Source organism: Scleropages formosus, chromosome 25, assembly GCF_900964775.1.
Source record: "Scleropages formosus chromosome 25, fSclFor1.1, whole genome shotgun sequence".
Taxonomy (NCBI): domain Eukaryota; kingdom Metazoa; phylum Chordata; class Actinopteri; order Osteoglossiformes; family Osteoglossidae; genus Scleropages; species Scleropages formosus.
In genome coordinates, this window is record NC_041830.1 from 4556183 (window position 1) to 4619724 (window position 63542).

At 41.4% G+C, this 63542-nt stretch overlaps 2 protein-coding genes across 2 annotated transcripts; both read left to right on the top strand.

Moving 5' to 3' along the window:
- The first annotated feature begins 5685 nt into the window (after positions 1–5685).
- On the top strand, positions 5686–37646 carry tmem201 (transmembrane protein 201). Its single transcript, XM_018741821.2, has 11 exons — positions 5686–5867; positions 13820–13940; positions 14825–15019; positions 18108–18287; positions 18755–19107; positions 19282–19485; positions 21044–21273; positions 32578–32640; positions 32887–33165; positions 35462–35602; positions 37312–37646. The coding sequence occupies exons 1-11, from the start codon at positions 5761–5763 to the stop codon at positions 37407–37409; spliced, it is 1971 nt and encodes a 656-aa protein (XP_018597337.1). The 5' UTR covers positions 5686–5760; the 3' UTR covers positions 37410–37646.
- Positions 37647–48004: 10358 nt separating this feature from the next.
- On the top strand, positions 48005–49082 carry LOC108928173 (forkhead box protein L2-like). Its single transcript, XM_018741962.1, has one exon. The coding sequence runs from the start codon at positions 48199–48201 to the stop codon at positions 49072–49074; it is 876 nt and encodes a 291-aa protein (XP_018597478.1). The 5' UTR covers positions 48005–48198; the 3' UTR covers positions 49075–49082.
- The last annotated feature ends 14460 nt before the right edge of the window (positions 49083–63542 follow it).

Sequence of the window (63542 nt, forward strand, 5' to 3'; positions counted from 1 at the left end):
CAACCAACCAAGTCAATCAGCTGGTCACAAAGATCCAAACAAGCAAGAACCAGATATTCTGGAGGAGGAGGTAGCCTGGGTTTTGGAACAACTACCAAATAGGAAAGCCCCAGGCACTGATGGCATTCTGGCCGAATTACTCAAGCCAATACCGATCCCAACGTTAACAGAGCTCTGCCAGCAGATCTGAAGACCAAATTGTGGCCCAGAAATTGGACAAAATCGGTCTTTATCCCACTGCCAAAAAAGGCGATATGCAAGATTATCGCAATTATCGAACCATCGCACTCATATCGCATGCAAGCAAAATCCTGCTGAAGATCATTCAAAAACGCATGGCAACAATTGTTGAGAAGGAGTTCCCTGACATCCAAGCAGGATTTCACAGAGGATGCGGAACCAGAGACTAAATTGCAAACCTGCAATGGATCATGGAGAAGACGTGCGAATACCACAAGGACGTCTATATGTGCTTCATCGATTACAGTAAACCATACAATTGTGTTGAACATGACAAGATGTGGAATTGCTTGAAGCAAATGGGCATCCCAGAGCATCTATGAGAATCCAGAAGCTACAGTCAGGACAGCATTTGGCAATACAGACTGGTTTAAGATCGCAAAAGGTGTCCGACAAGGATGCATCCTATCACCGGCCCTGTTCAGTCTATACGCTGAGACGATCATGAGGCGATGTAATCTGGATGAATCATCGATTGGTGTGAAAATTGATGGGAGGAACATCAACAACTTTTGATATGCCGATGACACGAAGCTGCTTGAGGAAAGTGAAAAGGACCTGGAATATCGAGTCCAAAGAGTCATAGAAGAAAGCGAACACATGGGACTGTACCTTAATATCAAGAAAACAAAGGTAATGACGACAACAGCAAGGAACTATAAGATCCGAATAACCAATGCAATCGTTTTCCCGATCTCCACGTATGCATGTGAAAGCTGGACACTCAAGAAGGCAAACAGAAGGAAAGTCGATGCTTTCGAACTATGGTGTTGGAGGTGAATGCTGTGCATGCCATGGACATCCAAGGTCACAAACAAGATGATCCTAGAGCGAGTCAAAACAAAGGTATCACTGGAGGGCAAAATCACCAAGCAGCGGCTCCTATACTTTGGTCATATCATGCGAGCTAATTCCTTGGAAACAACATTGATGCTTAGCATAGTCAGTGGAATGAGAAGAAGAGGACGTCCAAGAACACACTGGCTGGACATCATTAAGGCTGACTTGAAGATGCCCTTGAAAGAATTAAAAGATATGGTCAAAAATCGTAAAGCATGGAGAATGATGATCCATAAAGTGACTGAAAGTTGTCCTTGACTGAATGGTTAAATCATCATTATTAACACACACACACACACAACTAAAACCACTTGTCCCATACAGGGTCGCGGGGAGCTGGAGCCTAACCCAGCAACACAGGGCGTAAGGCTGGAGGGGGAGGTGACACACCCTGGACGGGACACCAGCCCGTCATAAGGCACGCCAAACGGGACTCAAACGCCAGACCTACTGACAAGCAGGACCCGGTCCAACCCACTGCGCCCCCCCTGCACATATTAAATTAATGGGAATTCATAATTAACTGTAGCCAACTGCAATTGCACTGCTTGATGATATGCCCGAGTGAACATGTAAGTCTTTAGTCTGGATTTAAAGACTGACACAGATGGAGCATTTCTGACAGTAACTGGTAGACTATTCCACAGTTCAGGTGCTCTCTTACTGATCACAGGTACTTTAAGGTAACCTGCATCCAATGAACAAATACACCATCTTGGAATGTAAGAATCAATTATCTCACTAAGGTTTGTTGCTTCTAGATCAGGAATTCTATTGCATCTCCAGCATAGCACTAAACTTCAGTAGATGGTTGTGTAGTGGGTAGAGTTGCTGCCTTTGGCCCCAAAGGTTGCAAGTTTGAGTCTCACATCCACCTATAATACCCTTGAGCAAGGTACTTACTATGAAATTGCTCCAGTTAAAAAAAAAAAAAACCAGCTGTATAAATGAGTAAGTAATTGTAAATCGCTTAACACTATAAGTTTTGTCAGCTAAATGAAGTAATGTAAATTACTTACAGTATAATGCACTTTGACAGCTAGAAAGAGAGCAGATTCCATCAGAGGTTGTTCCCAATGTGAGGGTCCTCTCAAAATGTTATGGGTCAATATCCTTTTGGATGGTTGTACTCAAACCAGTTTGGAAAGAACTCTTGGCTAAAACCTGCTGGATGATGGGATTGTGGAAGACCAGGTCCTTTTCCATCATAGGAAAAAATTGACTTTGAACAAGACACACATTTCACATTTTCTGAACCACTTGTCCCATACGGGGTCGCGGGGAACCGAAGCCTAACCTGGCAACTCAGGGCGTAAGGCTGGAGGGGGAGGGGACACACCCAGGATGGGACGCCAGTCCGTCGCAAGGCACCCCAAGCAGGACTCAAACCCCAGACCCACCGGAAAGCAGGACTTGGTCCAACCCACTGTGCCACCGCACCCCCTTGAACAAGACATTCTCTCCACATTACTCTAGCTTCAGCAAAAGGTACCCCTTAACTTATACAATGCAGAGAGGTCTCATAAACAAAATTTTCAATCTCCTCTGGGGTGGAAGGTATGAGTATGAGGGATATCCCCACCAGTACTTTGTACATCTTCAACTGACCCTGCTGATGCATTACTTGCTAAAGTCCTGGTCCGACATTGAACCAAATGCCAAGACCTGATCTACTCATTACAACTTCCCAGGAAAGTAGAGTAAGAATACAATAACTGGGAACTAAGCACAGACTTTCCCAAACCACAGAGCCACTTATAAGGCTTTTTAGCCTTGAAGAGGGTGCATGAACCAGAATTCAGCCAAAAGGGGTAAGACCACCATCTGCAGGATTTGAACTGCCACTGTTTTCAAGGTAAATTGCCAACTAGAGTGGTCCTGTAAAGGCTCAAACTGTCTAGCTAATCACTCTACCTATGACTTGAATCTCCCAAACAGTTTTTGGGACTGTGAACAAGTGCAGTAGGTCTGGTGTTTGGTGACTCACAGGCAATAGCCACCCCAACATGCCTGGTGATCAGCGTGCCTAAGCAAATTCTTTGGAATGCAAGAACCTAACTTATCCAAACAGGGTTAGACTTGTATGTCCAGGGTTTGTACTGTAAAATCCAGGTAAACTCTATGCTTAGGCTGTAGAACGCTCTCATGGAATGAGATTAATCATGGAAAGATGGAAAGGCCTCTTTTGGTTGTAACCTCTGGTGGTTTATGGCATGCCCTCCATCCTTGGTTATGTAACACATCTCTTTAAACACATACAAGATGCTACAACCCCTAATTTTGGTGAGTGTGTGTGTTGTTTTTTTGTTGTGTTGCGTCTTTGTCGTATGCCTTTGTTCAGCGCTCCATGTCACTGTGTGAGAAGAGCGCTGTAAAAATAAATTGAATTGAATTGTGTTACATGTTTTTATGTCAAGTGCAGGGTTCTGAGTTTCCCCTCCTGCTGAAGTACAATGGGCCTCTACTTGGGTCTAAGGTAGACCAGGTTGTGATCTAATCTGCCAAGTGAGGGGTGCTATGGAGCTGTATGCATCAGCAGCGGTAGCATACAATAGATCTAGAAATGTGTTTTCTCTATTGTTGCATATGACAAAGTGATTGAATGTGGACAGAGTTGAGAACAGAGTGACATGGTTAAAACCTCTAAAATCTGCCATGAAAGCATTGGGGTGCTGGGTGTGAAGCCTCATGATGGTTGTGTGGATAACATCACACGCTACTTCCACATTTGCTAAGGCCAGGATGTAAACAATAAACAGTATGATATGGGGAAAACTCAAAATAGGAGACAGCACGGATGCATGCCAACAGTAAGCAGCTCAGTTTTGAGGTTGCAGAGAGTTTACAAAGTCATTACAGTACAGCATATGGTTATTATTTTTTGTCTGAAAATGTCCAGATATATAGTAAAATCACAAAAGAGGCAAAGCGTTAATTTTTGAGCTGTGACTAACATACATCTAACACTTAAATTCTATCCTGTTTGTCCACATCTTCAGTTAAATGCAATTAACAGTACATTTAAATACATTCCACCTTTTGACAATTTTGAACATCTTTGTAAAATGTCACTCTACAGATAATTTACTGTTTTCTTTTACACAGTATATTTAAGGCATTTTTATAGAGTAGCAAACTGAATTTAAGCATGAGTCTGATAAATACCAACCAATGTCTACAACCACTTATCCCAAGGGGGGTCAAAACAAGCTGGAGCCTACCCGGCAACACAGAGCGCAAGGGTCACATCCTGAACGGGACACCAGTCCGCCACAAGGTGCCCCAAGCAGGGCTCGAACCCCAGAAATGCCACACAGTGGGGGCTGGCCAAACCTGCCGCATCACCGCATCCCCCTGAGCTTGCTAAATCCTGGCAATAAATAGTTACAGAACCCTAAAAAGCTTTCTTGGAAGGAAGCAAGGTCACACACACATTGGCCAAAGCCGCTTGTCCCGAGCGGAGTCGCAGTGAGCCGAAGCCTAACCCAGCAACACAGGGCATAGGGCTGGAGGGGGAGGGGGCACACCCAGGATGGCAGTCCATCACAAGGCACCCCAAGCAGGACTAGAACCCCAGACCCACCAGAAAGCAGGACCCGCCCAAGCCCGCTGCACCACCATGCACCGCAGAGGATATGCGCACCCATCTTTACCAAAGTGAGTGCCAGCCGTGACACCAGCACCCTATGTTCATGGAAGCTGATGACTACTTGCCATGGTGAATGAGATGTGCCAAAGTGAACCAGGACATCTAGTTATTACCACTCAGCTACAATGTTATTAATAGCTGTAAATTGTCTCAAAAGTCCTTTTTTAATCTAGAACGCCCAGGAGGGGTGCAGCCACTGGAACTTGGACCGCTGAGGTTTTTTTTCTCCCTTGCTTTTCGGTTGAGAGTTTTTTGCTACTTTCCTCTGTGGGAAGTAGGTTTACTTACAGCTTTTAATAATTGCATGGTTACTGTAGTAATTTAATGTGTATAGCCAACTATCTTGTGCCTTTGTTCAGTGCTGTGTGTGTGAGATCACTCTATAAAAACAAAATGAATTTAAATATATGGGGGGGGGGGGGGGGGGGGGGGGTGTTTCTATAACCTATATAATATGCAAAGGCAGAGTGACCAAAGTCAGACTGTGCCACCGGGTGTAATACCGATGAGTTGGGGTGAACTGAAGCCTTCTCCTGAGGCTTTTTTTTACGCTTATGCAGAACAAGTAACGTTGCTGCTTGTTGTGGTGGTTGTAGTAGAAGAAATCAGGTTCGAATCTCACCTTCATTGCCTCAATAAAAATGACAGGTTCAGAGTCATACATACTAGGCTTTGAACCCCCATAATCCAGACCAGAAGAAGCGCAAATGGGTGTAGATCATCATAAGCAGCTAAACAGATTCGCCGACTTGGAGAAAAAAGAAGCAAAGAGAGGTCAGGGCACTTCCCGCAGACTCATGACGTATTCATACGTCACGAAGTGCATCGCGGGAGGCGGGCACAAGAGCTAGGAATTGGACGTCGTGAGTGCTCAGATGCGCTGTCAATCGTTTAGATAGCCGTTTGTTTGGATGAATGAGCCGATGGGCGGGATTAGTTGTAACCAGTCAGCTGGGGCTTAAATACAGACAGCTTGGCGCGTGTGGACTCCTAGAATCTGAAAATCTGCTGTATTTTATAAACAATTTCAGATGGAAGTCGTCGCTCAGGTGATCGCGGAATGTCCGCCGTTACTATCTGGAGGAATCGGAATAGCAGCCTGCGCTGCGGGAGCCTTGATTCATAGAATCGCGACTAGGTAAGGAGATCGTTGTGTTAGCGGCGATACCAAGCCGGGCCTGGCGAGTTACGGCGCAGCATTGATTGAATGGCGTGGATTGGCGCTCGGATGCGCGCGACGGTCGACAGATTCGAGGTTCGCACGTGACCGTCACGCTCTTCGTTCTTTAGAGTTTGTTTGGTGCGGATTTTAGAGACCGCTGAGGCGCTGGTTGTGCCTGAGGTGTCGCAGGACTGTACCGTACGAGTTGTGTACACACGCCGCTGCATAAAATTATAAATAAAATCTATATTTACAGAAAGATTGACTTGAGTCAGTGGCTATTATTTAAATGTGGTTGACTTTTTGAAAATATTCCGAATTAGTTACCGATTCGCGATTGTGGTTCAGCAAAATGGATTAAAGAGAGTTTTATGCTAAAAATGAAACGGGTTCAATCACGTTGGTACACTCCCTCCTTTTGAACTGAACATTTTAATCTAGAGACAGTGTTCAATAGATTTTGTGCGAAACAAATTACACCGCAACTGAGTGAAGTTCCAGCTATGGCTCTCAACTGACGATTTCCCACACTTAATAATTTTGAGAGGCCTTCAAAACCCTTACTACACTAGTCTACAGTGATGTTACCTTGCCCTATCTAGACTAAAAATGTTCGTTGTATGCTTCATATCAAGGTCACTTTATAAGTAGGCTAGTACTATGCTATGTGCCACTTATTTATTCACAGCTGCGCTTCAGCTTTTTTTCCTCTGTTGCTAATACCAAAAAATAGTGTAGCAAGTGGGACCACTGATGGTGTAGTGGGTTAGAGCTGTTACTTTGGTTTGGGTGCAAAAGTCATAGATTCAAAGCCCACCTCCAACTGTAGCACCCTCGAGCAAGGTACTTACCCAGAATGGCTCCAGTGTAAAAAAAAAAAAAAAAAAAAAACCCAGCTGTATAATTATAATGGTTAAATAACACTTGGCTTAACATTGTCAGTAGCTTCGGAGAAAAGCATCAGATAAACGAATGCAAATTCAAGCTGCTGCCTGCTTCCCTTGATGCTATGCAAATGGAGTTCAGAAACCATCTTACCTCACTAACAATGGCAAAGTCATGCAGAAGTTTTTCTCTGAAATACAGCAGAAATGTGTTGTCCATGCCGTACTTCTACGCCGTATCGCTCCGTCTCATGCCCGTAACTTGAAAGGTATTCCACCTGAACCTCACAGCTCTTCTTGCAGGTGTTGAAGTCATATGGTCACCCAGTCATGAGGTTCCACTGGTAATCTCCATGTCCCAGTCTATCACCTGTACCTTCAATCTAGGAAAGGTACTTGTATTTCTGTTTTAAGCTTTATAGGAGTGTGTTGTTTCCCACGTTTAATAAGAACAATTCACTGGGCAAGTAATTTTGCGCACAAAAAGAATGAGTTGGTGGATGCTCGTTCGGACACATCGAACGTAACAGAACATTAAAGCAACAGAGTAAGTATGAAGTAACGGCGTTTGAAGGAAATATAAAAAGTATGCTCAGATCTAAGGCAGATGTATGAGTATGTAGGTAGAAATTGATGCAGTACTAAATAGCTGTAACTGGTCACACTTTGATCAGTGTATACTTGACCCTCAACTCTGAATGCACCTGGGAACTTAATTTTGTAAACTCGGTTTCTTCAAAAACCCTACCACTACATCGCAGTCAGTACAAGCTTAATAATACAAGTGTCTGTTAGGTTCTGCAAAACGAAAACCGCACACAGTCTGAAATCGCTTGTCCCGAGCTGGGTTGCAGTGAGCCGGAGCCTAACCCGGCAACACAGGGCGCAAGGCTGGAGGGGGAGGGGACACACCCAGGGCGGGATGCCAGTCCATCGCAAGGCACCCTAAACACGACTCGAACCCCACACCTACCAGAGAGCAGGCACAGACCAAACCTGCTGTGCCACCGCACCCCCCTGTAAAAGCAATAACTAAAGCTATCACTTTATTCCATTTCCACCAGCCACTTTGCAGGCTCACTATATTCCAGAGTCTGTATTGAAAATGGTGTGTGCAGCAGGGAACACCGTGACCAGGAACCCAGTCAATCACAGGACTTTTATTTCTATTATCTTTCAATGACTAGAAATAACATGTGCAGGATGTCTCACCATCTGGCCACTTTGCTTTATTGCAAACGATAAAAGCATAACAATAGAGATGTACCTCAGTTTGTTGTAACAGTCTGATGTAATCTAAATGTTTGTATAAAAAAAAAAAACTACTAGGAAGGTCATTAAGAATCGGCAATATTCTGGTACAGTTTTATGCAGCTACTTGCGTGATGAACACTGGTGCATGTGGTGAAGGAAACTAGCTGTACTTTATTCACCTCTGTAGCTATGTCCATTTCTCCTAATGTAATGCACAAATTGTATTTTCTATGAGATGTATGTCGCTTTGGAGAAAAGCATCTGCCCAATGAGTAAATGTAAATATAGCTATTATAACAAAAATATCCTGTAAGACTTATTTTAATATTTGAGTTGGCTTTGAGCTACATTCAGTTTAAAACTAGTTTAAATGATTGAAAATAAAAAAAAAAAAAATTGTATCCACTAATTCTTGCGTGATGCTGATTTGCAGACTGACCAGTTTCTTCCATTAACATGTGCCACTTTGGTCTTGTTGTTGGTCATACACCAATAATACGTGTAAAATCTGTGAAAACAAGTTGAATTCATGTGGTCTCATGTCCCTACTCTAGGGACATTTTACTGACTGCAAGTGGATGTAGAAATGCAGCTGACGTTTGCAGCAAACATATTAAAGTAAACAAGTAGATTGTAATTTAACAAATAGATGTAAATATCTTTGAAAATGTGTATGCCGAGCGTTCGTAACACGAGTCCCCAAAGTATATTATTTTTAATGGTAGTCATTGTGTCATTATTTTGAAATACAGAGAAGTTGCACTTAAGTTCATAGTCCAGAGCAGTGTCAAGCTTATTAGATTTAGTTTGTATACATCACCAATGCAAAGTCTGTATTATGTTAGTTTAGAACAGTGCATTGTAAGGTTTATGTGTTTATTATAGTGAGTACTTCAGAGGTTAAGGGACAATGCTTGAGAAGAGAAAAGGTATTTTTGTGATGCTTTGTTTCTCCTTTGTCTGGTGCTTTACCCTGTGCCATAACCACAGGAGCTCAAACCCCTGCAGCACAGCTAAGCTGCAGTCTGTAGAAGAGCTTTACTGCATGGTTTGCAGGTAACTTCTCACCTCTGCCTGTAAGCTTTAGGTAGGGAACGAAATAATATTGCTGGACCAAGCAGTGGAGAAACCCAGAGGGCTGGCTGCCGCCGTGACCCTTGTCAGAAAAAGTGGCATGACATTATGACAGATAGATGTTTGAGTGATGTAATAATACTGTGTCCCAAGACAATGGGGTGTCACCCCAACAAGTTGTTTCTCAGGCCTTTTCCCTGTTGAAGTACAAATCTTACTTTGCCATGCAACATACATTAAAAGTAAATATGCCTCCTGGAAAGTTATCATTTTTACATTTATTAATTTAGCAGATGCTTTTCTCCAACATGATGTACATCTCATAGAAAACACAATGTATGCATTAGATGCAGATAGATGATTCTAAAGTAGTTATTTTCCACCATATGAAGCAATGGACATCATGCAAGTAGTTGTATAAAACTTTACCAGAATATGAAGTTTCTAATTACATTCTTGATATAAATGTTTATATATCTATATATTACATCACATCACAGGAGTAGCTGTGTGAAGGTTTATCCATTGTTCAACAGATATGATCTCTGTTACAGAGCATTTTAGGTTTTGTTGCATGCAATTCCTAAACCAGAGCTCACACTTCCAAACCAACTAATGTAACTTATAAATCTGAATTTGCCGGACACATTTACAGTACATTTACATTTATTCATTTAGCAGATGCTTTTCTCCAAAGCAACATAAATTTCATAGAAAATGTGTGCATTACATTAGCAGAGAGACTTGAATGTTGATGTGTGATTCTTCAGTGCAGTTTTTTTCCCCACCATATGAACCAATGTACATCACTTAACATCACTTAAGTAGTTGTATAAAACTTGATCCAACTGTTGAAAATTACAGCACATTCCTAGAAATGTATATAAACATTTGTTACATTACAGGAGTAGCTGTGTGAAGGTTTATTCATTGTTTAAGAGCAATGATCTCAAAGTTATAGTGCATGATTATTTACATATTACATGAACGTAAGAGATCATGGATCAAATGAGGCCGGAAGAGGTAAGCTTTGATCTGAGCAGCTATAGGAAGCCAATACAGTGAGAGACGAGGAGGGGAGATACATGGGGACGCTTCGGCAAATCAAGCACAACTTGTTTTGCAGCCTTCTGTATCAGCTGAAGAGGTTTGATGGCAATAGCAGGAAGGCCACACAGGAAAGAGTTGCAGTTGTCTAGAAGGTATGTCACCATGGCCTGGACAAATAGTTGGGCAGATTCTGTTGTGAGGTAAGGATGGATCTTGTGTATGTTTTGCAGGATGTATCTGCAGGTCTGAGTTGTGACTTCGATGTGCTGAGAGAAAGATAGGGTTGAGTCAATCATCACTCCCGACTCTTAGCCGAGGAGGTAGGCTAAATAAGTGAGTTCAGTTTGATTGAGAGCTCGTGACAGGAAGACGGGCCAGCTGGGACGTGTAGGATCTCTGTTCTGGAGAGGTTGAGTTGTAGGTGGTGATCAGACATCCGTACAGAGATGTCCGACAGGCAGGCGACGATGTGCACGGAAATGCCTAATGCTCCAGGTGGAAATAAGGAAGAGCTGGGTATCATCATAACGCACTCAAAATGCTTCACACCATTCCCAAGTGCAAATAAATATTTCATCAACTCCACCTGTGTAAAATACAACAATTAGAATGAAATCAATCTAATGTAGAAGGAAGCAAAATACGACATTTGTCAATATGCCATTTTCAGCTTAGTTGATTTCTGAATTGTTTAGACTGAACTGTTGTCATTGCAGAGCAGGGTACAGTTTTTGTGATGTGGTGGATGCTGTATAGATGACACACTAAATGTGTTATAATTGGTTGTATATATTTTCTGTATTGCTTGTGCAAAAACTTAATTTAAGTGTGAAGTTCAGCAAAATACATTTCAGTATTACAAATGAATACAAAATAAAAAAAAAGGTTAAAGTTGCTGATATATGTTCAGATAGTTAAAGTATTTCACTCGGCATATATTTTTTCCATGGGCTACAGTATCATACTTCTGATCCCTGTCAGGTGGCATGTTCTCAACATTGTCTTATAGAAGAAACCTCTTGCATGAAGTATCCACCCTTAGCAGTCTTCTGTTGCGATGACAGGGTTACAGTGGTCTGGAGCCTATGTCAGAAGTACTGGGCACTATGGAGGGGTACATCCTTCATGGGATGCCAGTCAAGTACAGCCATAAAACACATACAGAGTCACTCACATTTTCACATTACAAGCATTTCCATTTCACCTGAAACGGACTGAAACTTTGGATTTTGTGAGGAAACCAGAGCACGTTGAAGAAACCTACGAACACAGGGAGAACATGCACACTCCACACAGACTGAGTTGGGTTCAAACTTATGTCTGAACAGCCCAAATGCTGTGAGGTGGCAAGACTAACTGCTGTCACCTTGCTGCCATCCTCCTGTAATTTAATTTGAAATATGCAGTGGCCTGTACCGTTTTAAAATCGATAAGTCTTCCTCCAAACTCAGGAAACCTGTGTTCTAACCACTACAGTTGGTATGTCCATGTAGCTTAAGCACCACTGTACTTCCGCTTTGCAGTATTCCCCTTTTTCTATCTCATCCCTGCAATCTGCCACCGTTGTGTGAATACGCCTTCCTCTGACACTTAGATGTTGCTTTTTCCTTTCTTCCTGTTGTCCCGTCCAAGCTCCTTCAACACACTGAGAGAGATATACATTACATGCCGTGTGTGTGTATAAAAATATCGCGCTCTCACCCCCACATAGGGTGATGTGTGTGTCTTTCTCAAGCTGGTGTTCTCTACCAGAGGCCTTAGAGCTTGAGGGTTCTGCGCAGTATTTTATCTGTTCTTAGGATTGTGCTCTTCTGGACAGCGACTTCAGATGTTGTTCCTGGAATCTGCTGGAGCCACACTCCTATTTTCACAGGGACCACTCTGGACTTCACCTTCCACATCCATTCCAGTCCTTCAGCCCTTGGTACATCTCGATGTTCTCGTGCGCCGCCTTTCTGATGTTGCTGTCACTTGGGATTGCCACATCTACCACAGTTGCTCTCTTCTCCTTGTTGACCACCACTATATCTGGTTGATTGCCAACCAGTTGCTGGGCAGTCTGAAACTTGATTTCCCACAGGATCTTAGCGCTGTTGTTTACAGCCACCATTGGTGGTGTCTCCCATTTGGACTTGGGGGGGGGGGCTTCCAGTCCGTATTCTGCACCGATGTTCCCATACGCTATCCTAACTACTTTGTTATGCCTCTCGGTGTACGCTGTCCCAGCTTGCATCTTACACCCTCTTTGCACAGCCTGCACCTTGGGTCCTGTGTACTATGGTAGACCCCAGCCTCTGGATTTGGTACTCAGAGCCTGTTCTTGTGCTACCATGATTAGAGCCTCTGCACTCTCCTTCAGACCAACCTTTTCCAGCCACTGGTAGGATTTCTTGATGTCAGCCACTTCTCTATCTGTCGATAGTAGAGCCTGTGGAGGGGCTTAGTCTTTCATGATGTCTTCTCTTCTTCCTCATACCCTCTATCTTCCTGAGGTACTAACTTAGCAGTTTGTACTGAGGGGCCATCTTCCTGGTGTACTCTTGGTTGCTCCTTGTTTCACCCTGGATAGTGGCTCTGACACCCACTAACTCTCATCCCTCCTGTTTTCGCTTATCGCACAGTCTCAGGGTGCTGGACTTCAGGTGGAACCTTCCGTCCATCGTAAGGAGTTTTCATGTCTTGATATCTTTGGCATCTATCACCTCCTGTGGCCAAATTATTATCCCAGCTGGGTATCTGATGACTGGTAGGATGTACGTGTTGATGGATTGGATCTTATTTCTACCACTGAGCTGTCTTCTCAGGACCTGCCTCACTGTCTGGAGGTATTTGGTTGTGGCTGACCTCCTTACTGCCTCGTTGTGGTTCCCATTGACCTGTGGGATACCCAGGTACTTGTAGTTGTCCTGTATGTCTGCAGTTCTGCCTTCCAGTAACTCCACTCCTTCCTGATCACCTTCCTTCTTGCTACCATTCGACCACACTTATCCAATCCAAATGGCATCCCGATGTCATCACTGTATATCGTGGTGAAGTGAATCATTACCCGGGGATAAAAGGTCCCAAAAGACCTTAGCACTCAGGAAAACCCACACAGACAAGGGGAGAACATGCAAACTCCACACAGACTGAGCAGGGATCAAACCCCTGTCCTCTCACACCACCCAATCTCTGTGAGACAGTAGCGTTACTCCCTGTGTCACTGGGCCGCAATTAGGTATGGACGTTTCTGCCAAAGGAGGCAAAACATGGTATTGAATCTAGGCATGTGCTCAATTTTTCTATCTAATGAAATTAAAAACTGCAATTGTTAAACTTTTTTTTTTTTTTTGGAAATTCTGACCTAAACCTGCTGACAGATTTTAAATGAGGGTCAGATTTCCCCATGCGTTTATACATTTAAAATGGAAAAAAAATCACAGGATGTGTATTTTTCCATATTTGTACTTACATTTCTGTAACAATTACTAATGTTGAAAATTATTTTCAAATAACCATGTATTATATTGTGACTGACTAGGGTGTGTGCTGTTAGTCGGGGTAATGACTTCACGCAGCTGGAATTTTAGTGGGTGTCTGTCCACTGGTGAAACAAGACATGGTATAAATGAGCAATTTATTTGTCCACATGTTAAATTGTAAGTTTTCTATCCTATGTCCCTGTAGGAAGAAGCCCACACATGTGAGAGTGAACTGCTGGTTCTGCAACCAGGACACAGAGGTGCCGTATGGAAACAGGAACTGCTGGGACTGTCCCTACTGTGAGCAGTACAACGGCTTCCAGGAGGTACAGGACAAAAAAAAGAATGAAATGGACAGGAAACATACATAGTTAATTTAATTATTCACCATCATCTTGATATTTTCTCCTTACATTTATCTATTCTAGCTGGTGCTTTTTTCCAAAGCATCTTAGTGTAAAAGTACTTCCACTTATTTACTCATTTATACATCTGTGTAATTTTACTGGAGTAGTTTAGGGTAACTATCTTGCACAAGGGTGCTATAGCTGGAGGGGGACTTTGAACCCCTGACCTTTGCATCCAAAGCAACAGTGCTAACCACTACGCTACCAGCTGTCCTGCTTGCTCTAGTATATTTTAGGTTCAAGGGTATTATAGCAGTAGCTAAGGTTCGACCCAGCATCCTTCGGATCCAAAGGGATGGGATCCACTATACCACCAGCTGTCCTTACTTTTGTTTTGTAAATCTTACTTGTATTTTATGTATGGTGATCTAATTGTTATACCGGGACTAAGTGTTAAACTAAAAGCAATTATTCATTTTTATGGGGAAAGGGGTCTGAGAACCCCAGTTAACCTGTAGTTTTTTTTTTTTTTTTTTTTTTTTTTTTTTTTTTTTTTTTTTTTAATTTCAAGCTTATTGTATTTCCAGTATCAGTTCATGAGGGGAAAAATATGAAATATTTTTCAAGAACAATTGTAATTTTCTTGTATTTTAACACAATACAGCAATAATGAAATGAGAGAAAAATAAACTACCAAAACATATGAACAGGCTACTTGCTTGTTGCTTGTCTGGTTACTACTGTGCTAGAAGCAATCTGTACAAAAGATGGGGATGAATTGTTTTCTTCTTATACTGTTTTTATTTGACCATATTCATAAGTTATTTTATAAGTTGTAAGGACCCTTCTATATGGCCTTCCAGAATGGTGACTACAATAAGCCCATTCCAGCCCAGTACATGGAGCACCTGAACCATGGCGTGTCAGCAGGCCCTTCACAGGCTGAGACATCCAAGTCTCTGCAGTGGGTCAACTGCCAGATGCTGCTGTGTAAAAAGTGCAATCACAATCAGAGCCTAAAAATCAAGCAGCTGGCCTCCTTCCAGCCCAGGGATGAGGTGGGTGTTTTGCTGCTTTCCATATAAACTAATTCCTTTGTCTGTAAATTTCCTGCAGTCTATGTACTACACGTGGGAGGACGCAATGTATTTTTCTTCACATAAATCTATGGAACACATAAGTGTGTAAGTGAGGATGTATGAACAATTGTGTGACCTTTTGCCAAGTGGTATTGTAATTCTATAGCTAAAATAGATTGATTTGTGCATGGTCTTGTGATTTCACCCCAGGTGTGTTCATTCAGAAAGTTGTGTGGTTTTTTTACATGTTTCAGGAGGTAAATTGTCACCGTTTTAAATTCCTTGTCATAATTGTGTATTTATTATCATTGTGTATTTATCATTGTAATGAACTATGCTACAGTTTGACTTTGTTGCAATGGGGTGAATGTAGTTGAAATAGTATTAGACATACCCCAAGCTATACCTGAGGTATCAGAACTTGATTTTACAAAGATTTTTGTTTAATAGTCGTATTTGGCTTAAAAGGCATTTCTTCATGTTTATGGAGATTGAATTTATTTTGAATGCCTCCAGACAGGTGAGGGTGCAAGACATTTACATTTATTCATTTTGAAGGTGCTTTTTCTCCAAAGTGATGTACATTGATGACTCTGTGGTATTTTCCTGATACCTTTGTCTAAGGAGAATTACAGTTCTAGAGGCACTAAACTCATTGCAGTAGTCTGTAGTTTATTTTAGTTTGTTTTTTATTGTATCAGGAAAATCCTAAAATTATGCAGTTTATATGGCCCAGTAAAGAAATTGGAGAACAATCACATATTGATTTCTAGTTAATGTCTAGAGTATGGGCCAAAGATGTTTCAAGTGCGTCTTCTCTTCTTGCAGATAACAAGCCTGTTTGTTTATAATTAATTTTTTCTTATTCTTTGTCACTACAATTCTCTCACCAGCTCACCTGAAACATGTCTTTGAACTGTGGCAGTGCAGTGTGTTTGATCAACGAATACTATGTTATGTTTTTATTTTTTTTAAAAGAGGAAAAAACTAGATGCAGCTACTTGTGTAATACATCTATTGGTTTATAGAGTGATATGTGACAAATCATTTTTGGATTCAGATATGTTCTCGTATTATTGTAATGCACTTTTTTATTGTTCTTGGAGATGTATCTGACTTTGGACAAAAGCATTTGCTAAATAAATTATGAATGTAAACACAGGATGAGAACATGTCAATTTCAGATAGACTGAGCAACAATGACCTGTTATCTTGGTATTTATAGTACAGTCCAAAAGTCTTGATGTTTCACAAATATTTTAGTTTTGTACATCTTCCACATTACAAATTTATTGTACGACTTTCTGCGACCAGGAGATTGGGCGTTTTAGATTTCTAAACATTCTGTGGCGCGGAGCACCATGGGTTTGGATGGGGCGAAGAAGGACAGGGAGGCAGCGTTCATAATGAACGATTTATTCAAATGCCAGCACAAGGGAAACGATGCTCTCGGTCCAAGGACCCTGTTTCCTACAGGACCTGCACTTACAGCCAGCCTGCCTAGTGCCCCTAGGTTCTCCCCAACACACTGGGAGACACGGTCACCCCATCATTTTTCCCCTAAGTGCCCCCAGTGGTTACGCATTTAACATTATTTCCCATAATGCAACTATTTACATTGAATCAGTAACGCGGGCTGTTAGAATTCTTTTTGCAAAAAGTGACACATTAAAGTGAGATGCATGTCATTTAGTAAAGAAAGTAACTTGGTAATAGGCCATTTTTGAGACATTTTTTTAAAAAAAAACCTGGTTTTTGTATTTGTATAGTTAATTCATGATTAAACAAATATGACAAACAGATGCTAATGATCAATGACGTGTAGATTGGCCCAATTGATTAACTGAAAAGTAGTAACTGGAGGGGGAATAAAACAGTGCGCAAGTGCCCCGTTACATATTATATTTAACAAATGTTAAGCATCTCAACTCTTATAAAGTTCTAAATGAAGGCAAATTGCCTTGCGATAAGTGTTATTTATTGAAGTTATTGTGTCCACTTTAAGGGGATCGGGTGGTATTTTAGTGCACAGGGTGGTCAATTTTAGAGCTCACGGACACAATTTTTAACTTTCATACTAATTGCAGTTACATCATTGACTTGTGAGAATTCGGCTTACAAAGGGTTTTCAGAAGTTTGTAAGGTGGTGGGGGAGGGGGCAGCTGTATTGTACTTGATATTTAAAACCTAAATTTTGCCTGTCATTTAAGAACTTTATGGTAAACATGCACTACGTAAATATGACGGTCAATGAAATGTGTACTTGTTGCCAGCAGTTACGGTATATATTAATTTATTTCAATTCAATTTATTTTTATGGAGTGCTTTTCTCACACAGTGATGGAGTGCTGAATAAAGGCACGAGGCAAAAAAAAAAAAAAAAAAAACGGGTGACTACAGGCTAGCGTAATACATTATCAGTGCATTTATTAAAGCTATAAGTATGCCTACTGGCCACAGAAGAAAGGAACAAAGATCTCCCAACTGTCCCAAATTCAAGGGAGAGGAAAAAAAGACTTTGGGAGTCCAAATGCCAGTGGCTGCCCACCCCTCCTGGGCATTCTACATTAAACAAGAGTTCTAAGTCAGTTTAGAACTAACGATGGCATTGTTGCTGTATGTTAACTTAATTTTCCAGTTTACCAAGATACTTCTCCATTATGGTGGTTGGTCATCAGCTTCAGTTAGCATGAGGTGCTTGTGTGGGTCATACATTTGAATGCTTCGGCAGGTGAAGCACAACTCATGCAGCAGTCTTCTCTAAGTTTCAGTCTTCTTAATGTAGTGTTAACATTGCTTCCAGGTAATAAAGGGCAATAAAAAAAAAACTTTCCAGAGTATATGCTGCCTTGTGTGCTATGTGTCTAGGATAGGCTCTGGACCACTGCAGCTCTACATTGGATGACTGGTTAATGAAAATGGAATTAATAAATTGAGGGATGTCTGTATTATATAACCTTTTGTTTGTGACATAGTGGTAGAAGTGACTTGGGATTAATGGACAAATCAAATGATTACAAAATGATTTAGAAAACAACCGTCCGTTTTGTCGTGTTTTATGATCTAGGAGAAGTATGACGAGGAGATAGAGGTGTATCGCCACCATCTGGAGCAGACCTACAAGCTGTGCCGGCTCTGCCAGACTTCTGTGGAGCACTATATCAAGCATCAAAACCGGCAGCTGCGAGCCCTGCTCTTCAGCCACCAACTGCGCCGCAGCCGAGACTCCCATTTGGGCTGCATTCAGGTTAGAGCAACCGTTACCAGGGAATAGCGTATGTTGTGGCGAATTATCTCTCTGCGTGTTTGTGTTTGCAGCTTCTCTGTATTCTTAATTGTACAGAAAATTAAGACATACTTTTTCATACTCTGAGTTGTACTTCACTTTGGAGAAGAATCTCGGAGAACAATAAAAGTGCATTACACCAGTTACCTTGCCTATCCTGCTTCCAGGTTGTGCTTGGAAAGCCTACGGTATTTTTCTGTCTCACTTGCTTTGAATGCAGAGAGTGCTCAAAATGCACACGTATTTCTGAAAATCCATCAGTTAAACTTGCTGCTAATAATAATAATAACAACTCTACTGTCTCTGCAAAATGCAAATTGGGACCACCTTTTGTTTTTTTCCAGACAACAGGTTGTAGTTCTTGGATCAGTTAATGATAAAAAAGGGTCAATTTGTTAGCTTTGCTCTCTTCCTTGTCTCTGCAACAGAGCACCCACTCCATTCCCACTCCAGGTCGGGTGATCTTGCTACGTGTCCTGGACTTTGTACTTGCTACTTTCTTGGTGGCATTGGCAGTACACAAACCTGAGGGGCTCTGGGCAACCCAAAGCGGTCATGCCAATGCATCCCCTCCTGCTCCAAACAATTTGAATGCATCGGACACCCCAGATGGTAGCAGTGATGTGGTATGGCTGTGGCAGGAGCTGCTGGAACTTATACCAGACAACACTTTGGAGAAAGCCCAACAGGCATGGGACTATGGCAGGGACCACAAAGCTGCTGTGGCCTCCTTGGGCCTATTTATCTGCATTGTCAGCATCTTCCTTGCTGGCCCTGTGAGGTAATGGATTTTTACTGAAATTAGCTAGATATGCACATTAGTTATATTGCATTCTTCAGAAGAATAAAAATCTTTACTTTAAACTGGAATTGTCTACATAATTGGATGCTTTTTCATTTTGGAGTTTTCAGCGTTGATCTGATGATGTGGTTGCATGTTCTTTGAATGTCTAAGGCTCCGACGAATTGATGCTGCATCATCCATCCTCTGGTTCCTGCTCATGAGCCTGCATCTGTTGGAAAAGTACGTGGTGCTGGATGGTCCTGGCTGGTTGGACACAATCAGATTTTGCACCACTCTGCTGTGCTGCTCCGTGGGCTTTGCTGCCGCTGTGGCCACCCGCAAGTCCACGAATTACAGAAGGGCACGGGGTCGAAGGTTAGTGTCTTAGCAGAACACCAAAAACAGACCAAGAAATAAAGAGCCAATTTCTATTGTGATGTTCACCTCACTCTGAACTTTGCACCAGCTTGCTAATTGGTGCATTCAGTTAAGTCGTATATTTAGAATATAATCTTGAATATAAAGCATATAAAAACCAATTTGAATTAATGTGCTTAATGATAACCACAGCTGTCAACTGTTATTAGTGACACTCAAGTCACCTGTAATGATTTTTAGAAATTGAAAAGTTGAAAAAATAATTCATGAATGGATCACAAGCAATCACAAACATGTCATTAAATTCAGTGTTGGTGTTTTCACTTTCCTCTGTCATATTACTTGCAACATACTGTGTGTCTTTGAGCACTGCTGAGATGTGGTGGTTTTCACTGAAGCTCAGCTTTCTCAATTTAGATTTTGTTACGATGGCGATAAGTATGATGACTTAGTGCTGTCTTCAGTGGTTTCTTCTCATTAGTACTGAAATTTTGCATATGGTTTATTACAATTTATTGTTCCATACCACTCACAAAGCACACACATTTACATTTGTTCACTTAGCAGACGCTTTTCTCTAAAGCGACTTACAATGGATACTATGTAGTGTTACCAGCCCACACACCTTATTCACCAAGGTGACTTACACTGCTAGATACACTACATGGATCACTCATCCATACATCAGTGAAACACACTCTTTCTCTGTCATTCACACACACACACACTATGGGGGAACCTGAACAGCATGTCTTTGGACTGTGGGAGGAAACCAGAGCCCCCGGAGGAAACCCACACAGACACGGGGAGAACATGCAAACTCCACACAGACTGAGTGGGGGTCAAACCCACATTCTCTCGCACTACCCAGGCGCTGTGAGACAACAGCGCTACTCGCTGTGCCACCCGTATTCTGCAAGTATGATATAAAACCCTTCGGGATTATCAAACACTAAATGAGGTCATTAATGGGAATGTTTCCCGGCAATAAATTTTGGAAATGGATTGCATTTTCCTTGTACTTACATGTATATTAGCTATAAGATGCTGTTTGTCATTGGATTAGAGTAGTCAAAGTGCTTGCTAGCATTAGCATTAATTTGGTATTTATATTAATTTATTTAGCAGATGCTTTTTTTCCAAAGCAACTTCCAATGAACTCTATGTAGTGTTACCAGCCCACACACCTCATTCACCAGGGTGACTTACACTGCTAGATGCAATACTTACAATGGGTCACTCATCTATACATCAGTGGAATACACACACACACGCGCTCTCTCTCTCTCACTCACACACTATGGATGAACCTGAACAGCATACCTTTGGACTGTGGGAGGAAACCAGAGCACCTGGCACTTGACTGGAGCAGAAGGATGTCTGGTGAGCTGAGAGTGGCTCTCTTTCAGCAAAAAATGTGGTTGTCATTCACATGGAACCTTAATACACTGTTGGGAATGTGTTAAGTTGTTGAAAGTATGTGGGTCAGTGGTACTTTAACAGGTATTAATATCAGCTGGAAGACATTTGGACTGACTTTACTCTCTGTGTTTAGGTATCTTTCTGGTGGATCTCTGGATCTCTGCTACAATGGACATACCCCACTCCTGGATCCTCCTGTCTCTGGCTCCTCTTCCTCCTTTGTTCCTACTCCACCCCCCAACCTGTCACATCTTATCAACCGGAAGTTAGGTTCACGGGAGCGCCGGGCCTCGCCCTCGTCCCTGCCAGGGCGTCTCAACCGAGCCCTGTCCCTGGGCACCATCCCTTCTCTGACTTGCACAGGTAAGTAAATCACCGGTGCAATCACTTTTCTGGTCTACACATTTAAACATGTCTTGAGCCATTATCCTTTCCCTTGCTCATGGAGCCCAGCGACACATGTAGTAGGGAAAGAGGGCAGTATGCTAGATATTTGCTTGAACAATTTTGTCAGAATCAAGGTTTCATTAGAAATAAGTAATGGTAAGTGCTGTTGGGTCAGATTTGAGGCTTGATGACCACTCACATGGTTTTCTTGTTCAGGAAAAGTCTGGAAGCAGTTTATTATTGCTGCCTTCCGCATATCTTTAGATTGCAAACGGACAAACGGGCAAACTCCGCGGACTAAGGTGAATTTTAACTTACACTTTGAGAGGCTGTGAGGCACTGGCATTAGTCTCTGTGTCTACCAAAGGTGGTAGAGAGAGTTCAGGATCCGGACAGCTTGAGGGAAAAAGCTGTTGCGCAGTCTGGTGGAGCCGGCTCATATGCTCCTTTATCCCTTCTCAGACAGCAGGAGGCTGAAGAGGCTGTGGGAGGAGTGCAAGGGATCACCCACAATTTTTGAGGCTTTGTGGGCACAGCGGGCACGATAGGCCTCCTGCAGGGAGGGAAGTGGGATACCAGTGATCTTCCCAGCTGTAGTCACGATGTGGTGTATGGTTTTGTGGTTGGAGACACTGCAGTTCCCATAGCATGCAGTGATGCACCTTGTCAGGATGCTCTCAGTAGTGCCTCTGTAGAAAGTGTGCATGATATGTGTGGTGGCACACTCACCCTCCTCAGCCTCCGCAGGAAATACAGATATAGATTAGTTAGTTAGTTATGTAGGTATAAAAGCTGTCCTTATGTCTAGTGTTGCATGTTTATATTTATGCTATTTACACAGCACCGTGGTCCTGTGAGACACGACATTTCGTCCCACTGTATGTCCACACATGTAGTGGAATGACAATAAAGCTTGACTTGACTTGACTTGAGATGCTGGTGGGCTTTCTTGGCCGGTGACGCAGTATTGATGGTCCGGGAGAGGTCATCGGTGATGTGCACCCCCAGGAATTTGGTGCTGCTGACTCTCTACGGCAGAACCGTCGATGGTCAGTGGGGGATTATGGATATGGGCTCTTCCCGAAGTCAATGACAATCTTTTTCCCTCCCCCACATTTAGGAGGAGATTGTTGTTCCTGCACTACACACCCCCTCTCTGTATGATGTTTCATTATTGTTGCAGACCCAGTTGTGTTGTCACAGGCTTAGTGATGTGGTTGGAACTGGATCTTGTGGTACAGTCATGAGTCAGTAGGGTGAAGAGCACACACCCCTGGGCTCCCCTGTGCTCGGTGTAGTGGTGCTTGAAGTCCTATTGCCAGTCTAAACCAACTAAGGTCTTCCAGTGAGGGAATCCAAAATCCAGTTTCAGAGGGAGGCGTTCAGGCCCAACCAGTCTAGTTTGCTCACGAGTTGCAGTGGGATGATGGTAGTGAATGCTGAGCTGAAATGAATGAACAGCATTCTAATGTAGGTGTTCTTGTTGTCCAGGTGTGTCAGGGCCTGGTGAAGAGCAGAGGATACAGCAGCATCTGTGGACCGGTTAGTCCGATATGCAAATTGGAGTAGGTTATGAGTGGGGAGGATGGATTTTATGTGTTGCATGACTGACCTTTTGAAACACTTCATGATGTTGGGGGGGGGGGGGTCACTGCGACGGAGCGATAGTCATACAGGGAGGATGACTTCTTTGGTACCAATGTTATGGTGGTCGCTTTGAAGCATGTGGGAGTAACTGCCTGACCCAGTAAAGTGTTGAAGATCTTCTTTAAGAATATCTTTAAGCACTTGTGCACAGTCCTTTAGAGCACTGCCAGGTATGTTGTCCAGGTCAGCAAGATTGTGGGCTTGATCCTAGTTAGTGTTGTCTTCACACTGGCTGAAGACAGACACAGGACCCAGTCATCAGCCGTTGGTGTTTTTAGTGCAGGCATACTGTTCAGCGTTTCAAAGCGTGTATAAAAGTCGTTGACAGAGAGATGTTGCTATCGCAAGCCTGTGGTGAGGGTTTATAATCTGTAGTGGTCTGGATTCCCTGCCGCAGATGCTGTGCATCTCTTATCATTAATATGTCGATTTATGCCTTCAGTGTACCGGCGCTTAGCTTCCCTGATGCCACGGGACAGGTTGGTCCTGGCTGTTCTTAGTGCTGCTTGGTCCTCTAATATGAAAGCAGCAGGCCAGGTTCTCAGCAGTGTGCGGACCTTCCCTGTCAGCCATGGTTTCTGGTTATCCTGCATGGTAATGGTCTTGGTGACAGTTATATTATCTGTGCATTTCCTTATATAGACATTCACTGTCATAGCATACTTGTGAATGTCTGTGTGATGATCGTAGGTTGCTCCTTCTCTCAATGTAGTCCAGTCAGTGGTGTCGACGCAGTCTTGTAGTGTAAGTGTGACTCCCTCAGGCCATGTTCTGATCTGTTTTAAAACCAGTCTGGCAGCTTTCACCCAAGGTCTGTATACAGGCGAGATGTGGTTAGAGAAGCCCAGGTGGGGGAGGGGGTAGCCTTGTGTGCACCCTGTTATGTTTAGTGGTTTAGCTTAGTTTTAATACTTATGTTTATTCATGTAGTAGATGCTTTTCTCCAAAGCCAATTCCAGTGAATGCCATGGTGTTAGCCCCCACCTTACTCACCTAAGGTGATTTACACTGCTAGATAAACTACTTGCAATGAGTCACTAATCCATACACCAGTGAAACACATGTTCTATCTGTCTCTCACACACACCCACCCACCCCATGGGTCCTCAATCCACCTAAATACATAAAAGATTAATGTAATAATGGATTAGTAGTTTGCACTGAAGTGTCATTGTTTGCAGATAGAAGAAGCTACTGTCAGTGATCTTTGCTCTATTGTGATGATTTGTTCTGAGAGTCTTTGGATTTCTTGTCGGTTAAATGTTGAATTTTGACCCTTTAATTTTAATTGTTATATTGGTAATACGGGGGTTGTGGTGGTGCAGCGGGTTTAGCCTCTGCCTGCTCTCCGGTGGGTCTGGGGTTCGAGTCCTGCTTGGGGTGCCTTGTGATGGACTGGCATCCCCTCCGCCTCCAGCCTTGGGGCAGGCGGTTTCAGTCTGTGTGTGTATTGATAATACAGGTCTTGAACACCTACAGTAAAGCTTACTAAGTGCTTAAGCAGGTGAATGACACCAAAACAGTGAAGTAACAAATTAACTTAATTTTAAAAGAATGTAAAATATCAGCAGTTGTTCAGTTTCCATTAATTTGTCAGTTATACTTGTCTACAGAGATGCAGAATATGAAGCAAATTGTTGAATATTGTTTGATATTGCTCCAAATTATGATAGCTGACAAATTGTTAAATAGCTGTAGCTGTGACGGGGCGTTTGCAATACTACAAGACTGACAAGCTGTCTTAGTAAATGTTGTTGCACAGAACTTGGAATGCTGGGATAAAACTGGTATGGAAAGGTTATTGCACTGAAGATTGATAGAATGGTTGATAAGTGTGATGAACAAAGCATTGGTTATTGCTCCAACTCAAGCCCACACAGTCATGTTGTCTCTTGAATGGTTGGTAATCAGCCTTTGGGTTAGTGAAAATGCTTAAAATACACGAGGGCAAGACAAGCTGGACTTGGCATCCTCCCTGAGCTATGGGATTTTTCTCAGAGAGTATAAAGAAGCAGCAGAGCTGTTTTCTCATGAACCACTTGAAAAGGTTGCAAGAACTGGCCTGGATGTACAGATGTGGGCTCCAGACCATGATTTCTAAAAGGAGTCCATAGAACCTGTCATGTGGAACTTTTGGTGAGATGCATTGTAGGAGTAGCATGTAAGTTGGTGCTTTTGTATCAACGGGGAGCTAAAGTATCACACCCACTTGAGGAACCCACCAAGTCCCATAAATGTACAAAGGGCCTTTTATCCTCCTGAGAATGTGTGCATGTGCTCTCTCAACACCTGAACAGACAGTCTGTAGATACAGTAGTGCTAGAAAGTTTGTGAACCCTTCAGAATTTATCCTTAAATTTGATCTAAAATGTGAACAGATATTCATTTGTCATAAAATAGAGAACCCAATAAAAGGAATAGTTCACAAAAGCTCATATGTTTTGGTTCATAACTGTCTTTGCAAGAAAAAGTATGTGAACCTCTAGGATTATCAGTTCAGTTAAGATGAGTCAGGAGTTTCAATCAATGAGTTGACAATCAGATGTTTGGGTGGGCATGCCCTACTTAAAAAATAATTTTCTCTTCCAGCTAATGTAATGCACTCATTATTTTCAATGAAATGTACGTTGCTTTTGGAGAAAAACATCTGCTAAATAAATTAATGTAAATGTAAATAAACCTGAGTCTTCCCTACCAAAGTCTGATGTTTTCCACATAGGTTTGTTCATGTATACTATGCCTCAATCTGAGATTTATAAGGACCACAGAAGAATAGTTGTTGATGTTAATCAGACTGGAAAAGCTTACAAAATAAGTTCTAAAGACCATGGCCTTCCCCAATCCACTGTCAAGCAGATGGTATACACATGGAGAGAATTCAGCACCATTGTTACTGTCCTCAGGAATGGTTATTCAACAAAAATCACTCCAACACCAAAATGCATAATATTCCAGGATGCCAGGAATACCCTCAGGTAATGTCTAAGGATATGCAAGCCCCTCTTGTATTAGATAATGTCTGTTCGAGTCCACCATCAGCCAAATATTAAACAAGAATGGTGTACATGAGAGGATAAGGAGGAGGAAGCTACTACTTTCGAAGAACAACACTGCTACCCATTTAAAGTTTGGTTAAGACCACAAGAATGAGCCAGAAGACCGCTAGAAGAATGTTCTGCAAATGGATGAGTTGAAAATAGAACTTTGTTGCTTAAATCAGAAACATTTCGCATAAACCTGTGAAATACGGTGGCGGCAGGGTCATGGTTTGGGGATGTTTTGCTGCCATGAGACCAGGAAAGTTTGCCATCATTGATGGAGCTATGAATTCTGGATTGGACCAGCAAATTCTGTTAGACAGTGTAGGTATATCTGTCTGTGAACTGAAACTCAGAAGCTGTCTTGCAGTAGGACAACAGTCCTAATCACAAGTCAGTCTACCAAAGAATGATTTAAGCAGAAGAAATTCTGCCTTTTGAAATGGCTGAGACAAAGTTGAGACCTTGACTGAGTATGAATGCTGTGGCTGGACCTGAAGTGGATAGTTCATGCAGGAAAGTCACTGATTTGGAGCATTTCTGTAAGGAGAAATGGGCCAAAAGACATCCAAGCCATTGTAGGGAATGATCAAGAGGTGCCATAAATGTTTACTTGCAGTCATTGCTGCTCAAGGGGTTCACAGCACTTACTGAAAGCATGGGTTGACATGACACATTTTTTTCTGACAGAGATTTAATGCATATTATATAATTACAAGAAGTTTCACCTATTATGTGTTGTTTTGTTAGGTTCTCTTATCTATTCTTATGACTTTGATCATCTGATCACATTTCAGGTCAAATGTATGCAGAAATTCTGAAAATTTAAAAGGGTTCACAAACTTTCTGGCATGACTGAGTTTTATGGTAATTTTTCATTTTCCCTGTAGCAAATCCTTCCTGTTGTAATAAATCAAAATTATGATGCTCAGTCCTCACATAGTTTGTTGCTAAGTGCAATAACTGCTGCAGTCTAGTTCTTCACTGTTTAGAATGAGTATTCCGAATCTCTGAAAAGTCTCACCATTTTCCCATTGCAATGGTTTTGAGAATTGTACAATCACACAAAATTGGATCTGGTGAAATTCTGTTCCTTCCATTCTCTTAAGTTTGATTTGATAGTTATACAAAACACTTTTTAGATAAATATTGCATCTGAATTCTGTTTTTAAAAAAAAATAAAAAAGAAGAAAAAATTTCTACATGTCAGGAATCCAACTAAATATTTTTTTGAAGATTTCTCAACATACAAGAGGTGGTTCAAAAGCTCAGTTCATCAACAGCTATACCAAAGATCAGGGTATTCAGTCCCAAGGACTGTGATGTTGTATTAAAAAAAAAAAAATAAAAAATCTGAGCACTTCTTTGGTTGCTTGACTTTATGAGTTACTGAGTTAGTTTTACAGTTTCAAATCTGATGTTTGTATTTATGTTAGAACCTAAATTATATTGCAGTGGCAACAGTAGAAGATGACATTACATGTAAAGTGAAGTTTTTCACAAGCTATGGATTCTGTATGTGAATAGAAAACCTGCTGTTCTGAAAATATATAGTAGTAGAGGTGTGAGAATTAACATGTTCTCTTCATGCACCATAACTACAGAATTTCAGGAATGACACGTTTCATAGTGTCAACTCCTTGATACATATGGTGAGATCTGAGAGCTGCAAACTACTTGCTTTGAAAGTATCCTAAAGTTCATGAAAAATATAGTATTTGAATGTAGCAGCAGAATCTTAAATCTATTAGGAACTATAAGCACAGCTCACAATGTCGGTGTCACTTGCTGATGCAGAAGATCTTAAGGCCATTTTTGTAGCTGCTTAAAGTGAAGCTGAAGACAATGATAAAGGGGGAAACCCAGCAATGTCTGAGACATGCAAAATTTTTCTGAAGGAAAGATTTGCTAAAAGATGTGATTGTTTGCCACTCGCTGAGGAATTTGAAGGTGAAGGAAGCCTTGATGAATGCTCAACAGCATTAAAAAAAAAAAATATAGTCAACTTGTGTGAAGAAGTCAAGTTGTTAGCAGTTGACAATGGTAAGAGATTGTTCCCCATGACAAGCAGCTTTCTTGTTGCTTGTTACTCCTGACAGGGATTATGGTTCAACTGTTTAACACTTTGAAACGTTTTTTTTTTCTTTTCTCTCTTCCCCCCTCTTTTTTTTTTGTGCTGTTTGTAGGCGTGCAGCTTCACGGAGCGGGAAGATGTCATATAATCATAATATCTCCAAAAGCAAAACAAATAGAGCTGCAGTTTAAAAAGCACAAACCTAGCACTATGGAATAAACCCGAATTCTTCGGGTGTCTACAGCATTGTGGAGGGGCTGGGTGATGAGCCTGGGAGAATTAAAAGTTGCTAATATATATTGATGATAAAAATCAATAAGGCCACAAATTTCCTTCATGGCCAGTAGGTTTACTTATAGCTGTAATAATTACGTAGTTGTATTAATTTTATGTGTGGCCAACCAATTATTTGTATTATGCCTTTAATCCTTTCTTCAGTGATCTGTGTCACTGTGTGAGGAGTGCTCTAGAAATGTAAATGGAATTTCAATTAGGTAAATTAGAATTCGTCTAATTTTCATGGCACAAAACAGCACATAGTACTAACGAATCGTTTTTTTTTTTTTTTTTTTTTTCTCCCCCCCCCTCCCCTTTTGTACTGTTGTGTGTGGGGGGGGAGCGGCATCTTTACATAGCTGAAAAAACTGGATTATATGTTATTCAGTGCCCTATTAACCTTTTTTCCCCACTGTGTACATGATACAAGAAGACCATTGCAGGTGGTGTTCATACATGCATATTTTAAATTTCATTCAAAATTGACAATAATGTTAAATGTTAATTATTTATATATTATTCAATAGTCCCCCCTACTAACAGGACAAGGGTTGTGTATATTACAGAATCCTGCCAGTTGAATAAAGCAGCTGTAGTTTGCTGTTTGTGTCTGTCATGTTTAATGAAATAATTATCACTCTTCTATCTTCAGTAAGAGCAGTGATTTGGAGCCTATCCCAGAAGTATTGGCTGCAAGGTTGAAAAGGGGGTATACCCTGAACAGGATGCCAGTCCATGGCGGGGTAGCCACACACACAGTCATTCCCGCATTCACACGCTAAGGGCATTTAGAGTTGTCAATTCATCTGAATTGCATGTCTTCGGATTGTGGGAGGAAACTGGATGAAACCCGTGCAGACTCCACACAGACTGAGCAGGGATCAAACCCCCATTCTCTTGCACCACCCAGGCGCTGTGAGGTGACGGCACTACTCGCTGTTCTACCATGGTACCCTGAAGTTATCATGCATACAGTAAAGTTTGTATAATAAAATCTATAAAATAAAGCCAAGCAATGCAAATTACTGTGTAGCATACTTAAATCAAAAGGAAGCCAAGGCTCTAATACCCTTAAAATGTACCTTTAGACTCTTTAGGTCTTCTTGTGGTAATCTCGCATTCTTCCTTATTGACAGCTGTGAGCTCGAGAACCTACTGCTTTCATTCATGGGACGTTGTGCTATTGATAGAGGCATACTGGGAGGGAAAATCTCACTCTACAGTTCGCCTGTGCGTTTAACCCCTATTCTTCCCTTGCCTGACTGACTAGTAGTAGTAATGTGTAGAGACAGAATGTTCAAACTCTGGAATTACAGGGGTCCAGGGAGTGCCGTCTCAATGAAAATGATTGTTGTGAGTCTGTCTGGACATGGCTGAATGCTATAGTCACATGCTTTGTGATAAGGCTTTTTATTCTGCTCCTTCCTTTATAGTGAGTGTGGCCAGCTGGACAGGTGGTTCAGTTGAGTTGTCAGAAAAGCAGCAAAGGGTGTGGTGTATTCTAGTCTTTATGTACAGTTGGCTATTGAAATTATGTCCACATTCTTGGTGTTATCACTTGCATGTTTATTGTAAATAGTTCTTTTTGTATGCCTGTATTATGATTTATGCACATCTATTTTTGAAAAATCAGTTTACCCTTTCCCAGCTTTCCTACTTAAGTTTGGCTGTAGTACCAACTAGCAGCTGCTTGGTTTTGTTCATGGATTTATTTAGGAAGGGTTGCACACAAGAAGGCTACTACTGGGACTGTACCTGGTCTTGGTGTAGCAGCTTGCATGTCTCAATGACCCCAAGAACTGTACCAGTTGGGGCATTGCTTCTGGCAAGTTCAACTTTATTGGATAGGTCTTGTAGCAAGGGACCAGCTGAAAACAGTCCACTGGTCTTTTATCTCGGGGTTGAGCATGGGGCTAATAACCCCATGCTGTAAAACACATTTTGTTACAGAAACTGATACAATTTTCAGCTGTGAACCAGAAACCAATGTCAATTTGTGTCAATCATTTGGCAGTATGACCACTCCTGATGAAAGCCTACTACAGGAACTCAACAGTGTGAAATCAAATCTTGGACCCAAGGCAAGATTTATGTAGGAACATGAAATGTTCGAACCATGTATGAGGCATCGAAATTAGCTCAAGTCCTCAGTGGGGTGGAGAGGTACAAGCTGGACATGATTGGTATTAACGAGTCCTGCTCGATTGCTGCTGGAAGACAGGTTACTAGAACTGGATCAGTTATTCTGCACTTTGGGCACCCAGACAGTCACAAACAGGGTGTGGCTATCATGGTCTCAAAAGCAAAAGTTAATACCTTGCTTGAAGGGGGGCCCATCAATGACAGGTTGATTAGAGCACACTTCAACTCTAAGCACAGTAACCTTACCATCCTGCAGTGCTATGCACCAACATGGAGGATTCCGTCAATGATGACTGTTATGAAGCCCTACAGCTCGATGTCTCAAAAACACTACAACATATGTTATTGACCATGGGAGACATGAATGTGAAGGTTGGTGGAAATAATACAAACTGCCAGAGTTTGAAGGGTGCACAGAGTGAGGTGGAATGAGTTAAAAAGGCAGACACTTAGATTTCTGCCTGGAGAACAACTGTGTAATGGGGGATACCATCTTTCCACCCAAAGACATCCACAAGCTCACTTGGTATTCACCTGATTGCGGCACAACCAATCTGACTGACCACATAGTGATCAATTGTCATTACAGAATGTTAGTTTGTCATGGGGCTGATGTCTACAGCGACTACCATCTAGTAACAGCTACTCTTAAGTTGAAGCTAGGCAAAGCTGAACAGGAAAGTCAGCCCAGGAAACACCTTGACATTGCCATGCTGAAATATCCAAAGGCTACCAAAGAGTTTATAGTAGAAAAAAACTGCTTTGAGCTACTAGCCAATATGGCTGAAGAGCCTGATATTAATATGAAATGGGAGTTTATGAAGAGCATTTATGTACAGACAGCTACAAGTATCTTAGGCTATAGAAATAGGAAGAACAAAGAATGATTAACAGTGGGAACATAGCAGATAACTGGAGAGAGAAAACCACTGACAAACAAGATCTTTAACATGAAGTCACACAGATTATAGCAACAGATACAGCAAGCTTACAAGATCAAAGACAGAGAGGTAAGAGTGCCAAAAGGGGTAAGAAATTATTTGTGGAGGAATTGGCAAAAGAGGCTGAACATGCTGCTGGACGAGGAGGAATTAGCACTGTTTATAAGCTCATTAAAAAGTTCTGTGGCAGAAATGCCAAAAAAAAATCTACTGCTATTAAAGACAAATATGGAAACAACTTTACAAAAGACCATGAACAGGTAGCAAGGTGGGGACAACATTTCTATGAAGTATTAAATAGACCAGAACCAGAGGACCCAGCAAACCCACCACCAGCAGTAGATGATTTGGACATTCATTCCAGTCCCCCACAAAAGTTGAAGTTACACATACCATTAAAGCTTTAAAAAATGGAAAAGCCTGTGGCATTGGCAACATTCATGCAGAGATGCTAAAGGCCAGCCTAAATACTTCAAATGTACTCTCAGACCTCCTCTCAAGTATATGGAGAAAAAGATTCAATCCCAGATAACTGGTCTAAAGGACTTATTGTCAAACTTCCAAAGAAAGGAAACCTCCAAGTTTGTCATAACTGGCAAGGCATCACACTGCTTTCAGTTCCATCAGATGTCTTCTGTAGAGTTTTACTGGGTAGAATTGATTCAGCTATTGCTCGAGTCTTTGAGGCAGACTTTTTCCTGATGATGTAGAAGTCATGAGCCAGTAAGGTGCAGACTTTTCAAAAATGTTTCATAACATCATGAATTTTGCATTGTCTCTGAAGTTTTATTAGTTTTGAGAAATGTTTTCCTTGTGTTTTTTGTTCACCTACCTCTCTGCATTTAAGAAGGATATCAAAACTTACCTCTTTTTGTCTCACTTCTCCCTTAATCTAAGTGCTTGATCTAGTTGGAATACATTAGTGTTTTTTTTGCTGTTTAAAATAAAGTGAAATAAGCTTTTGGTATCTGAAATTTTTATATCCGCGGTGTTTTCAGGAACAAATTAAATCTGTAGGGATGCCTCTACTTGTAAAGGCAGATTGATTACCCACTTATGTTAATATTGCAAGTGTTTAAGGCCTTGCCCTTATGCCCCAATCAACTTTTGCATGGTTGTCTTGTAGATTTTTTTTTTTTTTTTTTTTTTTTGTGCTTTGCAGACTCAGGCTATTTATTCAGTGGCAGTCGACCCTCGTCGCAGTGTAAAGATTCTCCACCATCAGGTAAAGGAAAAAAGTTTTTCTTGTAATTTAGTGTAAATGTCTGTTTTTACAAAGGTCACATATTAGATGTTATGTTTGTCTTTAGGATGCAGATATGCAAAATTTTAAAAGAAAAAATCTTATGGGGTCTTGTTTATCATTCACACAAAGTTCTTCAGTGACTTTAAATGTTACAGTAATCTGGCTCACAGTTGGACTGAGCATCATATAACTGAGCTTGGCAGTTTGCGTCCTTTCTTTGCACAGATTATTTCTCCCTGAAGACTGGGAGCCGTCCCTCATCTCCAGGCCCCTCCCCAGCGCCCTCAATAGCAGGATCAGTGACATCTACTTCCAGCTCTGCCCACCAGCGCCGCCCCCTCATCAGCCCCGCTCGCCTGCAGCTGGGTGGCAAGAGGCTTCAGCTTTTTTCGTCACACTTAGAACCTGGTCTGCAGGTCTCACCTTGCAGCCACTCTGAGTCTGCTCCTCTCCATAGTGCAGTGCTTAGCCCTGAAGCCCTTGCCTTCCCTTCGCACAGCCATGGTATGCAACGAAATGTGAGCCACTCAGTCCCCAGTTTCTTCATAAACTGTAGGAGTGAATCATATGTTTTGAACAATAATTACTCACTTGCATTTAATTTGTTACAGTTCTTCAAACATTGAGAAATAGAATATAAGCTTGCGTGCATTAGACTTTGATAGTAGTAGTTTAAGGGCCGAGAAGAAACACTTAAATGTTTTAATTTGTGCAAAAACAAATCTTTAACAGTTCCTCGAGAATGGTTGTTCTATTCACACACACTCAGTTATTCACGCACTCCTAACGGCTTGTATGAGTCAAGTCTGGTCTGGAAAGAACAGGACAGTAGGCTAGTCAAGGTACACCCTGTATGGAACACAAGTCCATTGTAGGGTCTCCAAACACACATGCAGAGTAACTCGGACAAGCATTATTTTTTTAAAATGAAGTGGAAAGGCTGAAATACTTCTTTTTTTGCTGTTACGTAATTTCATCTTAATCTTATACAATCTTTTACCCGCGTGAAAGATTATACACTGTAATTAACCGCACCTCATGTCTTTGGTGCTGAGCAGATGATCCAAGGTCTAGACATATGTGAAAGGAATTAAGCATCAAAGAAAAACCTGCCAGCTGTGAGCAGTCTCTTGTGTCTGACTGCTGAAAGCACAAGTTAAGTGGCACATTTACATTAATGCACTTAGCAGATGCTTTTTCTGCTAAGCAGCTGGACAAAAGTATTTTTCACAAAAGAAAAAAGACTTAAACATACGCATGATTACTGAAGCCCTACTTGTCTGACACCAGCATCACTGTAACATGCAGATTCCTATAGCTATCTGTAGCAATATCATAAGAATAGGAAAAAAGGTAGGTAGACAATAACAGGTGGTGAAGGACTGACTTGTGCAGGTGAGGCTTCAGTATCTAAGCTGAGTAAATAAGTGTACCAGAAACACAGCACTGCTGAAGTGACATTAAAGCCTACAGTGTAAGTTGACTGATAATTAGGGACATTGTCACCTAGTATGTTAGTATATATCTGCTGTCCTCCCCTTTGTGCCTTAGACAGCATAATATGGGTGGCACGGTGGCACAGTAAGTAGTGCAGCTGTCTCACAGCACCTGGAGGGTGTGAGAGGACATGGGTTTGATCCCCACTCAGTCTGTTTTGAGTTTGCATGTTCTCCCAGTCCTCTGGTTTCCTCCCACAGTCCAAAGACATGCTGTTCAATTTTCTCCGTAGTGTGTGGGTGACAGAAAGAGTGTGTTACACTGATGTATGAATGAGTGATCCATTGTAAGTAGTGTATCTAGCAGTGTAGGTGACCTTGGCGAACAAGGTGTGGGCTGATAACATTACATAGCGTTCATTGGAAGTCTCTTTGGAGAAAAGCATCTGGTAAATGGAATAACATAAACGCACTTCTTTGACTGGTCTGAAATACCAATACTGTCTGAAGTAACCCAATATTCAAAATGTATACAGTGCCCTCCACTAATATTGGCACCCTTGGTAAATATGAGTAAAGAAGGCTGTGAAAAATTGTCTTTATTGTTGAATGTTTTGATCTTTTGTTCCAAAATTCACAAAAATGTTCTGCTCTCATGGGTATCAAACAATTGTAAACACAGGTTCATCCGACAAAAATATTTAAATATATAAATTATTTAAATATATGTGTGCCACAATTATTGGCACCCCTATGAATTCATATAAGAAAAATATATTGTGTTGTGTTTGTAATTGTTTGATATCCATGAGAGCACAGTATTTTTGTGAATTTTTTTGAACAAAAGATCAAAACGTTAAACAATAAAGACAATTTTTCACAGCCTTCTTTGCTCATATTTACTAAGGGTGCCAATATTAGTGGAGGGCACTATATGTTTGAAGTGGTAAGTATGGACTGTATTTTTTAATATATTTTACAAGGTGCATTTTTATTTTTCATTCTAAGAATTGTTTTACAGTTGGTTCGTTTTTCATGGATAAATCATTGGAACAGTGGTGCACTCTTGCCCAACTACCAGTAAAACTCCAAACAAGTTGCTGAGAAATTACTTTGTTTGAACTGTGTTCTCAGTTGCAGGCAATGAGTCTGATCTTTTCTTTGGACTCTCACCTGTAATCACAGTTGTAAATTAAGTGATTAGTATTTGCTCAGGAGACAGATGAGGATAACTGCTTTTAAATGTGATTGCCAGTGACCCATTCATAGAGCATTCCTTACATTGTCATTATAGTCTCTTTCAACTGTAAATAAACTCAGTACAATACTATATGTGTATGACAACCCACTTTATTGCTTTCCAGATCTGGGCTCTGGGCTTGAGAACAGTAGTGTGTTTGAGGAGAGGGAGGGAGAGAAAAAGAGGGGCAGTTCCTCTGGCTCTTCAGCCTGCCTGGTGGACACTACTACTGGGGCAGGAGCTAACAACAGACAGCCACTGAAGGGTAAGTACTTTTGCTTTAGCAAGTGAATGATGTGATGGGGTGAAGGGGTATTAATCATATAGAACTATTGTTAAGGACATGGTCTTGTGGTGACATTCACAGTTTAGATCCCTGGTTTGAGGACTTTTGCACAGATTTTACATAGTACAGGCATACCTCAATTTAAAAAAGAAATCAATTCCACAAAACATTGTTTATAAATTTCAGGGCACAGAGATCATATTTTACAATCTTTAAAATGGGAAAAATATTTCACTGCAACAGCAGTACCCACAGAGGCCACACATGTCCAGCCTATGTTCTTGAACACAGAACACCAGGGCCAGCAGTTCCCCAATAGTTTCCCGGAATGGTTGGCCATTCAGCTATGCACACATTTTCCCCCACAAACTTAACAATTAATAAAGTATTAAAACATATCAAATAGAATCAACCAAAGATGAGACACATCACAATTAACATAAAAACCAAAATACAACATTTAACTGCATACTCTTATTTGAGAACATATTCTAGAAATGTAACACCAAAAAATCCAGACATCTGACAGATTATAAAACCACAGAATAATAATGTTATTGTAACACCTCCCCTGTTATGTACTCTAAAATCTGTCTATATCGCATCCAAGTTACATTTTCTAAAATTTGACAAAACCATTGTCTGTAATCTTTGAAAAAAGAATGAAACCATACATAAAAACAACACAAACATAACACTAAAATAATGTAGCGTCCCCCCATGAAGCTGCTGGAGACGGGTTCAGGAAACAGGGTTCTAGGAAATTGCTTTTTATTCTCTTGATTGCACATGTACATGTCTTTTCAGTAGCAGTCTTCACAAAGATGCCACAGACAGTACAAGGCAGTCCACTTGAGAGGTCCCCCAGGTCACTTTAAGCCTCCCTACTTCACAAAATGGTTAGGGGGTCACCCCTTGAACCCCCCAGAATTCCCCTGTATCAGACTAAGCATCATCAACATAACAGCCAATCAGAAAGGAACACAGGACTATGTAGAGGTGCTGTTACATTAGTATTAAATGTCAATTACACAACAGATTAAAACCAATTAAAACATGTTCAAATCAACACTTAAGTAATTTTTTAAAAAAAAACACCCTTTTTCTCCAGCTCCCAGGTGGGACCCCTCACTACATCCTGACAAACTGAACTTAGGAGGGAACCCCACCCTTCAAAAAATCCATAACCAACATAACAGAATTGTCTGGTCCGATAGGCACCCCCAGTGCAGAACGGAGACTGACCTGGTCTCCCTCCTGCATCTTTTCTTCCTTCTGATCACGCGAGAATTACTGCATACATGTACATTCAACTATGTACACATATATAGCACTACACTGGGAGAGTGAAACCTCCAGACTAAAAGATTGCTAGCACAGTGGTTAAGAGGTGCTGCTTTTGGATCTGAAAGTGGCTGGTTCAAATCTCTCCTACTGTTGTAGTACCCTTGAGCAAGGTACTTTCCCTAAATTGCTTCACTAAAATGATCTAGCTATATAAATAGTTGTTGATAGCTGAACATTTCAAGTTGTTTTGGAGAAAGGTGTAATGGAAATGGAATTCTGTGGTTCTTCTTGGTTTGCATTTCCTCTGTTAGGGTCTGAGTCCGTACCCCAAACTTCCACCTGCTGCTGATTGCGTTCGTGTATCGAGATGTATATGTAACCGTTTGTGCTTGTCATTTCAGGTGTGCTGGGCTGGTCACTGTGGTCAGGCCTCCTGTGTGCAAGCTTGATGGCTAACCTGGTATTTGGATTCCTCTACTGCTACCACAGCTGGAGATGAGCTGTCTAGGCTCACTGCTCTTGTGTAGACAACCTGAGATCCTTTTTTCTGTCACTGCTCTGCAGGATGATCTCACTGGGGCTCCATTCTTGCCCAAAAGTAGTAGTGTATTTCTCCAACTATGTAGGTCAGTAGAAATTTATGATCTGCATACACATTATTGCTGAAGACTTAAGGATAACTCTTATTGAGAACTTTATTGGAAATTGTACAGAAAGTTGAACTTGTCTAAATGTGATTTTTTTTTTTTTTTTTTTTTTTTTTTAAACTCTTTTGTTTGAATTGTATTTTTATGTGACAAGAGCATACTTGATCATGGCTGCTGAGATGCTTATGGTTTACCTGCTGGTTTTACGTTTGCTTCATTGACACTAACATCTTGGAATGTGTTCCTTATGTTTAGGCAGGCACTTCTCCATTACCAGTACCAGTTAGATAAGATGAAGTGCTTGAATTTCGGCCATTCTGCCAGGCAGTCTAGGAATGCAGACACTCAAGCATTATTATTCCAGCCCCTAGAACCAGGGATCATTGTATAATGTTGAAAACCATTTTTTTCAGAGGCACAAGAGGAACTTCTGTTCTGCTTTTTAAGTATCAAAGAAACTGTAGGTCTTTGTTTTCTGTGGGTAAATCAAATGAGAAAACCTGTTGTGGTATGATATATATGTCCATTCATGTAGCTTCAGTGAAACTACCGTATAAGTCCCCATGAATTCTTCTAGAGAGCACAACTCTTGTGTTTCTATAATCACATGTCTGTGGCTAACAGTGTCTCCAGTTAACTACAGACCATTGTCTGTCTTTACTTTCAGGTCATAAAACAGATGTTCTTATTCCTCACCCTGCCAATTTTTATGTTAACACATGGGCACATGACAACTATCATTACACCATTATTAATCTAGATATTTTGGTCTTTCCCAAGTGCTGTCAAAGATAACTAGAAAACTGTATCACACTACAGACTTCAACTGGGATTGAGAACCCATGCTTTAAAGTGATACTTCCCATTATGTCAGTACTTAGGTTACTAAGTGCAAAGAACTTTGAAAGCGGGTAGGTTCTAAAATTCCGGTTTGCCCCAAGTCACTGTCCTTACAGTGTCTGCACTTTTGTAAACACACTTTACACATATTTTCACTTAAGCAATATATTTTGCATACTTTTTGGTACAATACTTGCCAAGGCTGGATCCAACAACCTTTTGGTTACAGCCTAACGTTATTGATCTCTGTGTCACCTGTAGGTCCTTGGCAGTGCAGTTATCTAGGTTGTACTACAGGGATAACAAGCTGTCAAAGCCTGTCTTTGCTGATGGTTATATTCTTAAATGTATAAACAAGGAGTGATGGGGGGTAAGATTAAGATCAGCAAAAAAATATAAAAATGCTGGCAGCTGAGACAGAAGCTAGTTTCTCCTTGGTGGTTTTTCTGACACGTGCAGCAAAACAACTTTCAGTACTGCCCTGGTACTATACATAGAGGTAATAACATGAGTTTAATGTAGATCAACAAGCTATTAGAGCATCCCAGAACACCTATCAATGCCTCTCCATGCAACAGCCTCTGTGCAAAATTTAACAGTGGATATTTCCATGGGCAGGACAGATATCAAGTATTAAGTTTTCCTGTTACCTAAATATTTGTTTTTTTTTTTTTTTTTTTGGCCAAAATATTTTATTTCTAATCCAATGTTAAGCCATGAAACATAATTCTGTTCATTTTAACATGAGAGTTGCTGAAAGATTATTTTTTTTAAAATAATGTACAGATGTTGAATTTGAAAAGGTAATGTTTCCACCGGAGACAGTGTGTTATTACAGGGTGTTTATTGATCATTCACCAGTGACATGTGTAATGAAAAAGTATGAAATGGCAATTTTACAATGTTCTCTGATGTGGTGTTTGCTGTAATTGACAGTGGATTGTCTGCACTTCACAACAAATGTAAATAGTGCTACTATGAGAAGTATTTTCACCAGGGGTTTAATGTAAGAACAAAGTAATTTACAGTTCCTGATCCAACCCAGGACCTCATTTGCCTTTGATAGTTAAAATCTAGCAGTCAATGCAAAATTTGTTGCAGTTCACCTTTTATCTTTTGTGGAAATACATTTCTTTAGTGCTGCTGTCAAAGATAGATAAAAACTATATTAATCCTGAACAAATTTTGAATAAGAATTTAATTAAAGTATTTTGGAACTTTTTAATATGGTCAGTTGTATGTTATACAGTTACAGGAACAAGAGTGTGCATGCAAAAATTTTTAACCACCTCCTGAAGTTATTTTCACACATGTATGGTAGCATTTCACTGAATTTCTTAATTATTTTTAAAAAAAAAAAGAAAAAAAAAAAGAAAAAAATTTACTCCTTGACTCTATGAGGTATTTCACCAAATGTTCTTTTCAGCCAGGACTAAAGATTCTGTGTATGGAAAACTCAGAGCTCAAGGAAAACCTTCTGTCAAAAAAAAAAAAAAAAAAAAAAAAAATTTTAAAATATCAATACTCAAGGCAAAAATTCTGTGGAAAAAAATAACTCTTTTCACAGCTGATACAGGAAACTATCAGGTTTCGAGTGTCAGTTTTTAATCTACCTAAACAATGTTCTGTTGATGTAATACCTTTCCAGTCTGACCAGTATTGTTTGATAGTATAATAAGGATGTCCAAAGGGCTGATGTTATTACTTTTATATGGAGTGGAATAAGTATGACTTATTCTTTATACTTTCCATAAGTATGACTGCAAAATCTAACATGCCGCTGTGCACTTAACATCTAGGTCATTTGGAAAATTAGGATATATTTGTGTATGACTTGTTTGTGTCAAATATCTTGAAAAACTGATTTAACATGTTCATTGCATAGATGTTACTTGCCATTACACCCTGAAGATGCATATGCCATGAGAAAATGCATAGTTGCTGGCTGAGGGAAGCAGTTTGTGTTGAGAACATTAAATTATACTCACAAAAATGCGGAAATGAAGAAAATGAGGCTTTCCAGTTCATTTTTCGTTAAAAGTTCTCTCATGAGAGAAATAAGGCACATTTTATGTCTAAAGTGGATGCAGTTAATGGATACAGTTTTGCCAGTCTTAATGCATTATTTATTTTTATAATTAAGTATCATTGGTTGTTGCAAAGGATGGTGGTGAAATTTGTTTTGTGGGATCTCCTCATATGCTATCTTATGCTATAGGGAAGCCCATCCTACTATATCTATCTCTGGTTTCTCTATTAAAGAATGTTGGTACTCATTTTTAATCAGTTTGGGACCAAATCTGACACTGTAAACTGAAGCCTCTCAGTATAATTACAAGCTCTGTTAGTTTTATACACTGGTATAAATCAGGTATGGTTTTACTTTTTTTTTTTTGAATACTTTACCTGGAATGTGCTCCTCCGTTGAACACCCATTCTTCACTGGCTGACCTGAGTACTTTGGCTATGAAGTGAAGGGCTTGCTGAGTTGCAAGCTCTGCTGGTTTTCGGATGGCTGGCTCGGAGGAGACAGTGAGTCTGCAGCATGTCGATGCTTATCATTCACCTTCCAAAGGAAGGCGCTGTGTGCGAGTGGCCTGCAATTGGCACAGTATACAGCTTACAGAATAGCCCATCCTTGGGTTACAGGAATGCCCTACTGCAATGAATCAAGGTAAAACTTTGTTGAGTGATATTTGGTACTGTGGATGGGATTGATGGGATTGATTGATCTTCCCCTGCTTTACAAGTCTGTCAGTCAGCCAGTCCAACTTACTTGAATCTAGCAATGATGTTATAAATACAGGCAGTCTCTGTATATAACAAACGGGCAGTACTTTGTGACGCGCATCAAAACATTGCATGGTTTGTCGGCCCATGGGTGGGACACGTGGGCCCGAGGTAGGATAGACTTAGTTCTTTTGAGTTGGACCACATTGCTGTTAATGGTGTCTCGTGTGTTACTGTATTTGGCTTTAATTTTTTGTTTTTACCCTCCTAACCATGGCACCAAAGCATAAATGTGATTCAAGTGATGGTGATGCGTCCAAGAAATGGAAAACGATCATGATGGAAATAATAAAGTGATCAGAAAAAGGTGAAACGCCAACAAACATTGGAAAAGCGTACATTAAAGTTTTTGTTTTGCACGCGCACATGCATACACACGCTCTCTCTTGCTCTCTCTCTCTCTATTATAAATACCGTAGTTGTCATGACCATGCCCGCACCTCGACCAGCAGCTTCAATCGGAGCACTCGGCTGTAAAAGACACTTCTTCCCGGTTGTGAAATCTCACTTGAGGCAACCGTCCCCTCTGCGTTCTCAAACCTACCTTGCTTTGCTCTTCCAAGTCCTGTCCCTCATCGTTCCCCAATCCCGTTCCATGTCTTGAATAACGACCACCTGCCTTGTCCCTCGACCACGATTTCTGATCCTCGCCTCTGTTAGTTAGCCAATCGACCGACCGTTCGCCCATCCTCACCACGAGAACAGGTCTAGTCCTTTGATTCTGAATAAACGATCCTGCACTTGGGTACAGCCTCTTCCGTGTCCTCTGTTCATTATGACAGTAACATTTATTATCTCTTTCCGTCTCTCCCTTATACTGTAGTTACATGTATAATTGTTGTTGTTGTTATCATTACATCGTATTATTATTGCTGTATTGTTATGTTAAAGATATTTTAGTGTATCCGGAAGGGTTTCTTTAGTGTTTTTTATCCATATAAAGGTACATGGTATACTATATACTAAAACAAACATTTAACAAACTGACGTTAGATACCCACCATACCTAACTGCTCTGACTTACTGTACGTCAAAATCCAACTTAAAGACAGACTGAGGACACGGAACTTGTTTGTAATCTGGGGACTGCCTGTACTTGTTTAAGTTGACTTAAGTTTTTTATCCAGAATGCTCAGGAAGTAGCCGCTCGCACTTGGACCCCCAAAAGTTTTTTTTTTCCCTATTCCTTTTGGTTGAGAGTTATTTGTTCCTTTCCTCTGTGATCAGTTGACTTTAATAATTAATATAATTATTGTTGTAATTTATTGTATAACCAACCTTTTATTTCTATTATGTCTCCAATCCTTTGTTCAGCATTTTGTCATTGTGTGAGAAGCGCGCTCTATAAAAATGAATTGAACTGACACCCTTTGTAAGGTGAATTCTCATGAATTAAAGATGTCATTACCAAAAGTTTCAATGGTAAGAATTGTGTGAATGGCACAGCAAGTAGTGCTGCTGTCTCACAGAGCCTGTGTGGTGTGAGAGGATGTGGGTTTGAACCCTACTCAGTCTGTGTGGAGTTTGCATGTTCTCCCTGTGCCTGTGTGGGTTCCCTCTGGGTGCTCTGGTTTCCTCACACAGTCCAAAGACATGCTGTTCAGGTTCCCCCATAGTGTGTGAGTGACTGAGAGGATGTATGTATGGATGCATGACCCATTGTAAGTAGTGTATCTAGCAGTGTAAGTCACCTAGGTGACTAACAGAATTCACTGAAAGTTGCTTTGGAGAAAAGTGTCTGCTAAATTAATAAATGTAAATGTGTTCCTGAGCCCCAAAACTGAAAACCAGTTCTCCTGGGACAGTTGCTAGTGAAGTGGTTAGAGCTGCTCCCTTTAGACTGAAAAGTCCCAGGTTTGATCCCCACATCTGGCTGTAGTACCCTTGAGCAATGTACTTACCCTAAATTACTCCAGTAACAGTACCCAGATGTATAAATGGGTAAATGTAGGAAATCTAACATTGTAAGTCCCTTTGGGGAAAAGTGCTAGCTAAAAAAATAAATGTATTGAAAGATGACTAAATTCCATGAAACAGGACATAGTTACTTCAGTAGTTAGCATTAGTCATTGTTACACAACAAGGTAGTTTTCCTTCATTGCTGCAATATTGCTTGGCTATTTACATGCACATATTCAGCTCTTTTGTGGCTACTATGTACTGTACACTTCATACATGCTTACATATGAGTATACAGTACATAGCATGAAAGTACAGGAAGAGCTGGTAGGGTAGTGGTGGGAGCTACTGCCTTTGAACCCAAAGGTTGCAAGTTCAAATCCCACTTCTAGTTGTGGTACCCTTAAGCTGTGTGTTTACCCTTATTTGTTCTGGTAGGAATTACCCAGCTGCCTAAAAATCATGACCATGTTCATGTATGGTGTAAATGTTCATGCACCATAACTTTAAGATCATGCCCGGAAAAGCCTTTAGGCAGCTACTCCTGTAATCTCAAAAAAAAAAAAAACAAATGGTCGGAAGGTGATCAGGAATTGTCGATATTGAGTTTTATGCAGCTACTCGTGTGATGAACATTGGTGCGTATGGTAGACAGAAACTAAATGTACTTAAGAATCACACATCTGCAACTATGCCTCTCTCCTACTGTAATGCAAATTGTATTTTGTAAACTGAATAAATAAATAAATTGGTAAATAACTAAGTTGCTTTGAAGTAAACATCAGCTAACTGAATGAATGTAAATGCCGAGGGGAAACTAAATTAGATATTTGTGTTTTTGTACATACTTGAGTGACTTTACTGGCTCCTCATTATTCTGAGAGTTTATTCATACAGTGCATTCAGAAAATATTCATATCTCTTCACTTTTTTTCACATTTATGTTGCAGCCTCATGCCAAAATTGCTTAAATTCATTTTTTTCTCATCGATCTTCACTCAATACCCCATAATGATAAAGGTAAAACAGGATTTTAAAAATTTTAGCACATTCATTTAAAAAAAAAAAAAAAATGAAATATCACATTGACATAAACATTCAGATCCTGTAAAACAATACATACATTAACACAATGGAATAAAGACAAGAAATTGATGAAAACAATGGAAATGAATTCACACCTATTGGGCATGCTAAAATCATTTGAAGAGTTCACATTGGAGCCATGTGAAATCCAGATTTAATCTTCATATACATAAAAATGCTTTTAAGACAAGGTAGGGGTATTAAAGAAAACTCAAAATTGAATTCTGTGGACTCAAATGGGAGTATCTCAGGGTATGCTTGTATAGGTTTAAATTTGAGAAAAAACTCAAAGTTATTTGAATGAATTCAAACTTTGTTAATCCTAGAGGTAAATTCACTTTGGTTGTAGCAGTGTACAGAAATATAACATGTACTGTATGTACATACATACACAGAAACTAATTCAACATATAAAGAAGTACACACACACACTGACTGAAACCGCTTATCCCAAGCGGGGTCGCGGCAAACCGGAGCCTAACCAGGCAACACAGGGCATAAGGCTGGAGGGAGGGGACATACCCAGGATAGGATGCCAGTCCATCGCAAGGCACTCAAAGCAGGACTCGAACCCCAGACCCACCAGAGAGCAGGCATAGGCCAAACCTGCTGCACCACCATGCCCACTATAGAAAAGTAGGGAAATGTAAAATCAAAAAATAAAACAATGAATAGTCAAACATTTACATGCAAAACTTTAAAATATTTAAATGCACGAGACATGAGCAGTGGATTGAAGTGAGTTGAGTAAAGTTGAGGTGGTACATTGAGTGATGGGACAGAGAGCGGCTCACTGACATTTGGTTATTAGGAGGTTATTCACCCCCTGGCAGCTTGAGGACTCATTGCAGAGTCTGATAGCTCTTTGGAATACTGCACCATTACTGTACAGTGGGGGGGGGGGGGGGCACGGTGGCACAGCAAGTCTGGCCTACATAACACCATCCCAAATCGGGGACCACCTGTAATTATTTCCATAAATCTTGTTCTGTATGTCATGGAGTTGATGTTATTTTCTGTAATAGATTACAAATAATTTCCAGAAATCATGACAATTTTGCCTTGTTTGGAGTTCTACAGCTAGATTTAAAGTCAAAACCCAATATAATTATGTATGTTTCTTATCTACCATCCATCCTGACCATACTTTTCTCTATGAATTAAGTAACTATATAACTAATTTAGTCATTAATCATGACAAAATTATCTTGATGGGTGATTTCAATATTCATATAGATGTGTCGTTGGATACTCTCACTAACAGTTTGTTTATGTTGATACTGTAGCAAACTGAAGATGATGACCAACCGCCACAATGGACGAGACATACCTTGCTGAACAGGGAAATCAAGCTTCCAACAAGCTACCATAATCAATGCCATTGTTACCTGTAATCTGACTTAGAAGTCCCATTTAATCTAAAATGCACAGGAGGGGTGGGCAGCAACTGGCACTTGGACCCCCAGAGGTTTTTTTCTCCCTCGACTTTCAGTTGGGAGTTTTTGTTCCTTTCCTCTGTGGCCAGTAAGCATACTTATAGCATTATGAAAGCATTGATTATGTATTATGCTAGTTCTATAGTTTCTTTGTTTCCTTGTCTGATGTATTTGTTTCTTTGCTCTATGCCTGTGTTCAAGCTCTCTGTGTCACTGCATGCGAAAAGAGCTCTATAAAAATAAATTAAATTGAGTTGAATTATTCAGGGGGGGGCGGTGGCGCAGTGGGTTGGACCGGATCCTGCTCTCCAGTAGGTCTGGGGTTTGAGTCCCACTTGGGGTGCCTTGCGACGGACTGGCGTCCCATCCTGGGTGTGTTCTCTCCCACTCCGGCCTTACGCCCTGTGTTGCCGGGTAGGCTCCGGTTCCCTGCGACCCCGGATGGGACAAACGGTTCAGAGAGTGTGTGTGAATTATTTGGGGCTGTGGTGGTGCAGTGGGTTGGCTCAGGTCCTCCTTTCCAGTAGGTCTAGGGCTCAAGTCCTGGTTGGTGCCTTGCGACAGACTGGTGTCCCGTCCTGGGTGTGTCCCCTTCCCCACCAGCCCTTCGCTCTGTGTTGCTGGGTTAGGCTCCGTCTCCCTGCAACCCTGTATGGGACAAGCGCTTTCAGATGATGTGTGTATTTGTCCAGAAAGTAACACTTTTATTTTAATGCTTAGGTGGGTCAGAAGCCCCCTTCATACTGCCTTGAACATAAAGTAGTGAATTCATGATAACCTCACTTTAAATTTCAAGTTACAGTAAAATGGTATGTTAGAATAAATTTGCTTACGGCAGATAATAATCTACTTTCTAACGATGTAAAACATCCCAGGCATAGAGACACTAATATTCCCTGAATGCTTAACAAATAATATACTTCATGTTCAAATCAAAATAAAAGCCGTTGTGTCCCTCTCACTTGTTTCTTAAACACGAGTGGAAATTTAGCTGTGAGAATGCACTTATGTGCATAACCGCTGTCTTCTGAGTTGCTCTAAGGGAGGAGTCATAGTGAAAATCTGACCAGTGGAAGAAGAGTGTGATAATGACGAAGAAATAGAGCAAGAAAGAATCATCTTTTCATCTTGTCTTTGTGGTGCCTTAAATTCTGTCTGCTCAACTGTTAGTGACACCTAACGAACCAAAAGGGAAAATGTATAAAGGTGTATTGTATAAATCTACACTTTCTGCAAAAATTACATGATGCAAGACACTTAGAGAACAGACTGGCCACAAACGATAGACAAAGATCCAAATGATGCTCTGGAGGCAGACAATATGAAATGTGAAGAACATAAGGCTTCAAATATTTCATACTTATCTTATTATCTTAAGTTTCTTATCATTACCATACTTGATATGTTTACATGCTTATTCTGACATTGATTTAATAAGTAAACTGGATCACCAACTTACACACAAAATACTAGGGAACAGAAGTCTGTATGATTGGTTCAAATCTTCAAAGTCACTTTGACCACTAAGTTGCGTTCAATAAAAGCCGAATTATACAGATTCCCCCTCGCTTATTAACGGGTTAGGTTCTATGAAAACTATAGTAAAAATTCTCTTGGACACTTAATTCAATCCATTATCATTAACTGCTGGCAAGGGCGCAGTGGTCTGCTGCATCCTCAAAGCACAGGGTACACATGACCTGACATGGACATCATGCCACTACATCGCAGTATAAAAGTCCTGTTATTTTTATTGTCAAACTACATTAAAATTAAAACCCATGTAAAACTGATTTATAAAGAAGTCATGTGATGTCCACAACCTGCCACTCATTTCCGTCGACCAGTTAAACATCCAATTGTTTGTCAGCTTCACGCCACTTACTTCTAAGTTGATCATCTACACAGTAAATAAAAGTTTATTAAAAACAGACCTCCCTAGATTTATTTACCAGTAACGTTCTGTAAAAAAAGTTCAGTATCACTATATAGTAAGTGTGTGTGCGTGTATGTATATATTATCAGTATAATGGAGCATATTATGCGCTGGATGTTTAAACTGAAAGCCGAATGACATTTAAATTTTTTCATTCAGCAGACGCTTTTCTCCAAAGCCACTTCCAATGAACTCTATGTAGTGTTATCAGAGCAAACACCTTCACCAAGGTGATTTACACTGCTAGATATATACTTACAAAATCACATCCATACACAGTGAACCACACACACACACACACACACACACTTATGCATCGAAAACCTTATCGAAGCGCAAACTGTCGGAAGATTTGCACTTAAGAAACACAAAACCTCTGATGAAAACAAAAATGCATCATTTAAAGTAATCTTCCGGTGACACTTCAGAGGGTCAAAACAACATGTCTGTAACATCCGCGTGAACCTTCTAAACCCGTAGGGACGAGAAGCCGAACGATTCAGTGCCGCGGATCTAGTCCATAACTGAGGGAGGAGTTCATTCACAGCGCCGTAACCAACTGGACAGCGAAACGAGCGATGATCGGCGGGACTTCGCACCCAGACCGTCTGTCCTAAAAAACTGCTGGAAGTAATTAGAGGGCACGAAACAAGGATGGAGCACATCAAATTTGCAGACTTGGGTGTCGCGGAAAGGAGTGAGAACGTAGACCACACTGCGGGGTCTGCAGCAGCGGCGAGGAGTACAAGCAGAACCAGGACTGAAGTATACAAAACTCGAGAAGAAAAAGACAGAGAAAAAGCTGATTCCGAGGACGGAATGGACTCAGTGGACCCGTCTCAAAAACCCCCTTATTCATATGTAGCGCTTATCGCAATGGCCATCATGGGAAGCCGCGAGAAGAAGTTGACGCTAAATGGAATTTATGAGTTTATCATCCACAAATTCCCGTATTACGAAAAGAACAAAAAAGGCTGGCAGAACAGCATCCGACACAACTTGAGTCTCAACGAGTGCTTTGTCAAAGTGCCCCGGGAGGGCGGCGGCGAGAGGAAAGGAAATTTCTGGACCTTGGATTCTGCTTTTGAGGACATGTTTGACAAAGGGAATTACAAACGTCGGAGACGGGTCAAACGACCTAACAGACCTCCCCCGGTCCAGTACTTGTCGGGGAAGCCTTGCGTCAGTTATCCGGAGAGCCGCTGTTTTTACCACAGTCCGCAGTATCTCCAGAGGCCGTTGGTCAACGCTTCGTGGTCGCCGCCTCCGAGCGCTCCTCTGGACGCCGTGGCGTCCGTGACGTACCAGCAGCCGCAGCACACGGAGGGGAGCTGCAGCTCTGTGTCCGTAAACGGATTCGCGAGCCCCCCTGTGAACTTTTGTCACGACCAGCACCTGCCGCCCACCTACAGCCGACACCACCGACCCCCAAGCGCTCTGCTCCTGCAAGGCGGGGGGCCTTTCTCCGGCATGCCTCAGGCGGTCAGACCGGGCCGCGGCTCCCCTGGTGGGAACGTGTACCACCGGTGAACCTAAAGCAGGCGACCAGAAGAGCGTCTAGTAAATTATTGCAAGTAGCTTAGAATTAGTGACAGAATCGGCGAGAACGTGTAGCTCAAAAGTTTTGGTTCTGTGCACGCGTCAGCGCACGCGGCTAGTAACCTAAGGACTCGTAAGCAGGTGAAACCTGGCTGTTAAAACACTGTTTGATATGTTCGGTGCTGACTAGTGTTGAACAAGCCACTGACATGAAAAAAAAGTAGTTTCTAAAAGATGTGTTTTTTTTCCAGTTTTTCAGCGAAAGACGTTTAATTTCAATTCAAATTCATGAAGCTCAACGGAACAAGACCTTGATTTGAAATTCAACATTTTCTCAAGTTAGCTCACAGTAAAATCATGTTCTGTTTTACTAACTCGTGTTCGTTGTGATTCAGATCTTAAGTTATCGAAGTTAATGTTTCCTTCATTTATTTCACTCATCGTTATTTTACAAAGAAACCGAGTTTGATTTATTACATTCAAAGATACCTTTTCAATAGAAATGTAACGTTTGTTAGAAGCTGTTTTCGACCTTTCTTTTTTAATAAGTAAATGTAAATTAGAATTTCCACTAATATTAAGTTACGGTTTTGATTTCTTCTTCGTTTTTTTTAAATAAATTGTGTTATTTGCATAAACGCTGGCTATTCATACGTTCCATATATATTTATTAGATGCACACATTCACCGCCTTTTATTTCTCTTTATAAAAGTAATTATATAGAGATGTTACTGGTTTTGTTTGAGTTTTTTCCCAGCTCGTAACGGTTAATCCTTACAGTTTTATTGAACGACTGCGTTAGTAACAACTGATTCCGTTGAAGTTAGCGGTCTGCTCCACTGCTCTCTCAGCGTCTATTATGGGTTGGATTCAGTCCTTGTGGAGTTTGTGTGTTCTCCCTGTATCTATGCGCTTTTCCTCCGGGTGCTCCGGTTTCCTCCCCCAGTCCAAAAACATGCTGTTCAAGGGGATTAGGAACTCTAAAAGTCACCCAGAGTGTGAGTGACAGGGACAAAGCCTGTTTCACTGATCTATAGGTGAGTAACTCATTCTAAGTAGTGTATCTAGCAGTATAAGTCATCTTGAGCGAATAAGGTAGGGTGGTAACACTATTGTGTTCACTGGCAATCGCTTTGGAGAAAAGCGTCTGCTAAATGAATAAATGTAAAGTAGTGGTATGTTAACACGTGCGTGTGAATGCTTGTAAATGACGGAGTGAAACCGCCGTTTGTCCACGGCACACTGTCTACTTTCCTCACCTTTCCAGGTTGTACGCGATCAGGAACTTACATTTATTTTTAAAGCGCGCACTTCTCACAGCTCATAGTGACACACTGCGGAAGAAAGGATTAGAGGCATAATATAAAGGTTGGCTATACATGAAATTACTAATTGTTAAAGCTGTAAGCCCACTGGCCATGGAGAAAAGAAACAACAAAAAAATCCCAACCGAAAGCGGGGGGCGTGATAATAAAACCTCTGGTGGGCCAAAGAGAGCTTAGTAACCGCTCAATCCTCCAGAAATTCTACAATTATAAATAGATTTAAGTCAATTCACAGGTAATTGTAAGTTCTAATGTATTTCAGCAATGCAGAGTTTACATTTTGATTTTATATCTTAGTAATTATTGTTTAAATATGACAAAGGAATGAACTTCATAATAACCATTTAAAACTGTAATTATGTTAATTATAGACATGCGTCGCTTAACGGGGATAAGTTCTCAGAAAATGTGTCGTTAGGCGATTTCGTCGTTGTGCGAACATCATAGACTTGTAGTATACAAACCTATGGTATAGCCTCGATCATAGAGAGTGTACTTCTACAAAACCTAGATTGTATAGCCTCGGTGCAGTCCAGAAGCGGTAAAAACAAAGTTATGACGCTGATGCCAGCGTAACACAGCACACTGTTTTACAGTAACTTTTTCATAAGTAGAAAGAGTACACTCTAAAATAACGATAAAAAGTAGAGTAATAAATACATAAACCAGTAGTAACACGTATTTTATTATCAAGTATTATGTACTGTACATAATGTGTATGTGCTATACTTTATTACGACTGGCAGCGCAGTGGTTGTTTACAGCAGCACCACCACGACCACATGAATAACAGGATGTGCTACGACGTCGCTACGCTAGTCGATAAGAATTTTTAATTCCATTATAATCTTATGGGACCACCGTTGTATATGCGGTCAGCCGGCGTTAAGCGAAACATCGTAAGCGGCGCATGACTGTATCTATCGTAATTGTAGTAAGACATACAGTATCATATGTAAACATAGTAATTTGCAGTTTCATATTTGAGGGGTGTTAAATTCTTTCCCCTTTTGGGTGACTCTTGAATTTACCATTTTACCAGATTTATACAGGTTTACCATTTATTTAGAGAGAGTCTCTGAAGGGCACTATAATTTATAGCAGTAGTATAATTTAAGTAGTTTACCACTATTAGTTTATAGTATGAAATAATAGTGGTAAAACTACTTCAGACAAACAACACTTATGTAAGAAGTCCAGTACCTAGTGTAGAAAAATAATTTTAATGTTACTAATAAAATATGAACATGGTCAGTTTAGCACTGAACCTTAATATATATGGTACACTAAGAGTAATATTTACCATGGGATATATAGTTTGGGGGGGGCGCGGTAGCGCAGTGGGTTGGACCGGGTCCTGCTCTCTAGTGGGTCTGGGGTTCGAGTCCCGCTTGGGGTGCCTTGCAACGGACTGGCATCCCATCCTGGGTGTGTCCCCCTCCAGCCTTACGCCCTGAGTTGCCGGGCTAGGCTCCGGTTCCCCGTGACCCCGTATGGGACAAGCAGTTCTGAAAATCTGTGTGTGTGTGTGTGTGTGTGTGTGTGTGTGTGTGTGTGTGTGTGTGTGTGTGTGTGTATTCCTATTTTATTAACTGAATTTCTGAAGTTTATCACCACTACGTAATTGTGCTTGATACTCTTCATAATAAAGTCAATAGTTTTATTCAAAATGTTCATACATTGAAAATAAGGATACAGTACCTACAGAAACTGGAAATAAATTGTGCGGTAAAAAGATATCAAAAAATGAACAAAAATTCTTATTCTTAAATGAACAGTAATATACTGTGTTACAGGCCATATTTCGTAAACATAAAATTTCACAACACCTTAGTAAAAATATATATATTTTTTTAATTTTGAAAAAACTGTCACAGGTCAAGGGGGGCAGTGGCGCAGCAGGTTTGGCCTTTGCCTGCTCTCTGGGGGTCCGGGATTCAAGTCCTGCTTGGGGTGCCTTGCGACAGACCGGTGTACTGGCCTGGGTGTGTCCTCTCCCCCTCCAGCCTTGTGCCCTGTATCACTGGGTTAGGCTCTGGCTTGCTCCAACCCCGCTTGTGACCACTAGTCACGATCCACAAAGTCAATACCCCCTATGGCCCAGAGGAGGTCCCACTAGCCCATGCCCATGCTCCTGTTCACAATGCGCTGGTTAGTAGGGTATAAAAGGAGCAAGTGGCCGAGGATCAGTTGTGGATTCTTAATGAGTGTTTCATTGTGCTTTTTTGGTGATCGTTAGTTACCTGTTTCCCAAGTTTTGTTCTATGTGTGGCTGCCTCCATTAGTCCCCCCCCATGCTGTTAAGGACTGAAGACTCCAAAGCTCTTCAGTGCAATTCTTATTTATTCTATCCTAATTCTTATTCCTTTATTTACTTCCTACTCATCTGCCCATTGTAGGTGCTTTCAGCGATGGACAGGTGTCAGCATGGGCACTCTGACCAGTCTGTGGCTACGCAGCAAGCTGGGATACACTGTGTGTTCTGACACCTTTCTGTCATGGCCAGCATTAAGATTTTCAGCAATTTGTGCTATAGTAGCTCTTCTGTGGGATTGGACCAGACGGGCTAACCTTTCGCTCCCCACACGTATCAACGAGCCTTGGGTGCTCATGACCCTGTTGCCGGTTTGCCAGTTGTCCGTCCTTGACCACATTTGCTAAGTACTAACCACTGCATACTGGGAACACCCCACAAGACCTGCCATTTTGGAGATGCTCTGACCCAGTGGTCTAGCCATCACAATTTGGCCCTTGTCAAAGTTGCTCAGATCCTTACGCTTGGCCATTTTTCCTGCTTCCAACACATGAGATTCAAGAACTGACTGTTCACTTGCTGCCTAATATATCCCACCTCTTGATAGGTGCCACTGTAACAAGATAATCAATGTTATTCACTTTACCTCTCAGTGGTTTTAATGTTGTGACTGATCGGTGTAATTTCATAAGCTGTTGTCAGTTTTTTTGATTTACACAATCCATTATATGAGGAATGTGGGTATATACTGTTTTTCATACAATGGCCTTTTTTTCTTTATTTATTTATTTTTACATTCTCAGTTTATTTGCCTTCATTTATACTTTCATTTCCAGAGTAACTGCTCCTTTTCTTAGTAACACATTAGAATACTGTTTAATACGTAACATGTGGTTCACAGGTGGTTATGCAAGAACTAATGCAGAACAAATGGGTAGTGCTATATTAACACTGCACTTACTACTGATTACTAAAGGAAGAGTGATTAACTAATCAGTAGGTAATGGCATACTGATGTTTGGGGTAAGTAACGATTAGGTAATTATTACTTTAGTTACTAATTACTGTTAAATGTTGTATACTTCCTGCAGTACTACACATTGACTGAGGGTCATGTAAAATAACTATAAATTAACTACATTTACATTTATTCATTTAACTGAGACTTTTCTCCAAAGCAACATACATCTCATATAAAATAGTTTGTGCATTACCTTTGGGGAGAGAGACACAGCTGTAGATGTGTGATTCGTAAGTACAATTACTTTGTTTCCTTCACCATATGCACCGGCATTCATCACAGAAGTAGCTGCATAAAACTTTACCAGACTATTGTTGATTCCTAATCACCTTCCTAGTAGTTTTTTTTTTTTTTTGGAGATACATATAAACATCTGTTACATTTCAGGAGTGGCTCTGTAAAGGACTGATCCGAGCATGATCATGAATATGTATACCTTACAGGCATGAAAATTTATACCTTACACGATCTTAGGAGATCATGGGCAAAATGAGTTTGGAAGAGATGAGTTTGAAAACCCTTTTTAAATGTGGACAAAGATTCAACAGTAGTTTGTACTTCTGGGTGCTCTGGCAGAAATGGTCTTGTGCCTTCCACCACATCTCTGTTGTGGAACCATTTGTTGATGGCTGGCACGTTGCTGGTACTCGGGTGCCATGGGAACAGAGGAGGCTGGTAGCCCAGGATGCACTGGAAGGGGGATAATCCTGTGGATGTGTGGGATAGTGAGTTATTGGCATACTCAGCCCAAGGCAGGAAATGAGACCACTGATGCTGTCTCTGGCTACAGCAGCTGCAGAAGAATCAACCCAATTCCTGGTTTACCTGGGCATAATACCCCAGGGTGAGGCTAATTGAAACCCCCAGCTTGCACTAAAAGGCTCTTCACACTCTAGATAAGAACTGAGCGCCCTGATCTGGTACTACATCCTCCAGGAGACCATAGAGGTGAAAGACCTGGTGGGGACTAGGTAGCACACCTTGGAGAAGTGGTCAGTTAGGACCAAGATGAGCGTTACCTTCGGAAGAGGGTAAGAGGATTATGCTTGGCAGGCGACAGCACTTGCACTTGCCACACTTGACGGAAGCGTGGGGTCAGGGTGTTGCAGGATCGGGGAGGTGGTGAAGCACTCTTTCAGGATCCAGAAGGCTTCTTTGGCCTGAGGGGGGGATCCTTTTCAGGTGTAGCTATCAAAACTGGCTGCTCCAGTATAGTACCAGTGACTGACCCAGCATCCCTCCTGCATCTCTTTTGCCTGTTTACTCTTGAAGTCCTATGCTCTCTCCATGTAACCAAGTGGACTTGACTCTTCTTCAGCCAGGGACTTCACAAAAATGCCCAGCAAAGAAGACCAGGTCACACTGGCCACAGACAACCGCTTGATCAATCCACATCGCTGTCAATAAAAGGCAGGGTTCTTCCACTGTCTGCCGTCGACACCACCCCCAGCTCCTACGACACTTGTATAGGATGGCTTGTGCTTCAGGCAGCTACAAGAAAGCTGGTCCTCTCCCTTGCACCCGGTATAGCAGCAAGGGCCTAAACAGTCTTTGGCTAGGTAGCTGGTCTCATGTTTTTATAGTTTCTGCTGATGTGTCCCTGGCTGAAACACAAATGGCAGGAGAGAGACTGATCAAATATTTAGGCTTTTCCCTTGCCCATGATGAAGTATGCAGGAGGATGGCTTAACCCACCTGTCCCCTCAGGGCCAGGACTCAGGTAAACTAAAAAGTGACTGCGCCTATTCCAGGTGCTCAGAATGTCTCGTACTTTGTGTCTGGGGAAGGTGTCGATGAATTCTCCCAGGAAGGCTGCGACAATGTCTGCCGACATGAATTTCAAGATGTGGACAGTTGCTAATTTCTTGTCAATCCTCCAAAACTGTACTAAGGAGTAGGGCAGTGTCTTAGGATGTAAAGCATTCATCCTACATAAAATTGGCACTCTTTGTCGGTTGCCAGCATAACGTCGAAAAAGGAAGACTGCCCATTCCTCTGGACACTGTCCTCCACTGAAGGTCCCAGAGTCTACGGACAATTTCCTGAACAAAAGGAATCCACTTGGGAAATCCATCAATGCCATACTGGTTCCTCCAGCAGAAGCTGATGTTGTTCTTCAAAGTCTGCAGCATTTAAGCCACCCTCCTCACCACAGACGGCAAGTCATTCTTCCCAGGGGCTGCCGATGTCTTCAGAAGCAAAAACAACTCTGGGGTATCTGGAATTTAAAACACTAAAAACAAAATCTCTGCATCACCCGGCAGAGACACTGGACAAGCCATACAAAACCCTGCACCTTGGGTTTAGAAGGCTACCCAAAATAAAATAAAATCCTACCCTTGTCCTGGTCCCAGCCTCAATAATAAATTTTGTAGCCTTCCTGCTCTAATTGCCTGTAGTAGCCTCAACAAACTGTAGACCCCATACAAACACTTTCTAGCAAAGGGCACACACTTTGGCCTACTGCATTTTTAGTGTTACTGCTCTGTCTTTTTTTTTTTTTTTTTTTTGTGTTATCTTTTTTCCATAAGCCTTCACTCTGCTCTTCCCAAGGCCTTCCAATGTTTCTCTCATAGAACACAATTGGCATGATGAAGAATCTACTTTTGAGCAGCCATGTGGGTTAGATGGGCTATACAGCACCTGTTGCTACTGTTTGGAGAAAAAAAAATAATAATACGCTGGCCCTCTGTTCTCCTGTGCCCTATCCACAAGGCCTTATACACCAGGCCTGTGCTCCTTGTTGCTACATCCATATCATAATAGTGAGCTGTTCTTTCTCCATTGCAGTGTACACCTTCTCCTGAATCATCCTCTGCTTTTCCTTCCTGTTAATCTTGTAATATAGTTGTGATGAAAGACTTTTCATATCCAGAACAACCCTTCCAGATGCCAATGTGCACACTACCATGCTGCGCTGAATGCAGGAACTCTGCCTGCCCTACTGAAGCCAGTCCATTCCACTTTCTTCCTGTCCTTAGCGCAATACTTACTCTAGAATACTATTCAACTTGATAATCTGCTGTTAAAATGGTGCAGTTAAAAATCCATCCCAGTCTTATTTATTGGTACAAGTAAATACAAGTGAATAGAATAAACCGATATGAGTGCAGCAGATGAAAATATAATTCTATCCTCCTTCATCATTCATAATATTGGAGCTCCTCAAGGCTGCATCAGTTGGCTGCTGCTGTTTAAGTTGTGCACCAGTGGTTGTTGAGCCTGCACACCAAACCAGTTCATTCTCACATTCTCCAAGTATTCTACCATACCTGTGGAATCAAAGAAACAAGATATTTGTGTTCACATTTTGTAATTGTGCTGTGTTCAGCCTTTTTCCATAACTTTGTGTTCAATGTCTTTTTTATACTTAACACATGCACTGTCACAGGTAACAAGTGTGATCATGTAGCATTTCCTAATCATTTCCAGAATAATATCCAGACATTACAGAATTCACTGGAATTGCCATGCAAATGAAATTTCCATTCTTAAAGGTGGGTGAAGTTTTCATTCACATATTTACCAAAGGAACTTCAGGTGTAGGCCACAACATTAAAATACATTTCTTTTCCAGTTATACAACAGTAGTTACCTTATGTACCATATCATCAAAAAAGAAATTTGGGTTATGATTTAACAAGACAGTAGATGGAGACAAATCTAATTTTTGTTAAAGGTTTCTTAAATGGTTGCCTGTAAGCCAGTCTAGTAAACCTGTATCTCATCACATTCCCAGAATAAATGAGTCAAGGTGCCCAGGGAGGCTGTCGTGCTGGCAGATGGGATTGAGCGACAGACTGAAGTGCAGTGCTCGTAGTGCTTTATTGATGGTCAGGTGAAAATAGTGGTCAGAGAACAGGCGAGGGTCAGTTGATGAGCATACACTGTCCAGAGGAGAGTTATAAAAATTGTCGTTAACAAGGCAAGGCAAAGATCAGAAACCAGGGAAGTAAGAATGCAGGGAACAAGGAAGCAAAGAAGAACAAAGTGCTGCAGTTTCTCTTTGAGAGGTTCTGCACTGATGAGCTTCTGGGGCCCCCTTGATCGGCAGCAGGTGTCGCTGGGGGACCAGTGGATGAGGGCATGACAGAGGCTTTGCATTTAAAACACGGCAAAGATGTCACCAGGGACATCCTTTTGAGGTAGATTCTGTCAATAAGTTTGAAGTTTTGTTCCAAGATGCTGAGAGAGGTGCAAGCAGAGGTATACTCAGCAGATGTAGATAATTCACAATCAATAAAAAAGGATCCAAAAGACTGCATCTGAGGGAGCATTTTCAAATTCCTAAACATGAAATCTTAAGCAAGATGACAGGGGCACAATATTTCACAAACTTAGATGCGGCACATGGATTTTGGCAACTGAAAGTAGATGAAGAAAGTGCTGTTATGTGTCTTTAACATGTCATTTGGAAGGTACTGCTACCCATGTCTTCCATTCAACTCCAGAAATGTTCCACTGAGTGACCCATTGTAAGCAGTGTGTCTTGCAGTGCAAGTCACCTTGGTGACTAAGATGTGTGGGCTGATAACACTACATAGAGTTCATTTGAAGTTGCTTTGGAGAAAAGTGTCTGCTAATTGAATAAATGTAAATGTAATGGAAAATGTGTTTGAGGGACTGGAAGGAGTCTGCATGTATATACAGTAGATGACATGATCATCTGAGGATGCCCATTAGAAGAACACAACCACAGAGTAGAGAGGACTCTGCAAAGAATACAAAAAAGTACAAAAATATGGACTTGAGGTAAACCAAGAAAAGTGCCAGTTGCAGAAGTAGGAAGTAACCTTCCTTGGTGATAGACTCACAGCAGATAGAGTTTGTCCCAATGGGACAAAAATCAAGGTGGTGAGTGATATCCCTAGGATTACTGATAGGAAAATGGTAAGGAGCATCAGGTGAACTGGTAAATTACGTAGTTAAATTTATACCCAGCCTGCCAGCTAAAACGACTGCTTTTAAAGAGTGGCTGCAGTCAACAAGGAATGGTCCTGATGGCAAGAACATGAGAATGAATGGCAGCAACTAAAAGCAAATACTGACAACAGAGCTTCTATTGGCTTTTGACCCTAGCCAAACCCAAACTACTGAAGGGCACTCCCTTGGAGTGAGAACAGATATTGACTGTAAATAGTTGATGTAAACAAGGGTTGCTGGGAAGTGTAAATAGTTATGCAAGCATAGAGGAGTCTGTGAGGGTTTATAAGGGGCTGAGCACCTGTTTGGTGATGTGAAAGGCTGGCTTGAGGTATAGGTCCTTGAAAGAAAGGGAGTTCCTTGGAACGGGAGCAATCTTTTCTTTTATACTTGGAGGTACCTCTTGCAGTGTGCTGGTGTTCCAATAAACATTTGATGGTGGACAATTTTTGTGCATCATTTTTTGTTCCACCACAGCCCAAACTTGTGCTCACTAGTACCTAGGATTAATTTCATAAATCAGAACCACACTCCTACAACCCAATGATTACAATGGTAGTGTAGAAATTAGAGCTAGACCCCCGTTGGACCCAGAGGTTGCAAGTTTGAACCCAAACTGTAATTCCCTCAAGAGATGTGCTTAGCCTTGCTCCAGTAAAGTTACCCATCAGGGTAAATAACTGTAGGAAAGTTAACACTGTAACTTTTGTAACCACGACATCAACGGCACACACCAGCACAAACGTAGCACTAACAAAAAATGTGTTTTCCTTTATTTGTGTTGTTTGAAGGGGGGGCAACTTCCTGGATCAGAGTGATGTCACGTATAATATAATACTTTATATTTAAAAAAAGTAAAAATGATGGAACTGCGGGTCCGGGGGTGGGGCACGGTGGCACAGCAGGATTGGCTGGGGCCCGCTGTGTGGTGGGTCTAGGGATCGAGTCCTGCTTGGGGTGCCTTGTGACAGACTGGCGTTCCGTCCTGTGTATGTCCCCTCTCCCTCAAGCCTTGCGCGCTGTGTTACCGGGTTAGGCTCTGGTTCGCTGCAACCCCGCTAAGGGCAAGTGGTTGTAGACAGTATGTGTGTGTGTGTGTGTGTGTGTGTGTGTGTGTGATGTAACCACTGTTTGAATGGCACAAAGCAGATCAAATGTAGCACTAATGAATGAGCCCAAATTCAAGTGCCTTCGACATCACTTGTAATATTACCCTTTATTTTGCACACCACAAGAATGAAAAACAGCTTCTTCCCTAGAGCTGCAGAACAGCTAAACACTGCCTGGTTTTTATTGTATTATATTGTATTATACTGTATTATCTATTTATTTACTGTATTATCTGCTTAAACTGCTTAAATATCTATTTTTATACTTGTGTTGTGTTATTATATTGTCTAAAGAACTCAGAGTACCACTGTAATTTCATTGTATTACACAGTACAATGACAAAGTATTCAATTCAATTCAATTCAATCTATCTAAAAAAGTAAAAGCGATGGAACCGTAATTTGAATGGCACAAATGTAGCACAAATGAATGAGCCCAAATCTGAGTGTCTGTGGCGTTGTAGGGTGTGAGATAGGTAGGAGTGACATCACATGCCTTCAATATCTCCAGAACCAAAGGAGATAGAACGGTGGTTTAACTGACACGAACAAAGCACAAATAAATGAGCCTGAATCTGAATGTCTCTGGTGTTGTAAGGAGGCTGAGTGATTTCACATCTTGGAAAAAAATCAATGTTAATATCTCAATAACAACAATTTTAAAACTTCTAATTTTCACGGCACAAAGCAGCGCAAATGTAGCACTAACGAATCATGAGGTTTTTTCATTTGTGTTGTTTGTAGGGGGGCAGCTTCATAGAGCTCTCAACAGTTTGTGGAGATGAGTGCCCAACAGACCTTCGTTAAAGGGAAGTAGCTCCCTTTCCAGCTGGGTGTGTGATTGGGAGCAACAAAGTTTGAGTGCAGTGCTGATGTGTTGCTTTGGACCTTAGCAACAGGGCCACGGTCGTGGCCAGTACAGTGCATGGACAGGACAGTACATGGGTCAAGCAGCTGATGATTGCGGAGCAGTGGAAGCCTCCGCTATCAACACTGGCTACATTTTTATTCAGCGGCCACTGTGGATTGTTCATCTGCACCAGAAGGAAGCCGTTGGGTGCCAGGTTCTAACAAGAGGACAGTGTGATTTGACGAGTATTGCTGGAATACTTGAACTTCCCTTGTGGGGCACGCATGAGTGGTTCCGGTTGTTGTGTATAATATTTATTGGGTGTGTGCCGTGCTATATTTAAATATTCCGCACATGTTGATTTCTTGTTGATTTGTGGTGTTTTGGGTTGGTGTTGCATCAAGGAATTTCCAGCGGCTGCCCGGGAAATGTATTAGTAGCTGTCTGGGATAAGGCAAGAACAGAGTTTCCTCACTGACTCAGTTTTATTGTAGTTTTAATGTGTGTATGTATGTATAGTAGTTGTAAATAAATTGTTCTTTTCATAAGTTGTGGTGGTGCCTGATTAATCTTTGGAATCTGATCTTCAAGCAGTGCATAATTGAGCACTAGCTACTCCGCTGCCGGTGGTGGCAAAGTACCTTGCAAACTTCATTGGTTCCTTGTGTTAGCCCACACCTTATTCATCCAAGGTGGCTTACGCTGCTAGGTACACTACTGACAATGAATCTCTCATCAATGCACCAGTAAAACACACTTTTGTTTGGTCACTCACACTACAGATGACTTTAGAGTCACTAATCTACCTAAACAGCACGTCTTTGGACCTGGAGAGGAAGCCAAAGCCCCCAGAGCTGCTAAGACTGTCACTGGAACCAGGAAATATGATCATGTAACTCCAGTTCTTAAGCAACTAATCTGGCTTCAGTTAAATTTAGAGCAGTCTACAAAATTGTCTTTTTAATGTACAAGATAGTTGAGGTATTGACCTCATTCCAGATTACGTTAGCAATATTACAAATTCCTTTATTCTTGAATGTTTTCTGGAATCCTGAAATGCTGAATGCACACACACACACATTTTCAGAACCGCTCGTCCCAGACGGGGTCACGGAGCCTACCCGGCAACACAGGGCGTAAGGCCGGAGGGGGAAGGGGACACACCCAGGACGGGACGCCAGTCCGCCGCAAGGCACCCCAAGCGGGACTCGAACCCCAGACCCACTGGAGAGCAGGACTGCGATCCAACCCACTGCGCCACCGCACCCCCATGCTGAATGCAATTCAATTCAATTTATTTCTATAGGGCGCTCTTGTCACCCAGTGACACACAATGCTGAACAAAGGTATAAGACAAATAGACAGATAGTTGGCTATACATTAAGTTAATACAGTATCCACGTAGTTATTACAACTGTAAGTATACCTACTGACCATGAAGGAAAGGAACAAAAACCTCCTAAGTGAAAGGCAAGGGAGAAAAACACCTCTGAGGGGTCCAAGTACCAGTGGGTGCCCACCCCTCCTGGGCATTCTGGGCATTTCATCTCTACTTTTGCCAGCTGTTTTACTCCATTGTTAGTTATATATTATATTTCCTTTTTATGGCGTCCCGTCCTGGGTGTGTCCCCTCCCCCTCCAGCCTTACGCCCTGTGTTGCCGGGTAGGCTCCGGTTCCCCGTGACCCCATATGGGACAAGCGGTTCTGAAAATGTATGTATGTATGTATGTACTTTCACTAACCTTGTTTAATATTACAACCTTGTTCAGCGCTCTGTGTCACTCTGGTGAAGAGACCGCTCTGTTCTAATACACTGCAATCATAATATATTACTTAACAGTAGCTGCACGGAAATTCCGTTTTCTAAATCCGAAGAGACACACACGTTATCTGAAACTGCTTGTCCCATGTGGGGGTTGCGGGGAGCCAGAGCCTAACCCGGCAACACAGGGCGTGAGTCTGGGGGGGGGCACACCCAGTATAGGATGCCAGTCTGTCGCAAGGCACCCTAAGCGGGACTCGAACCCTAGACCCACCGGCGAGCAGGACCCAGTCAAATCCACTGCACCACCGCCCCCCCAATCCTAAGAGGACAAATGCAAAATGCATCAGAAAGCATGATCCATTCATGATGGCAGTGTATTAGAACAGAGCGGTCTTTTCACCAGAGTGACACAGAGCGCTGAACAAGGTTGTAATATTAAACAAGGTTAGTGAAAGTAATAAAAAGGAGATATAATATATAACTAACAATGGAGTAAAACAGCTGGCAATATATAGGTGGCACAGTGTCACAGTGAGTAGTGCTGCTGTCTTACAGCACCTGGGTGGTGCGAGAGGATGTAGGTTTGATCCCCACTCAGTCTGTGTGAAGTTTGCATGTTCTCCCTGTGTCTGTGAGGGTTTCCTGTGGATGCTCTGGTTTCCTCTCACACTCCAAAGACATGCTCTTCAGGTTCACCCATAATGTGTGACTGACAGAGAGAGTGTGTAATAATTTATTATTTATACTGTCTTATTCATTCTGCAGGCAATGTTAGTATTTGTTTGTTCATTATATTACACCGATACATTAATCCGTCATATTAGGCTTAGATGCTTGTTTTTGGTACCACATACCCTAATATCTGTGCTAAGAGAAAGCGCTCTCTATTCGCATGCATCTGACAAAGGTTTCTTGAATGCCCGTGTGAACTCAATTTCAGTAAACTTGCATCCTATCACATTCCCAGAATATATCCATATTTTGTACATTTTGCTAACCATTCATCATCACCAAAAGGTAGAGTAAGAGGTCCCTGGAACCACATCTTCTTTGACCTTTTTTTAAATAGTGGTGAGTTGATGGTTTCTAGCAGGTGATTAAAACTGAGTGACAAAAATTCCCAGATCTTTAAAACCAGAGCTTGTCAGTTGAATAGTAGCATTCAAAATTAGTTGGAGTATTCAGCTGCATCACCAGAGAGTTTGACAGA

Excerpts from the sequence above, each read along its gene's own strand:
- LOC108928173 (XM_018741962.1), top strand. The coding sequence starts at position 48,199 with ATGGAGCACATCAAATTTGCAGACTTGGGTGTCGCGGAAAGGAGTGAG.
- tmem201 (XM_018741821.2), top strand. The coding sequence starts at position 5,761 with ATGGAAGTCGTCGCTCAGGTGATCGCGGAATGTCCGCCGTTACTATCT. Across the intron at positions 32,641-32,886 it reads TAAAGATTCTCCACCATCAG|ATTATTTCTCCCTGAAGACT; the intron begins GTAAAGGAAAAA and ends TTCTTTGCACAG. Across the intron at positions 35,603-37,311 it reads CAACAGACAGCCACTGAAGG|GTGTGCTGGGCTGGTCACTG; the intron begins GTAAGTACTTTT and ends TTGTCATTTCAG.